At 32.7% G+C, this 72,089-nt stretch overlaps 1 protein-coding gene and 1 long non-coding RNA gene across 2 annotated transcripts; both read left to right on the top strand.

Annotated features, from left to right (window-relative positions):
* Window positions 1–39,350: 39,350 nt before the first annotated feature.
* LOC108479601 (uncharacterized) lies at window positions 39,351–42,462 on the top strand. The gene is made up of 2 exons (XR_008281796.1): window positions 39,351–39,541; window positions 40,221–42,462. It is a non-coding gene; the product is annotated as an uncharacterized LOC108479601 (long non-coding RNA).
* Window positions 42,463–66,225: 23,763 nt separating this feature from the next.
* Window positions 66,226–69,347, top strand: LOC108478961 (jasmonate-induced oxygenase 2-like). The gene is made up of 3 exons (XM_017781411.2): window positions 66,226–67,010; window positions 67,473–67,803; window positions 68,889–69,347. Exons 1-3 carry the CDS (start codon window positions 66,505–66,507, stop codon window positions 69,135–69,137), a joined length of 1,086 nt encoding a protein of 361 aa, XP_017636900.1. The 5' UTR covers window positions 66,226–66,504; the 3' UTR covers window positions 69,138–69,347.
* The last annotated feature ends 2,742 nt before the right edge of the window (window positions 69,348–72,089 follow it).

Below are 72,089 nucleotides of genomic sequence, written 5' to 3'. Positions count from 1 at the left end.
TTATATTAGCTCTCATATATCGGTGCCGATGCCATGTTCCAAACATGGTCTTACACTAGCCCACATGACGAGCCCGATGCCATGTCTCAAACATGATCTTACACTACCTCTCATATAAATGCCGATGCCATGTTCCATACATAGTCTTACACTGGCTCACATATCAAGGCCGATGCCATGTCCCAAAAAATGGTCTTACACTAGCTCTCATATAAATGTCGATGCCATGTTCCCAAACATGGTCTTACACTGGCTCCCATATTGAGGTCGATGCCATGTCTCAGACATGGTCTTACACTAGCTCACATATCGAGGCCGATGCCATGTCCTAGACATGGTATTACACTAGCTCTCATTAAATGTCGATGCTATGTTCCAAACATGCTCTTACACTGGCTCACATAACCCTAGTATCACGGCATGGATATCCGATCTATTCCTACGGTTCAACCGGGAGTTTCACCACATCAAATTTCATCATGCATATTCTTAACAAAATCGAACATTTCATAAAATATCAATAATCTAATGCATAATAACAATAGAATTGTAATATTTACGTGCAACTTACCTCGGTATACAAAAAGTGGGCGACTAGATTGAATTAGTCTACTAGCTTGGTCTTCCCCCGGTCAAGGTCCGGATTTCATATTTCTTGATGTAAAATGATAAAATTTACTAATTTAATCATCACATAAATCAAGACATTTCATAATTCATATTTTGACAAAATGACCGTTTTGCCCTTAAACTTTCATAAAATTATGATTTTACCCCAAGGCTCGTAAATCAATTTTTCATCAAATTTCCTCATTAACCAAGCCTAGCCGAATCTATTTTAATCTTATTGCAAGTCAAAAATCCAATTATTTCACACCTTTACTACTTATTTTGTAACTTTTACAAAATGGTCCCTTTTAGGGGTTTTCATGAAAATCACTTCACAAAAGTTGTTTATTTCACAACTACAACTCATTTTCTTCCATAAAGTTTTAGCTCATAACATAAATTATTTCATGGAAAAACCCTAAACTCACAACCATATTGAAAAACAGTCCCTCCATTAGCTAAATTAAGCTACAATGATCCCAAAAGTACAAAAATTATCAAGAAAAGTCATCAAAATCACTTACTTATAAAAGAACATAATGGCTGAAAGTTTCAAGCTTCAAAAACCCTTCTCTTGCTGATATTTTCGATGAAGAAGATGAATGGTAAAAAGATGAAGCCTTTTGTTTTATTCTAAAGCCTTTTGTTTTATTCTATCTTATTTCTAGTCAAAATAGGTTACCAACTTCACCTAATTTTGACTTTTCTATTTTCTTTGTCTCTATGGCCGGCCACCCCTATAAAATGGGTTTATTTGATCTTTAAAGACCCCTAATTATGATTCTCTAGTTATTTAACACCATTTGCTAGTAAAACAAAACTTTTATCCTTTATGCAATTTAGTCCTTTTTCGCAATCAAGCTCACAATCGCTAAAATTAATTCATCAAAATTTTCATGCATCCATGTAAACATGCTATAACCCATAAAATAATATAAAAAAATAATTTCTCCGACCTCAGATTGGTGGTTCTGAACCCACTGTTCTGACTAGCCCCAAAATCAGGTTGTTACACAAATAATATTTATTTTAGTATGGTTTTTGTCATAGTTTGCAAAAAATTAAAGAAAAAGAAATGAGTGAGGAATGGCTTGAACCTAAGACCTCTAAGGAGTGTACTAACTACTTAACCATCAAGCCTAAGTTATTTCTTGGTTAATTATTTCAATTAACCCCCTATATTTTAGGGCGTGAGAACTCTCCCCTCATTAAAAAAATTTCATCCTCGAAATTTTCATGGTTCGAACAGATGAGGATACTGTTGACAAAATGTATCTTCTATTTCCCAAGTGACCTCCTTCGTGCCATAGTTCTACCACAAAACTTTCACAGGAGGGCTTTTTTCCTTCTTAGAACCTTTACCTCACAATCTAGAATTTGTACCGGTTTTTCCTCAAAGGACAAATTCAATCTCACCTCAATCTCTTCTAATGGCACAATATAGGAAGGGCCGGATCGATATCGTCTCAACATGGAGACATGAAATACATCATGGATACGATTTAGTTTTGGAGGTAATTCTAGGCGGTAAGCCACTGGAGACTTTCTTAAGGATTTTAAAGGTTCATTGAACATAGGACTGCACTTGTCCTTTCTCCTGAATCTCAACACCTTTCGCCATGGGGACACTTTTAAGAAGACTTGCTCTCCGACACTGTATTCCATGTATTTTTTCTTTAAGTCCACATACAGCTTTTGCCTATCCGAAGTCACTTTTAGTCTATCCTAAATCAATTTAATTTTCCCCTCAGACTCTTGTACCACTTCTAGACCCAAAATTTTTCTTTCTCCTAGTTCAATCCAACATAGTTATGTTTAGTACTTTCAACAATACAAGGCTTCATAGGATGCCATTTGTATACTTTATTGGAAGCTATTTTTATAGGCAAACTCTGCTAAAGGTAAATGTTCCTCCCAACTACCTCAGAATTCAATGATGCAACCTGTTAGCATATCTTCCACTATTTACATGACTCATTTGGATTATCCATCAATTTACGGATGGAAGGCAGTACTAAAATCCAATCGAGTACCAAGTGCCTCGTGAAGCTTTTTCTAAAACTAGATGTAAAATGGGGATCTCAATCTAAGAAGATTAATACTGGTACTCCATAAAGTCTTACAATTTCTTAAATATACAACTTAGCCAGCTTTTGTAAAGAATAGTCTATGCGAACAAGTAAGGAATGAGGTGACTTGGTTAATCGGTCTACTATCACAGAAATTAAATATTTTATAGTGGGTGCTAAGGGTAACCCACTAACAAACTCCATCGTTATTTTCTTCCACTTACACTACGGTATGTTGATTGGTTGTAACAACCTAGAAGGAGACTGTTGTTTATCTTTCACTTGCTAACATGTTAGACACTTAGCTATAAATTTTGTCACGTCTCGTTTCAATCCAAGCCACCAGCATAGTTCCTTTACATCTCGATACATCTTATTTCCTCTGAGATTCATGACATAAGAACTAGAATACACTTTATAAAGTATGATCTGTTTAAGATTCTTGTCATTTGGCACACAATTCCTCCCTTAGAAGCATAGAATACCCTTATCATTAAACTCAAAGTCTTCAATTTTGTCGTCCTCTACATGCTTAACCCACGAAAACAAAGACATATCTAAGGGTTTTTCCAATTTGATCTTATTGCCTAAGGTGGGTTTCACTTATAGCTCAACTAGTAAGCCTCCATTATCCACTAGACTTAACCTAGCAAACATTGCTCTTAGCTCGGTTATTTGTTTTCAACTTAGAGAATCTGCCACTATATTAGCTTTTCTAGGGTGGTATTCAGTTAGACATTTATAGTACTTTAATCATTTTATCCACCTCTGTTGCCTTATATTCAATTCTTTTTGGGTGAGAAGGTACTCGAGACTCTTATAATAGGTATAGATGTAACACTTCTCTATTGGATCTGGAGCCCTGAATGTAGAATTTTCGTCTAAGTACACTTGTAATTTTTTGAAGAGATTGGTTAATAAAATTATTTATGAATTTCATTAATACTTTGTATTATTGTCCTCACATGGTTTTTTCAAACAAAGTAAAATAGAAGCAAATGCTGCTCATTGATTATCTAAATGTTTAACTAATACTAAGTAGAATTACATGGTCAGGTCATAGTATAGAAAAACAACTTGTATTAATAGATAACCTAAATACGTTCTTAATCGAAAATGAGTAAACTGATAGAAAGACTAATATGTCATCTATCAAGTCCAATTGGAGAGATGTCTTGTCTTAGACAGTAGGACAGATAACTCTCAAAAGATAAACATGGATGTGACTAATTGGACTGACAGTACATCGAACATGACTCAAACAGAATAGATCCTGAATCTGTTTATGGATTTATTCACTCGTGATGTTCATAGTGTGACATACATATATCCTAAATGAATGGCAAACTATATATGCGTAACTCGTACACTTTGATGTAAGTAAAAGCCTGAGTTCAAATAGATAAGGAACCGAAAGCTAGTGCATTGGGTGTACACCTTCTGTAGTATGTAGCGTCATTCATAATAGTGGAATTCGTAGCCCAAAACATTGGTAAATGAAATCGCCTTCGAACATACTAATGTCTAGAGTGTGAATACTGCACAAAAATATAGAATTATGAGGTGATATCCACAAGTATACAGGTCTAATTGTAATATAGTTTTACAATAGAGTGTGTGAGAACTCCGAGGATTGTAACCAAGAGAGGTAATTGCTAGATTGATTCCAACCTAAACACTAAAAGATCTAATTAATACTTTAAATTTAGTTATAGTACGAAGAATATAAAATAAAAGATTTTTGGAGGGTTTTAATAACAAAACTAAAACAACATAAAAAGATAAAATTCAGAAGATTTAAAAAGAAGAATATCAAATCTGATTATAGGTGATTAACTCACTTCTGTAATTTCCATCAACTGTTGTTTCGAGTTTCTCGTCAATTAACTAGTCGTTACCCTAGTAGGACCTTCTAATCTTCCACTAACATAACGAGCCAATAAGAACTACTTATCTTCTGACCTCAAAGTCTAGACTGATTTAGGGTTCAGGTGTTCACGGATGGGTAATACCAATTTTGGGTTAATTCCCACCTTGATGACTTCCTAAGTTTGTCAAGCCTAGGGTTTGTTTCACATTCTCCCTTTCCCAAATAGATGACCCACTGAGTAACCCTATAAAACAGTTAACAAATCATACCTTAACTCGCTAATCCCACATAGAAAGATTAGTTTCTCATGGCGTTCATAAAAAATATATATAATTGATGTAAAAAAAAAGCATGCTAATTAAATCGGTAAGACAGAGTAAATAAAAGACCCTGATTGTATTGGTATTAAGCGTAAATCCATAGAGTTGAATGATTCCACAATCTAGAGATTGTACACCACATACTCTTTTCCCTGTTGAAGTTGACTTAACACTAGAGATTGGGTTAACATAGTTTTTAGCTTTTCAAAGATAGATTGTTACTTATCCTTCCACTTAAATGAAACATTCTTTCTTGACAACTTAGTAAGTGGTACAGCTATCAAGGAGAACCCTTCAACAAATCTATGATAGTACCTGGCTAAACCAAGGAAACTTCATATTTTAAAAATATTTTTGGGTTGTTTCCATTCAAGGATGACATCCTTCAGGTCCACTTCGATACCCTCAGTGGATATCATATGACCTACAAACATAACTTCCTTAAGCTAAAATTTGTATTTACTTAGTTTGGAATATAGTTTCTTTTCTTGGAGGATTTGTAGAACCTTTCTAAAGTGTTGACTGTGTTCGATTTTAGTTCTTGAATAGACTAAGATGTCGTCGATGAATACAAAAAAGAATTGATCAATGAAGGGTTGGAACACTCGATTCATTAAGTCCATGAAGGTGGTCGGAACATTGGTTAAATTAAAAGACATCACAAGGAATTCATAGTGGCCATATCGAGTCCTAAACATGATTTTGGGCACATTCGCCTCCTTTACCTCTAGTTTATAGTACCCCGACCTTAAATCTATCTTAGAAAACACTGTTACATCTTGAAATTGATCAAATAGGTCATCTATCCTTGGCAGATGATATTTATTCTTAATAGTCAGTTTCTTTAACTGACGATAGTCCATGCACAACCTTAGGGAGCCATCTTTTTTATTCACGAATAGGACCGAAACTCCCTACGAAGAAACATTGGGTCTAATAAACTGACGATCTAAAAACTCTTGAAGATGAATTTTCAATTCTTGTAACTCTTTAGATGTCATGCGATAGGGAGAAATGGAAACTAGATTGGTTCCTAGCAATAGTTTTATTCCAAATTTTACCTCACGATCTGGAGGTAACCTCGGTAACTGCTTGGAAAACAAATTTTGGGAATTATGTAAGCTAGATAAGCCCTGCACCCTTTCTGAACAAACTTTTAGGCGATCATAGTGGGAATTATGTTGGATAAATAATCCCATTGCTCCCCAATAATAATAATTTGACTATCCTCTGTCATTTTCAAGGTTACTCTCTTAGAGGCACAATCTAAACTAACTTGGTGTTCCACTAACCATCTATTCCTAGAATCAAATCAAATCCCCAAAAGGTAACTCCATAAAATCCACTCAAAACGCTATCCCTTGAACCTCCAATTGACATATCCTATAGATTTTATTTAGAGTAACTGATTATCCTATGGGGCTTACTACAATAACATCAGTAGTGGTTTCCTCTACCTCCAACACCTAATTTAACAAACATATTACATTCAACATACAAATGGGTAGATCCTATGTCGATTAGGGAAAAGTATGGAACTGAGTGGATGGTAAAAATACCCGTGATAACATCGAACGCATCCATATCCTTACATCCTCTACTGACATAAACAAGGGCAGGTTTTCTAGCCTGAGTTTAGTTTACACCAGTTTCTACAGTATTTGTGGCCCTATTATGCTTACGGCCCCTCCGAGGTAATTGGCCTACTCTCTGATTTTAGGTCGGAGCTTATGTCTATTCAGTTTGTCGAGGACAATCCTTAATCTTATACTCAGTCGACCCAAAACTGAAACAGGCACCCAATTTTCTCCAACACTCGCCTACATGGCGCTTACCACAACACGTACAGTTGGAAGTTCTATCCCCAGATTTAGCCACAACAACCCCTTGATGCGGTCTAACCTCTCTAGCTCGTTATATGGGATGAGCATTCGAGCTAATGGAAGCATAATCTCTCTTAACCAGGACCTTACTCTTTTCTCATTTTTCGCGTTCCACCTATTTAATCTACTCTACAATTTTGGCTTTCTCTATTAGGGTCTTAAACACCTGTTTCTGGTGTGGATCAACCTATATCTTAAGGTCGAATCGTATCCCACTTTCAAACCTCACGCATTTTTCCTACTTCATGGCAAGCATACCTTGAGCATAATAGCTGAGTCTTAAAAATTCAGCCTATATTCTGCCACACTTTTAACCCCTTATTTTAACTCGATAAACTCGAGTTTATGGGCTTCCACATACCTAGTGTCCACATACTTCTTTTGGAAAGCTTTCTGAAAATATTCTCAGGGTTAAACGTTTAGCTTGCATACCCCTTACCACAGACTGCCACAATAGTAGGCCTTTTCTCTAAGGAAGGACATAGTACCCTTCAACTTCTACTCCGGAGTATAGTCTAGATCCTCCAAAATCCTTTCTGTCGACTCCATCCAATAATTCGCCATGGTAGGAGTCGTTCTAGCAATGCCTTTGTATGTTTTCGCCCCAGTTGATCGGAGCCTTTTTGCAACAGATCCATAGCTCCCCGATCTAGTTTGGGCTCTAGAAATCCTTTGTAGAACCCTTACCATCGCCTATGTCATTATGTTGTCCCTATTTTCAGAGCCTCCTCCACCATTGGCAATGGAATTCTCAACGTACCCTTCCTTAGGGATAAGGTTTTCTCCCTGAATAGTGGGCAGCTCCATAGGTGCAACCATCACAACCTACCCCTACCATGTCTACCTTGGGTGCTTATTATGATCTTACAATAATTTTAAATTTAGAGTATATCTACAATTTTCAAATAAAAGTTCAAGTGTTAGCTATTTCCTAAATGTTTATCATATAAAGATTACAGTTCATCTAAAGTCTCAAAAGTAACAGAAACTAAAGTAGGACTGGCATTGGAGTCTCTGATTCAATTTCCCGCAAAAAATAAAAAATTCTCAAAAACTTGTAGCATGATTTTCCCAAAATACCTATTTAATGCATGCATGAAGACTCATTCAATTTTCCCTAGTCCGAGTTAAAAAAACCTAGACCCTGATACCACCAAATATAACTTCCCCAACTCAGCCTAAACATTAGGCCCCAATTCAGAAGACTACCTTAGCTACCGAAATAGCCTAGCAAAGTTGTTGGAGTTTAAAAAATAGACATATTAAACATATGTTTATTATAGTAGAAAACTTAGTCAATTTTTTAGAAAAGTTCACAGGTTATCAAAAACTGATTTAGTTTAACTTTCCTATGGAATGATGAGTACTTTTAAGAAAGCTTAGTTAACTTTCCATTTATTTATTACCTAAAACTTTATCTACAATTTAGCAGCAGAAAAATGACACTCAACTTAGTTTTTAATTTAATAGAATACATATTTTATGCATAATTAATTAAAAACCAAATTTCTACATCCTAGAATTAAATTAAGTGTCTTGCGTGCTCTTTAAACCCAAATCCTAAGTCCTAAGCCACAAATCAATATTTAAAGAATTACAGTCTCTAAATAATAAAAATATCAAATAATAAGTCTAAAAAAAATTAATAAAAATAAAGTCAAGCCGAGACCCTCCGGATGTCATGTTCGCATCCTAGCTTGATGGGTTATCTATAAATATGGAAATAAAAAGGAGTGAACTATGAAGCTTAATGTGAGTTCCATTATGAGAAAATTTGTGCAACCGATTAGCATACAAAAACATATCGTATAAAATAATTCACAATAGTAGTTGCAATCAGTTGCAATACAGTAGCTAAACATTTGTTTTTTATGGATTTGCTTTAACGATATTATAAGGCGTGTTGAACATACAATTAGAAATACAGATGCAAGAGGCATATATATATTACTCACATATCATGCATATATATAATATTAATAAATCAGTCAATCAAATCATTGATTTTAACATTATTCATATTATCAAGGATATAATTAAATAAAAGAAAATACTAAAAACAGTTCTGGGAATATCCAAGGATTAAATTGCACATAACACAAATTTCTATGTAAAACTGTAAACAGGGGACACAAGGTCGTGTGGCCAAGATGTGTAAGGTGCTATAGGCAATGTGGAGAGATTACACGACCATGTGGTCAGGCAGTGTAATGGTCAAGTCGTGTGGCTCGTTTGTTAAGGTAGAGGAAAACTCGATTCGATTCGGAAAAAAATCGATTTTTTTTTAATTTCAAATTAATTGAATCAAGTTATTTAGTTTTTTTGAGTCAACTCTAATAAATAATTCCCCTTTTTTGAGTTTGAGTTCGAGTCGAGTAGAGTTTTATAATTTGTACAATTCGAATAGCATATTAGTGTAAATACCTCTTTGATCTCTGCCAATTTTAAAAAAATGTGTAAATTAGTCTCTCTCAATAAAATTACCAAAATAATTCAAAATAATTTATTTAAAATTCTAAAAATAATAATTTTGAGGACCTAAACAAGTAAATCATCAATTCAAGTTTATTATACTAAAGTATTTTATTATTTTCTTTTATTTGGTTTTGAAAGAGTTTTCAAGTATATATGGGTTCAAATTTATGTGCTCTAACATAGAATTACTTATATTAATAAAAATTAAATTTCACATGTTTATTTTTTAATTTAACTCGAATAACTTCACTTGATTCAATTAGATTCAATTTGAATTTTATTTCAATTAATTCAATTTAAAAAAAATACAAATCAAATTAAGATTATAAAATAATAATGAATTGAAAGAGATTATAAACTTGTTGAATGTTAGTTGAAGTTTTCACCCAACTTTGGTATGTCTAAAAATAATATTATCCATTTTATTTCTCTATCTAATAGCCAGAATCAAGAAATTTTAGAGTTTGAAATGTCTCTTTTTGCTTGGAAACAACACATGGGAGATAACCATTTTTGTTTCTATTATTTCATAAATATAATCAGGATTAGATTTTAAGAAATATCAAAATCCAAAAATTGAGTTCGATCACCCAAGATATGCCCTTATATATACATATTTTCTTTTGTTGAAAATTTTGATTTTCACCTTAATCTCTTAAATGCAACATAGAATTTTACACGTTTTATCCTTAAACTTGTATCTTCAAAACCAATTTCAACATTTTAATTGGATGAATTTGTGCAGATTTGATTAACCATTTCATATGTCAAAATTTATCTAATCCAAAAATTCATAAAAATAAAAAATAAAAAAAGGAAAACTGTTGATATCTTATCTAAACTGAACAAATCATGAATAAATATACTAAATGAGTTAATGCAGATGAGTGGTGGCTGGTGGGTTGAATTAAATGGTTAGGCTTTCACATATAATGTGGTGTGATTTGATTTGATTTGATCTTTCACAAGCTTAAAGTCTTAAACAAATCCCAAGTAAGGATAGGTTCATGGAATCCATTAGTTTTTCCTATGCATAAAAAGCTTGAGCATGTGACAAGTTCTTTTCATAATTGGCCAGAAGCGGCAAACCCAAAATGTTCTCTTCAATTTTGAATTCTAAAATTTTGAGAACTATAAATTTTGAAACATTAAAATTTTATTATTTTATTAATTACAATTTTGTAAATTTTAATAAAAAAATCTTTGGGGCGAGATAATAGGGTGAAAAATTAACCGAATCAAATCGAGTAAAAAATTTGAGTTAATTAAATTGATAAAGTTCAATTTTATCATTCTAATTTGATTTAATTTTTTTAAATCGAGTTGAGTAAAATTGTTCAAGTTAAATTAAAAATTAAATATGTCAAAATAAAAAATTTTGTTACAATATAACGAAGTATCTAAATCCATATTAAATTACATAAATTTGAAAACTCTTTCAAAATAAAATAAAATAAAATAAAAGATATTTTAGTATAATAAACTTGAATTTGTAATTTACTTTTTAGGTTTTTAAAAGTTATTATTTTAGAAAAATTTTAATTTTTTAAATATATTCTTTGGATTTCTTTTGGACTTTTTAATTTTTATAAATTTTAAAAGTTATGAAATTTGAAATTTTTATAAATATTGTAAAAGTTATTTCAATTTTTTTTGTTGAGAGAGACTAATCACTCATTTTCAAAAGTGATAGGGACCAAAGGGATATTTATACCAATATATTAGTTGAGTTACTTGAATCATAAAATTCGACTCGACTCGAACTCAAAAAATCAAATTACTTATTCAAGTTTACTTGAAACTTTGAATAACCTGAATAACTTGATCCCATTAATTCTAAATTTGAATAAAATTTTTATCTTTTCAAGTCAAATCGAATTTTACTCACGACGAGACATCACCCGTGAATTGGAGACAAATTAATAAGCACTTCATGTTGGACATGCTTTATGGTTCGTGGGAATAACCCCCAATATTTGCTTTCATTCTCACAATTTGCTTCACTTTCGCTTTGCAAGCGAAATAGTGTTTAAGAGTAGCTTTGTTTTAATTTTATAAAAGACTTTTCAAACACTGGTTTTAGTTTATCCTATAAATCTGAACTTGTTGGAAATGGTGTTTTATCTTATGGTATTTATTCTCTTAATTTGTAAAATAATGTCACTCATAATATTATGCACGTTCAAATTGGTACTAAACATTGTGTTATAAATGAATATTCCTCTATTTTACGGCACTAGAGATTAGGATATACCTCTATTGAAAGGATTAAGAGATTAGTAAATGATGGAGTACTCGATACTTTAGATTTTACGAATTCCAATACTTGTATAGGTTGCATTAAGGGCAAGCAGACTAACAAGTCAAAGAAAGGTGCCAAGAGGAGTTCGAACATATAGGAAATCATCCATTTTGATATATGTTGCCCAGATATAGATGTGAAAGCTCAGAAATACTTCATCACTTTTATAAACAATTACTCACCGTACATGTATCTTTACGTACTTTGGCACACCCCAAATTTGGAAAATCTGGGAAGAAGTCGAATAGATGTGAAGGTTACCATTTTGGCGCACTATGGTAGCATAGTTTGCCATTTTACAAGCTTCCGGCAAAGTTAAAGTTTGGTGCATAAAGTATCCGCCCATAGAAGTATCTAAATATTTCATCTCGATGTATTTTTCAATTGCAGGAAGAGTACACCTCAGAGTATTAGCAGAGTATGAAGCGCCTACTAAGTGTGTGAGAAAATTTTAGAAGAGTAAATCGTCTTCAAGAGCACACCTTATGAGAGTTATCGCCAAAGGTATGGTAAGCTTGATTTGCTCAAATGTTGTGCAAGGTGGGTTCTGTAACATGATTGGTTAGGAGTCAATTGAATGGATTGACTGGTCAAACAACATCTACATCAGATTCTCTTTTAGAGTTTTCTAGGATTTTGAAAAGGCATTTAAAATACAACCTTTGTATACAATCGACACTTGTCAAGATCCACTAAAAGGAACTGAGTATATATATATATGGTAAGAAGGGAACATTTAGATGGTTTTTCTTCCTTCTGTTCCACATTCTGTTCTTCTTTTTAAATCTAAATATTATTTTCTTCTTTGTTAAATTGGAAGCTAAGGTTTTTGGGGTAATTGATGGATGTTTCAACCTCTTGGTAAGTCTGGTAACTCTGCATATTATGATTTTGGAAGAGTAAGGATGTTAAAAGACATAAGTACAATAGGAAGTGAATAGGAGGCCTTGCATGAGGGTTTTATGTAATCGATATATTGGTAAATTGTCTACAAATGGGTTTTAATGGTAATCCTATGTTCTTTTAAGCAGATCTTGCTGGTGGTTCAGGAAAGACGATTGAATTTGGAACTCTAACCTATAGTAAAGGTTAGTTTCAAATGAGTTTTTATTCTGACTCATGTATATTGATATACAATGGAAATCCATGTGTTGATGTATTCTAGGATAACTAGTGAATGTATGTGTGTGTGTATGTGTGTGTATGAAGTATCATATAATTCTTGCATGTTTACAAATGAGATATATGAGCTGTTGCATGAATAAGATGATGTGTGCTATGTACACATGTGAAATCAGGTATGGAAGAGTATGAAATTTTCAAGAGTGTGAATAAAACTAGGTAAGCATGTTCTGTGTTAAAAGAGCAACACAACCATTTATGATGCCTTCGATAGGGCAAGTACATTACTAACTGGACTGACAGATCACGACGTAAGAATACATGTAAGACCATATGGTAGAAACCTATAGAATCATATAATAATGAGAGTATTCATGGTGTTGCCTTTGATTAGATGTAAACTAGACTAGTAGATCACAACATGAAGATATGTATAAAACCATGAGGGAGAAACCCATGACACCTCCTGAGATTGGCTGACGAGACAGTAAAGACATAATTCTCTGTAAAGCCTTTATGTCATATTTTGTAAAGCCTATGTGACATATTCTGTAAAGCCTGTGTGGCGTATTCTATAAAGTCTATGTTGTGTATTCTATAAATAATTTGTGGCATATTTTGTGATGCCTTCGTGACATATTCTGTGATACCTCTGTAGCGTATTCTATAACTCCCTTGTGGTGAAATTTGGTCAATCATCTATGTGGCGTGATCTGGGTAAGTTTTGAGACTTCTTCACTAGCAGATGATATAATAAATATCTAATAAGTTTGAAGATATCTTTGTTTGGTTAGTATTTTGGAAAATTTTGAATATGACATAAGGCATTCTTAGAAGTTCCCAGTGGTGTTCCTGAAAGGTGAATTTGCCATAGTAGTCTATCAGTGCAGGAAAATTGGCTTATTTGTAATTATGAGTGGTTTAATTGTTCGTCAGACATGAGTTTATCTACGCTATGTTAAGAAGTTATATGAATTATCTGCTATCTGCCAAATCTGAGTAGTTTTCATGACAAGTACAGAAGTTATCTGGAGTCTAAGTTGTTCGCCAATTTGGGCGTTCTCAAGATATGTAAAAGGGTTGTCTAGAATTCCATTGGATGTCTTAGAATATTCATCCATCAAAATAAGTTGTAATTTGGGTCAATTTAAGTCATGGCTTGACTAGTAACTTAAGAGTTGCAAGTTCAGTATGATAATCCGTCAAAGTTAGGATCTATATGAAATTCATCTTAAAAGATCAATTCGTATAAGTATCTGCTAAGAATAGTATCTGTGAGTACCCCATCTTAGGGAAAATGTTTAACATCCATCTAAGTGAGAATCCATCGAAGGTAACTTCTATATGGATATTCTTTTGATAAGTGCTTTTTTTTTCCAAAAGGGAAATGAGATCTATATTGAGTGATGTAATCTAGAATATACCCAATTAGTGAACTATGCGTAGGTTGGTCAAGTATGGAAATTGAATATATGTTTACACCAGATATTAAGAAAGTATTCGCCAAAGACAAAAAAAAATTAGAATCTTCAAAATGAGGAATTCAACAACAAATGCTTTAGGGTGATCTGGGTTAAAACTCACTAAATTCGTTTGAACTTACAAATGTTTGTTTATGCTTTAGGTACCACTTTAAGAGTGGGTACCCTAGGAGGGACCAGGCCAAGATTGCGCCAATGTAGTAGTTCGAGTGGCGATATTATGTATGTAGAGCGCACCATAGGAGTATAGCATTTAGTACTCTACATAATAAAGAGTCTGGTTTTAACAAAATTTTAAGTTGTAACTTCATGCACTATTTTTGAAACTTTGATGTGATCATTAAACATCCATTTTTATTTTAAGAACAATATAAAAAGAGATAAGAATGATATATTAGAATAATTTTATGCTGATTGTAAAATCTCTGTTAAGTGTTTATGTGTTGTAATATCCGATATTCGGACCTAGTGATTAGGGTCGAGTAGAGAGAGTTGCATGCTTCATCACAATGCAATAAGCAAATCAAGATTTTGACAACCAATAGAGTTGGTGAGTATTATGGTAGATACATTGAGGATGGACAAGCACCTGGTCCCTTTATGAAGTTTCTTCAAGATAACAGTATAGCTAACCAATACACCATTCCACACTCACCTGATCAGAATAGAGTTGCAGAAAGAAGAAACCAAATTTTAATGGACATGGTGAAAAGTATGCTTAGTAGCTCTAAACTGCCTAAGTCCTTATGGGTTGAAGCTCTCAAAATGGTTGTTTATATATTAAATCGATTTCCAACCAAGTTACAAAGACACCTTTTGAGTTGATCAAAGGTTGAAAATTGAATTTGCGACATATACGCATAGGGGGATGCCCGTCTAAAGTAAGAGTTTATAACCCACATGAAAATAAAATGGACCTTATGACCATTAGTGGGTATTTAATTAGATCTATCGAAAGGTCCAAATGATATAAATTCTATTGTCTATCTCATAGCACTAGAATTATGGAATCAAGAAATGTAAAATTTCTTGAGATTGACTCAATCAGTAGGAGCAATTTGTCTCGAGACACAATTATCATAGATGAACCTTCCACTTCAGGTGAGAGATTGGTTATCATAGATAACACCCCTCAAGCTAAACCAGGTGTTGAATAACCAATCAATGAAAATCTACAAGCTACTGAAAACACTTTAGTAGATCAAGTTGTTCAAGAAAATCTAAAAATTATTGAACAGCCAGTTGAACAAAATAATCCATAAGAAATTGTTGGTTCAACATTGAGTAGATCTACTAGAGAAAAGAAATCAACAATTTCTAGTGACTATATTATGTATTTGCAAGAGTTTGACTATAATACTAGAGCTAAGAATGATCCTGAGTCATTTTCACAAGCCATGAGTTGCAAAGAGTCAGAATTGAGGTACAATGCTATGAAAGAATAGATGAATTCCATGAAAAGTAATGATTTTTGGGATCTTGTGTCATTACTTGAAGGTGTAAAAGCCATTGGATGTAAATGGGTCTTCAAAATAAAAAAGGACTTAATGGATAACATAGAAAGATATAAAGCTAGACTCGTTGCAAAAGAATTCACTCAGCGAGAAGGAATCGATTTTACTGACACTTTTAGTACTATATCTAAGAAAGATTCCTTGCGCATTGTGTTAGCATTAGTAGCTCATTTTGACCTTCAATTGCAAAAAATGAATGTGAAAATCATCTTTCTCAATGATGACCTAGAGGAGGTGGTGTATATGAAACAACTTGAAGGATTCTCTACTTGTGATGGTGAACACTTAGTATGCAAGCTAACAAAGACCATATATTAATTGAAACAAGCCTCCCGATAATGGTATTTAAAATTCCATGAAGTTATCTCTTTGTTTGGTTTTGTTGAGTATATCATGGATCACTGTATATACCAGAAGGTTAGTAGGAGTAAAATCTATTTCCTTATTCTATATGTGGACTACATTTTAGTTGCAACAAATGGCAATGATATGCTATAGGAGGTGAAACAATTTCTTTCTAAAAATTTTGATATGAAAGATATGGGTGATGCACCTTATGTCTTGGCATTAAGATTCATTGTGATAGACATCGCTATATCTTAGGTCTATCTCAAGAAACTATATCAACAAAGTTTTGGAAAGTTTTCGAATGAAAGATTGTTCATTGAATGTTTCTCCTATAATGAAGGGTAAAAAATTCAAATTGAATCAGTGTCCAAAGAATGAATTTGAAAGGGAGCAAATGAAAATCATTCCATATGCTTCTACTGTTGGAAGCCTGATGTATGCCCAAGTCTGCACAAGACTTGACATTGCATTTTTAGTTGGAATGTTGGAAAGATATTAGAGTAATACATGCATTGATCATTGGAGAGCTACAAAGGAAGTTTTGAAATATCTTAAAGGAACAAAGGACACATGCTTACGTACAAACAATCTGACAATTTGGAGGCGATTAGCTACCTGATTCAGACTTTGTTGGTTGTGTTGATTCACGTAAATGAACATTAGGTTAAATATTTATGTTTGCTGACAGAGCTATATCTTGGAGGAGTGTCAAGCAGACTTTAACTGCTACTTCCACTATGTAGGCTGAGTTAATTTCATATTTTGAGGCTACTTCACATGGATTATGGTTGGAGAGTTTCATTTCTGGGCTTAGACTTGTGGATTCAATTTCTAGGCCGTTGATGATATATTGTGAAAATTCAGCTATTGTCTTTATGGCTAAGAACAACAAAAGTGGAAGTCGAAATAAACATATCAACATTAGGTATCTAACCATAAGGGAACATGTTAAAAAAGAAAGAAAGTGGTCATTGAGTACATTAATACTGAGCAAATGTTAGTTGATCTTTTGACTAAAGGCATTCATGGGAATAACCGCCATGTTTGCTTCCATTCCCACATTTTGCTCCACTTTCACTTTACATGTGTAGTAGTGGGAAATGTTTTGGTGGTTTTTGATGGGGAACCACTACAAAAAATACCCCCAAGCATAAGGTCCCTAAGCACCAAAAACAAATTTCTAAAAATATTCCATCTAGTGAGGTTTTCAAGTGCTTAGAAGACTTCGGCGGTTTTTAGTTTTTCATATGGCTAAATTCGACAATCTCGTGGATGATCTAACAACATTTGAATTTTGATAGTTGATTCAAATAATAATTGAAGATATTTATATTCGATTTTGTAAGTGCACTACAACATTTAAATTGTTATTTATGATTAAACTTCACTTTATTATTTAATCAACCGTAAGGTGGGCAATTTATTGGGTAATTGCACAAATATATATTTCATATAAAATTATATCATGCTTTAGCAACAATTAAAGTGTAAACGGGATAATTTTAATCATAATTTAAGTTCAATTTTTTTATAAAAAAAAACTCGAAACTCAACTATTGTGGTAAACATAAACTCATATTTTAACAACCCAAGATATCAAATGATATAAATTTAAGCATGAAAAAGCCACAAACATAATTGAACTTTTTTGCTGTGTTTTGTTAGTATTGTGTGGTTATTTTAGTTTTGGGTTATTTTCTAGTCTATGTTTCTTTTTTTGTAGACTGTGTTAAGGTCTTGGTTCAGGTTTGACTTTTTGCTTCCATTAATTTAAGTGGTTTCAACTATTTAATAAATTCATTTTTTTAAATATACGGATTATGTAACACCCCTAACCCGTATCCCTCGCCAGACTAGGGTTAAAGGCATTGCTGAATGAAACAAAATATTTTACGAACAATTCAATAACATCGTCTACAAACATAGTCAAACATTATTATAGTCCTTTATATAGGTCATCGAGACCTTAAACATGCATAATAAAGGGGTTAGGACTAAACCGAGCTCATACAAAATTTTTCAAAACTTAGACAATTTTTCAAAGCTTCACAGGTCACACGCCAGTGTGAACAGGCCGTGTGCCTCACACAGCTTTAGACACGCCTATGTGTCTAGGCCGTGTCAAAACAGGGCATACTTACTGAATTATCCACACGGCCACATGACACGCCCGTGTGCCACGCCATGTGAGAATTAGGGAGGCTACTGACTTGGGTCACACGGCTAGTCACACGCTCGTGTGTCTAGCCCGTGGTCGAAACTGACTTGGCCACACAGCCTAGCACACGCCCGTGTGTGCAACTGTATGGTCTGCCCAGGCTCATTTTGAAATGGCCCTCGAGCATCACGATTGAGACATACACCCGTGTCTCTGCCCGTGTGGGAAAAAATAGGCCATTTACAAGGCCAATTTGCCACCCATTAAGGGTCCTCCCTACAATCAACAATTAGGCACCAAATGCACATCAAATTTCAACCATTTCCAATCACAAAACATCCATCATTCATACTATGATAATATCAACCAATCTCATGTTCATAACACATACCAATTCATGTCATTCCATAAGCTAATACATACCAAAACATATGGTTTATGAACCTTAATCACTTAATCAAATCTTATGCCAAATTCTTACCAAATTCCATAATATGCACACACCAAAACTTACCAAATTGACCAATTCTTTTGGCCAACCAAATGCACATCATAATGGCACATTTACGTCACATAGCATATATCAAAATCAAACCATAAGTTCAAACACAAACTAGCCATATCACATGGTATGATATATATACATTACAAAACATATCCAAAAACTTCTAGCCTCTACATGCCATACTTTTATATTCACAATGTCTAAAGGTACCAAAATAAGATTCAATAGTGTGGTGACGATCCTCGACGATCCCTGAGCTCCCGATAGCTACGATATCTAAAACAAAATGCAAACACACACAAAGTAAGCTTTCTAACGCTTAGTAAGCCATACAAATAAACTTATCACAAAATACAATTACAAACTAATTCAATTGCATGACTTATGGCATATCATAATGATAAGTTCACATTTCTCATTTAACTCAAAGGCTCATAATCATTTTCTCATATATGCAAAATTCACTTATACTTAACATATTTCATTTTCACATACCCCATACTTATTCTATAAGTTCACATATATACATATGTTTTGTACTTACCTTATTCTCAAACATAATGTACATTTCAAACGTACCTGAATCGAATACATATTCACATAGTCATTCATTTCTCGGAATGCCTGTTGAACCTTTCGGAATTCATAAGGATACGCGGATAACTCGAAAACCTCGTACAATGTCAACGTCCCAGATGTGGTCTTACATGTAATCAAATATCGATGCCACTGTCCCAGATTGGGTCTTACACGAAATCAAATATGATGCCAACGTCCCAGACGTGGTCCTACACGATAACACATATCGGATCCTATGTCATGACATATGTATCCTAACTATTCCTATGGTTCATACGGGGCTTTTTAGACGTAGTAACTTTGTCGATACTTTCTCGAATATCTTATATCAGCTCTCATATTATCATTTATCATAATACAATGACATATATACATGAATAAATCAATTCAAACGCATTTACTTGCATATCGACTTACCTCTTACGGACTCGAATAGACGGAATCGGCTACTCGACGACTTTTGACTTTCCCCAATCTAATTTCTTTTTCTTTTGTTATTGATCTATATAAATTCAAATTTAATATTTTTATTCACCAAATCATTCAAATCAATCCACAAGCACACATTTTGGGCATTTTACAAATTAGCCCTCATATTTTCACATTTTAACACTTTAGTCCCTAATTCACAAAATCACAAAATACTCAAAATTTCCTTACAACCATGCTTAACCGAATCTTTATGGTTTTCATAAAAGTCCACATATTTCATTTATTTCACATTTTAGTCCCTCAATTTCTCATTTTCACAAATTAGCCCAAATTATTCAAATTCATCAAAAATTCAAAGACAAAATATGTTAACCCAAAACATATCTTTTATTTTCCAAAAACTAACATCATAAAGCTCACAATTTCATCAATGGAATATTTCAAAATCATCAACAAAAGCATAAATTCAAACATGGGCTTGATAGAACTCTAAGCAACGATCATAAAAACGTAGAAATTATCGAAAACGGATCAAAACACATACCTCAATCAAGAATCAAAGTGCTGAAACCCTAAGAGTTCTTTTCTTTCTTCTTTTTCTTTTATTTTCAGCAAGAACAACATGAATGGCCAAATTTTTATGTTTTGTTTTAATTATAATAACTTTAATAACCAAATACTAATTTGGCCCTTAATGAATACATTAGTAAACAATTAATGGTTGGCCATTTATGACATTTTCCACTATACATGGTCTAATAACATTATAAGGACCTCTCAATTAAAAATCCATAGAAAATAGGCACTCTAACATATAGCATGCAACTTTTACATTTTATGCGATTAGGTCCTTTTATCAAATTAAGCACACAAACAGTTAAATTTTCTCACAAAACTTTCACAGACATAAATTCATATATTATAAACACGAAAAATAATATTAAAATATTTTTTTGACTAGAATTTGTGGTCCCAAAACCACTATTTTGACTAGGGTCTAAACCGGACTATTACAGATTATAAGTCAAGAGTCTCTCTTAGGCCTCCCAAAGAAATAGTGAATACTGTGGTTGGGAAGAAGGCGAGCGGTGACTTCGAAATGATGGAAGATCAAAACGAGATATCTCTTTTCAAAGAAGAATTAATCCATTTAACAGTGAAAAGTTCGTTAGTGGTTCCATCTGAGAACCCGACGCTGATCTGTTTGGTTTGGATGAGGAAAACATAAAATCCAGATAGTCTGAGAACACAATTAAGGAGCATCTAGAAAATAAAAAAGAAGTTAAAAATCCTTATTGCAGGTCAAAATTTGTTCACGGTATCTTTTGAAGATGAGGAAGACTTAGAACAGATCTTGGAAGGGCGACCATGGCTTTTTCAAAAATAATTAATCATCTTTGAGAGGTTGGTACAACCTATTGAGCAAAACAAGATCCAACTGGTTTCCTCTCCGTTCTGGATAAAGGTTGGTCCATGCCCAACTGAATGTGATAAGAAGGGCTTGATGCATGCAGTTAGATCTACTTTGGGGGGTGTAATTCGAGCTGAGATAAAAGGTGAGTTTTGTCGAATCAGAGTAAATTTAGATGTTCAAAACCAACTAAGAAGAGTATTTTCATCTCTCCGAATAGATAAGGAAAAATTTGGCTATCTTTTAAATATGAAAATCTCCCAACTTTTTGTTTTGGATGTGGTAGAATGGGACATAGGGTTAAGGAGTGCCCGGAGATACATTTTAGTGATTGTACTAAGGCAGATGAAGATTACCCTTTTCCGTTAGCACTCAAGGCAAAATCCTCCATATTAGGGAAAGAGAGCTTTTTCTTTGGCGCACTGATGAAAAAATCAATGAAACAATGTTTTTACATAGGAGGGGAAGCAGTGAGCAGAGACGATGTGTTGTTACCGAAAGTTGCGAAACTATCTCACCGAACGGTGAAGGAAGGCCACTCAAAGAAGAACTCTATCAATTAGGAAATGAAAATTACGCAGTAAAATTTTAGGGATATTGATGCTATATTTACGCCTCAATTCTCGTTTAAAAAAGGGGAGGATAAGTCAAACAAAAACTGGTGCACTGAGGTAAATAATTCATAAGAAAACTCTGATAAGATGAGGCCTACAAAAGAGGAGGAAAAGTCCAACACAAAATGGGGTTTTGAAGTAGATAACTCAAAAAAAAAACTCTGAGATGGAGGGGCCTATCAATCCAGCAGATGCTCTTCATTTGGGCCACGAAAAAAGGAGTTGGCACCGATTAATCAACAGGGAGAAAAGTGACTCAAACATGAATGAGTTAACAACTGGTAAACGGAAATTTAATCAAGAGCTAGCAATAGATTCTGAATCATATGTTGAAGACGTAACAAAAAAAGCAAAAATCGATAATGAGAATTCAAAAGCTTTTACAATTATAGAGCCTTTTTGGCCTATTATGAATGATGGTGCTAATTCTTCACAAATTATATCAGCGGCTGTCAAAGGGGCTGTTGACCGAAAATAATAAAAATCCTATGTTGGAACATCCAAAGACTGGGGAATCCTCAGGCCACTCAAAGGCTTTAATACATGTTAAAGCTATATAAACCCCAACTGGTCTTTTTAATGGAGACAATAATGGATAGTATTCAAATGGAACATTTTTGAAAACGATGTGGCTTTCTCAATGAATTGAATGTTTCAGCTAATGGTTCGCATGGTGGGTTAAGTCTTGCATGGAGAGGAAATAATTTGATTCAAGTTTATAGCTACTCAAAAAACCACATTGATGTGGAAGTTAATGAAGAAGATAATCCAAACAAGTGGAGGTTTACTAGATTTTATGGCAATCTAAATTAATCAAATAAACAGGAGTCTTGGAATTTACTTCACAGATTAAGAAACACTTGTTCATTTTCGTGGTGTGTTTGTAGGGATTTTAATGAGATTATGTATGCACATGAGAAAATTCGAGGGGCAACAAAGGATGAAAGGCAAATGGAGAAATTCTAGAAAGCTTTAGAAGAATGCGCTCTGGCTGATATAGGCTTCAGTGGACAAAAGTTTACTTAGGAAAAAGGTAATTTTTCAAATACTAATATAAGAGAGAGACATGACAGGGGAGTTGCAAATTTGGAGTGGCTGAATTTGTTTACTGATTATTCTGACAACATTTATCCTATTCTTTCTCTGACCATTGTCTAATTTTCATTCAAACAGTGCCAAATGTGAAACATTATGGGAATAATCTTTTTAAATTCGAGTCTTGGTGGATAACTGAGCATTCATATGAAGAAGTTATCAAGAAACTATGGAAGGAGAAATTCGGTAATATCCTAGAAAAATTAGAGCATACTCGGGTTGGTCTACAGAGATAGGGGAAAATATTAATAGAGAAGGTGAAAGGAGATCAAAAAATATTCGGGCAATATTGGTTGAACTTGATGGGATGGATATGGATGACGATACTTTAAAAAAGATAATTGATGTGAAATTAGAATTAAACTGGGAGATAGAGAAGGAGGAGATGTATTGGGAACAGATAGCTCAAGCGAACTGGTTGAGCCAAAGGGATAAAAATATGACCTTCTTTCATAGCAAAGCATCTTAGAGATGTAGGATGAAAAAAATACGTGGGCTAGAAGATAATGATGGTGTCTTTAAAACAAATGATAAAGATATAAAAGGCATTATAAGAGACTACTTTGTGAGGCTGTTTCAATCTAGTGGGGTTGGTGATACTAATCATCTTCTCTCAAGCGTTAATCGAAGTATCAATGAGAATATGAATCAATTGCTAACTACGAATTATAAAGAGGAAGAAATAATTGAAGCACTCAACAGTATAAGGCTGACCAAAGCATCAAAACAAGACGGATTTCTTGCCATCTTCTTTCAGAAATTCTGGCATATTATGGGGAGGGAGGTATGTGATTTTTGCTTAAAAGTCTTCAATAAATGTAGATCTTTAGAACCTTTAAACCATACGAATATCGTTTTACTCCCAAAAAACCCCCATCTGAAGAATCCATCAAATTTTAGACCAATTAGTCTTTGTTCAGTATTTTATAAAATAATCTCAAAAACTATAGCAAACAGATTTCAAAAAGTATTAGATTTTTGCATTGATTCTGTATAAAATGCCTTTGTACCTGGAAGATTAATTACTGATAATATCCTTCTCACCTATGAAGTTCTTCACTCTATGCGGAATAAAAGGGTGGGAAAAAAAGGCCTTATGGCACTTAATATTGATATGAGTAAGGCATATGATCAGGTGGAGTGGGAGTTCTTGAAGCGAATAATGGCCAGGATGGGTTTTGACGAGATATGGATTCGACTTATTATGAACTGCATAAGTACTATCTCGTACTCAATTGTTTTAAATGGTGTACCAGGGAAGACGCTTACCCCGGAGAGAGGCCTATGTCAAGGGGATCCTTTGAGTCCTTTTTTGTTTCTCATATATAGTGAGGGGTTGTCTACTTTATTAAGACTTGCAAGTGAAGAAGGGGCTTTAAGAGGGATTAAGGCAAGCAGAAGAAGTCCTCGATTACTCATCTTTTTTCCACGAATGACTGTGTTTTATTTAGGGAAGCAACTGATAAAGGTACAAAAATATTCAAAAAGATTTTAAAAGAATATGAAATCTGTTTGGGGCAATGTGTTAATTATGGGAAGTCGACTGTGTTCTTCAATTCAAATACCATTAATACAGTCCGATCAGCTATTTCAAATAGGCTGGAGATCTCAAGGTCAAACAACTCCGAGAAATATTTAGGTTTGCCAAACATGGTGGGTAGGAGAAGACGTTTCGTGTTTCAACATTTAAAGGATCGCATTAAAATGAAAATAGATAGTTGGAGTATTCGTCTATTATCGCATGGAGGAAAAGAAGTTTTTATTAAAGTTGTTTTACAAGCAATTCCAACTTTCACAATGGGATGTTTTCTAGTACTGAAATCAGTATGCGAGGATATGGAACATATAATAGCAAAATTTTGGTGGCAAAAGGGTCATGAGAAACGTGGGATTCATTGCTACTCATGGAGCAACTTATGCGAACTAAAAGAGTTTGGTGGTCTTGGTTATCACAATTTTGTAAAATTTAGTTTGGCCCTCCTCGCAAAGCAAGGATGGAGATTAATTGAAAATCCTAAGTCTCTTCTAGCACGAACTTTAAAAGCCAAATATTATCCGAACTCTGATTTCTTAAATTCAGAGTTAGGGAACTTACCTTCATATACTTGGAAAAGTATATGAGCTGCAAAAGGTCTCTTACTAACAAGATTATGCTGGAGTGTAGGCCATGTACTTGACATTAGAATTGAAGATGATGTTTGGGTCCCGAATACTGAAGATCTACATATTCAACAAATGGTTAGACAATAGAATATAACGAGGGTAGTAGATCTGATTGATAGCAATAATAGATCATGGAATACTGAGTTGATTGAGAATGCCTTTTCTGAAGAAGATGCTTAAAAAATTCTTCAAATTCCAATGGCTCATACTCCCCACAATGATTTTCTGGTTGGAGGGGCGAGTCAACAGGCGAGTACATAGTGAGGAGTGGATATGAATTACTATTACATGGCAATTTTCTCAATGATAATAGATACAACCCGATTGATAATAGGAAATGCTACAAGAAGCTGTGGAGCAGTGACCTCCCCTCAAAAATAATTATTACAGCTTGGAGAGCCACTCTAAACTATCTACCTACACTAGTCAACCTAAGAATTAAAAGACTAACAAATGAAGCGTTCTGCCCGAGATGTACGCAAGGATTGGAGAACAAGGAGCATATCTTCCGTGATTGTGCTGTTACAAAGTAAACATGGGATAACTTAAACTATGCATGGCCTCAAGAAATATCTCATTTGGAATTTATGGATTGGTTTACCTGGATTATGCTAAATAGTGGGATTGATGTCTGCCGAACCTTTATATGTGCCATCTAGGCTATCTGGTCTGCTAGGAATCAATGGATTCATGAAGGTCATAAGAGATATAGAGCAAAGACAACAAGATTTATTTTAAATTATATTCAAGAACTAAAAAATATTAATCAAATACGTATTGCCTTAAGTCTAATTTCTGTTACATGGAGACCTCCGGAGCAAGGTTTCTGCAAAATAAACTTTGTCGCTGTAGTTGACATTAAAGAACACAGATCATGCTCGGGAATCATTGTCAAAGATTGTAATGGGGATGTTCTAGCCAGAAAAATATAGCCCATGAGAATATACCTTCAAGGTTCAAAGTTGAGGCCATTGCATGTCTACAGGCGGTTATTATAGGTAGGGATTTGGGATTAAAATATGTTGAAATCGAAGGAGATTCTCTGACGGTAATCAAGAAAGTCCAAAGTACAAGTAGGGATAAATCGGTAATAGGATCATATATCCAATACATTAAAGAACTAAGGTTTTCCATGAAATCCAGTTTCAACATGCAATAAGACAGCAAATGAACATGCGCACACATTGGCATCAAAAGGGTTTAAATGGAGGAAAATGCTTACCTCGCTCATAGAATTGTTGGTCTAGATATCGCCGAAGCAAAGGTAGATCGAGGATGGTATTGAAGATTTTCAAAAGGAGTATGGGAAGATGAGAAGAAAGTTAATTGCTTTCAGTCCATTAATCTTTTCTAGGAGCTGTTAATTATGAAGTAGATATTTCGTTAGAGTTTTCTAGAATATGACTGCTCAGAAAGCTGGGTTGCTTTTCCATTTTATTATGTCGTTTTAAATTCTTTCTTTTTATTGTTTTGGTAGGGAAGTTGTAATAGCCCAAATTTCAGCGATGTCGGAAATAGTGGTTCGAGACTACCAAATTCAAAAAAAGAACTCGTAAATTATATTATTTAATATTTATGAGCCAAATGTAGCTTTTAAAAGATTTTTGAAATAGTAAATTGTGTTTTATAAAGATTTATTTGGTCAAGAAATTAAGAAAACAAAGTATCGAGATCTCGGTGTTATAAACCAAGCCATATATATTTTTATAAATATTTACGGAGTGTCAATAAGGTAGTATTAAAATTTTGTTGGAAAATTTTGATGTTTGGGTGATTAATTAAATTAAAAGGACTAAATTGAAAAAGTTGTAAAAGTTGCTAGAAGGATTAAATAGCTCAATTTTCAAATGAGGAAGGACCTAAAGTGCAAATAAGCCTAAAGGACATATTTTGGGAGGCACAAGCAGAGAAAAATCAGGAAAATTGAGGAAATAAGGGCAAAATGGGAAAATAACAAAATTTACTAAATAAAAATGGGACTATAATGGAATATCTAGAATTCTCTTCATTTCTCTTCATTTTCATTAGCTGAAAAATAGCCATGGAAGAGGCTTCAAGCTGGTTTCATACTCTAGCTTCATGTAAGTTTAATTCTTGCTTTCTCCTTGAAATTTCTAAGATTGTGGACTTTTACAATTGGGTCCAACTTACTATGTCATTAGCTTTTGATTCCATGGCTAAGTTTTACAGTTGCTATGGAAGACTGCTGGAAGCATATGATGAATAAATATAGAATTGAAGCTTTAATTTTGATGTACGATGATTTTATCAAGTAAAATTGATGGAAATTAATTTTAGGACCTAATTATGAAAGAGTTTGGAATTAAGGTCTAATGCAAAAGTTTTGATTTTTAGGGGTTATGAAGTAATTTAAAATGATAGACTAAAGTATTATATGAGAAAATTTAGCTCAATTGAGGGGTTAATTGAGCAAGGATTGAATTGTATGAACTGTGAAATTTGGGATAAAATGGAAATCAACATTTTGCATTAAAACTATTTTAGACAGAAGCAGTAGTCTAACTTTGAAAAATCACAAAAAATTGTAAAAATTATATTAGAGGATGAATAAAATATTAAATTAAAGCTTATTGAGTTTAGTTTCTTATAAAAGAAACGATGTAAGCAATGGAATTATAAATTATGAGATATAATAAATTTTATGAGACAAGGTTCGAATGATTTCGGGTTCCCCTATTCTGACTTTGGAAAATCATAAAAAATTTAATAAAAATAAAAATGGGCTTAAATTTATATTTTTAGAATCTTGAATGAGCCTATTTTCAATAGAAACAAACAGGAATATTATTCGAATCCCGTACAAGGATATACTTAATTTTTAGTAAAGAAGGGTTGGAGCTGTCAGACAGCAGAACATGGGTGACTTTAAAGAATAAAATGTATTTATTGGTTAAACCAAAAATTTTGAAAATTTAAAGGTAAGAAGATACGTGAGTCTAGTTTCAGTTAAAATTAGTAGATCTTAATTTGGAGTTCTGTAGCTTAAGATAAAAATAATTTAGTAACTATGACACAGATGGACAGCTTGAATATTCATATGAGTAAATAGTAAAAATTATAGATAATGTTACTTACAAGTGTGTTATATACATTTAAGGATGTGGAATAGAGGATGAGGAGGAAAATATGTGAGTGACTTATGCATAAATTGATCACATGCTCGATTATATTTGGTAAATGTTAAACTTTGTTAAAATGAAAAATGTTATAAATTCATGTTTGAATTAAATGTTATATATGTTAAAGAATGTGGTAAGTATTTTCATGGTTATTATTGAGCTCATTCACATAAATCTGTCATTTGAAATTGTGATAGGCATGAAGAAATAGTGAATGGCATGCTTATGTATGGTTATATGTATTTATCTGAAACACAAGAAAAAAATGGTTATATATTTGATATATTTGATATATTTGATATATGGAGACATGAGACTATGATATATGAACATGGAATATATTTTATAAATGTGTTCATTCATAATTATAGAATTGTGCAACTCAAGTGTACTATTTGTATAAATATAGTATTTCAAATGATTTGATGAGTAAAGCTCCGATGTGAGATAGTCTGAAATCAAGACAAATTGTTATGAAAGCATATTTAAAATACATAGATATGATTGTTATAAGTTATGTGAATAAATGATGTGTAAAAGTATATGCATATGAGAAATTTAATGAAAGTTGAGCCCATACATGTTTCTTGATATTTATATGAATTATATGACTAACAATGTGATAAGAATAGGTATTAGGGCTTATGATCAATTCGAATAATTATGCTTTGCATAATTATGTTGAATATAGAGAAGCAGTAAGTTAATTACCATGTTATACAAATTTATTAAATATTACATGTTTACTTTGTTTTACTTTTTCCCCTATTTAATAATGATTCGATAAGCTCCGGTAATGCCTCATACCCTATTCCAATGACGAATACGAGTAGAGATGTTACAGATTGGTAGGCCATTTTCTGCTTTTGGGCCATGTTTTGTTTTATTAGGATTTTGTTTGGACTTATTTCCCTATTTATACAACGCAGTATTCTATTTCAAAAAAAATTCATTTTTGCTTAAAAAAAAGAATCAATTTATCTTCCTTTTATATTATATATATATATATATATATATATATATATTAATTTATCTTCCTTATAAACCACTGAATGATTAAAACTTCCATGTCTATATCTCTAGCATACTTCAGCAATGATTTCAAAACATATTATATATGGGTTAGTACGAGAAAAGATTGCATGAAACTATGATTCTACGTCATCTATATCCATTTCCAATAGGAGGATGATAAATCAGATTTTTTCTCCTGATTTTTAATTATTTTCCTCTTAATTCTCAGATTTTTCCTCTAGAAAATTTCAAATACAACTGAAAAAGCTAAAAATTAGGAAAAAAATTTTAATTTGTCATCCTCCTTTTGGAAAGGACTATGGATGACATGGAATCACATTTGATATAATATTTTCTCTTGATATATTGATAGTGTATTTTTATTTAATAAAAATTTTAAAATTGTTATGTATTTTTAAATTACTTATTTTTTTAATATTTTACTATTTTATTATATAATATTTGTCAACCATTAACCTTACTTATAGATTCTAAAATTTTCATTGATAATATACCAAATATTATATTAAGATTAAAATATTATTTAATTAAAACATACCTTATTTTTATATTTCTTTTCCATTTGGCCATCTTCATCTTCAACAATTAATTAAGAGATTAAAATTTTCATTAAAAAAATCCATAAATGAGCATCCAAGTTTGTTAACTACTGATAAAAAATTTCTTCCACCTTCCAAAATAATGGAGACAAGTTCATTTTTAATCTATATTTATCTTCTTTTTCACCATTACCATTCAATAGGTTAATTCTCACCTCATAGATATTTTGCAAATCAATTATAAAAAAAAAAAAAATGTATCCATTTAATGGAAGAAGGAATTATATGATAGGTGAAATTTAAAATTTAAATACACAATGGTTTTTCAACTTATGATTATTTTTGGGCTACATTTCATCTTCAATGTTTAAATACGTTTAGAATAGCATTTGTGAAAAATAATATGAATTAAAAGCAGCAACCTCTTAAAATAAAAATTGTTAGAATTAAATGACCTGAATCATTATTTAAATAAAATATAGTGGTAAAATAAAATAAAAGTAAAATTCATATAAAACTACACTTCTTTTATTTTATTTTAGAATAAGGTTTTTAAACTTTATTAAACTCCATCTATTTTATATTGATTAGAATAAGGTGTTTCAATATTATTATAATATGGCTTTAGAAGCCTATAAATAGACATAGTCTATTCCTCTTGTATTTCATTCGAATTCAACATAGTGAATTTTCTTCTCCTCTGCCTGTGGTTTTTTTTCCCGAAAGGGTTTCCACGTAAAATTTGTATGTTCTTTATTTTGTTTTATTTTATTTTATTTTATTTTCACAAAAACTTTTTCATTTTGACTCTTTAAAATTTTTAAAATTTTAAATTAGTAAAGAGAAAATTACACTTTACTCTCTTAAAAATAATAAAATCTTGATTTAATCCTTTAAAAATTATAAAAATATAGACTATTAAAATGTTAAAATTACATTTTACTATAGTAAAATTATAAACTAATTTCGTTCCTCTAAAAAGAATTTCTAACTTCATCCATGATAATGAGAATTAAATAATTTAATTAGAAATTTCATACTCATGAAAAAATTAGTTTAAATAGTAAAAGAAGGTAAATAAAGATTAAGTGATGAATTTCTCCATTGTCCTGGTGGAAACTGGTGAGATTTTTTTTTTTGTTTGCACTTACAATTTTTTTGTTAGTATCTAAATTAATGGTTGAGGAAGAAGATAAAAAGGAAAAGGAAAAGGAAATATAAAAACAAAGGCATGTTTTAAATTAGAATAATGTTTTAATCTTAACCATAGATTTTATTTTATTTTTGAATCATAATCAGATTGGGCTTTAAAATAGATCAAAAAAGTTTACAGAAAACAAGCTAAACTTAAAAGTAGGCCCAAGACAAAATTTGGCCCCTGAAAAAACCAATCCACTTTGAAAAGAAACTAAATAAATCATTAACAAGAAAAAAAAACAGATCTACTTCTAAGAGAAAAATCTAAAGAAGTCATTTAAGCCACTGCCTACTTGCCCAATCAGATATTCTGACGCCTGACTTACCATCTCATCTGTCACGTCTATCTTTAATGGCGACGTCGGTTCCCAAGGGGGTCTTATCACAAAGACTACTGATCTGTTTTGTTTTGAGACTCTTCCCCTTTCTTCCTTCTCTTTATTTCTTCAATCTGGTTCTTTTACCCTCTCCCTTCTCATCAGACCTTCTGCATAACTTGGTAAACTTTCAATCAGATACATCTCTTCTTTCCTCTTCAGCAATTCTGTTGTTAAAATATGGGCTAGACCATTCGCTGATCTTGGGATATACTCAAATCTTAACTTACGGGCTCTAGACTTCATCTCTTGAATATCGTGAATGTAAGCCCCTATTTGCGATTTATCTAGCTTTATTTCCTTGCATTTCTTTATTACCGATAGAGAATCACCTTCTATAATGGCTTCTAATCTTTGCATTTCGAGGCCAATCTGGGTAGCCCTTCGACAAGCTAGAGCTTCCTCAGCAAGAAGAGAAGCCACCCCTCTGTGGAGTTCTGAACAAGAAATGATAACGAGGCCCTTACTGTCTCTGACCACAATTCCTAACACCGATTGGTGATTCCTCTCGTTAAAATCCCCATCAAAATTTATTTTAACAGCCTACCCAGATGGATGAGTCCACTTAATTTCAACATTAGGAGTAATATAGGTATTTCTACCAGCCCCCTTAGGTTCTTGTAGGTAACTTGGAACATATTTTGCTATCTCCTGACCTGGTCTGTTTGTGTTTTCATGTATCCGAGCGTTTCGGTCTCCACAAATGACCCAAAGAGCACTACAAAAAATTCTACACTGATCATGAGAGAAAGTCAAACACTTAGGTAAGCCACTGCTCAAACTCTAGGTTTGTCCACTGTGTAAAATTAAATACAGGCAGTGTTTCCCACACTGCCACTGACACATAGCATTTGCGAAACAGGTGATCCATTGTTTCTACTTCCACACCACATCGAGAGCATGTTGTGTTGTTTGCTGGTCTCCTAAGTTGCATGCTTACCCGAGTAGGCAGATAGTTCCAGGTAATTTTCCAAATTGTAATTTTAATCTTAGTAGGTAGATCTAGGCACCAAAGTTTTTTTTGTAAAAACCACTATAGACGTTTTGTACAGCATAAGCTCTAGGATCCCCACTTTGTAATAGTTTGTAGGCGCTCCGAACTATATACTCTCCTGAAGGTTCTCCAGTCCAAGCCAGAAAATCACTATGAGGTTCCATCGCCAAAGGGATATGAAGGATCAGTTCAGCTACTTCTTCTGGGAAGGTATTGGCTATCAGTTCTCTATTCCAGTTTCTTTCATTATTATTGATTAGCTCAGCAACTAAATCAACACGCAAATCACCATTAACGGTCGATAACCTTAAACTCCTAAAATCTGGAATCCATATATCATTTCTAATTGAAATACTAGTACCCGTACCAACCTTCCAAATTAGGCCTTTCTCCAATAAACCCTTCGCCGCCCATATACTGCGCTATGCATACGAACTCTGATTCCCCAACCTCGAATTAATAAAATCATTTTCTGGAAAATACTTCGCTTTCAAAACTTGCGCAACTAATGAATTTGGATTAACTAGGAGTCTCCATCCTTTTTTGCCAAAAGAGCTATGTTGAATTGGGCCATATTCCTAAACCCCAATCCTCCTTTATTTTTAGGTCGACACAAATGTTTCCACTGACACCAATGGATTCCTCTCTTCCCAAACCCTTTTTGCCACCAAAACTTAGCGAAAATGCTTTCAAACCTCCCACATAAAATGTTAGGTAGGAGAAAATAGGACATAGTATATGTTGGTACAGCCTATAATACTAATTTGATAAATACCTCCTTGCCCCATTGGGACAAAAATCTGGTGCTCTAACCTTCCAATCGCACGGATACTTTGTCCAATAAATTCTGAAACGACTCTTTTTTCCGTGTACCAACCACATTGGGAAGTCCCAGGTACTTTTCTGGATTTGTTGAGATCCTAACTCCTAGCAATGAAGACACTTCTTCTTTTCTGTCATCTGTAGTATTCGAACTATAAAAAATCGTTGATTTTCTAAAGTTCACACATTGACCTGAACAGTTTTCATATTCCTTGAGTATATCCTTTAGAATTATTGCCCCCCTTTCTGTTGCTTCACCAAACATCATGCAATCATCTGCGAATAATAAGTGAGTTAGCTCTGGCCCTCTCCTACTAACTTTTACGCCCTTCAACCGTCCTCATGCTTCGCGATTCTCAAAAACAATGAATGACCCTCACTGCATATAAGAAAAAGAAACAGACTCAGTGGGTCACCTTGTCGTAGCCCCCTAATCGGTTGAAAAAGCCTACCCCCTCTAACCATTAATATTAACTGCGTAAGAGATTGTTGTAATGCATCTCATTATGAGTCTGACCCATTCGCTTGCAAACCCCATTTTTAACATCACTTCTTTTATAAAATTCCACTCAACTCTGTCATATGCCTTACTCATGTCCAGCTTCACTGCCATAAACCTTTTTTTCCCTGTACGCTTTTGTCGGAAAGTGTGAAAAATTTCATAAGCTAAAATCACATTGTCTGAGATGAGTCTCCCAGGGACAAAAGCACTCTGTACCTTGTCAACACGTTTACCAATGACCTCTTGCAATCGGTTTGCTATAGTTTTTGCCATGATTTTGTACATGACTGTGCATAGGCTGATGGGTCTGAAATTCGCAAGTTTAGTGGGATTTGGAAGTTTTGGTATAAGCATAATGTTCGTGTTATTTAATGACGCCACCTATTTGTTATTATTCAGAATCCCCAAACAGAAATCAATGATATCCTTACCTACAATATGCTAATACTTTTGAAAAAACATTGCTGGAAACCCATCCGGTCCTAGTGCTTTGGTGGGCCCCATCCCTTTTAATGCCATCCAAATCTCTTCTTCCCTAAATGGAGATAATAAGAATTCATTCTCCTTGTGAGAGATGCTACCATCAATGCATGTTAGCAAATGACTTGGGTCACCACTTGCCGTTGTTGTGAAGAGCTCTTGAAAAAACCAAGTGGCATTCTCATTAATCTCTAGCTCATTCGTAATTTCCCTCTCGTCATTCGAAACCAGCTTCGAAATTGTGTTAGCTCTCCTATGAGCTGACGCAATTTTATGGAAATAGGCCGTATTTCTAACCCCAAATTAGAGCCAATTGGATCTGACTCGTTGCTCCCAGTACAATTCGCCTTTATCTATCTCCATATTAAGGTGGATTTTTGTGTCGATAATCCGTGCTAGCGTTTCATCATCCCTTTCCTTCTCTACCAGACTGTCAAGCTCCTTGGTTAACTTCCTTTTCAGACTCTCCCTTTTTCCTTTTAATGTTGCTTGCCCATCTTTCCAATTGAGCTTGTAATCTTTCTAGTTTCTCAATTAACGGACCTGTAGTAGACTCCTAAGATTCCTTGATTACGAGTTCGATTGTCTCCTCTAGGGTCCACCAGGCCTCAAAATGAAATCTTTGACTTCTTTTGGCAGTATTGTCACTTTCTGTATTGAGAATGGGACAGTGATCTTATATTTGTTTCTGGCATATTACCTCTCTCCCAAGTAAACCAAACCCCCGTGTAACCAATATCCATTAATTGACACTCCTCCAAAACCTCCCTAAATGCCTCCATCCTCCTCTGATCTCTTTGAACTCCCCCAGATTTCTCTAAAGAATACAAATATTCTAGGCCTAATCTTCTGAGCAAATCCCATACGTTACTCTTATTTTTTAGATATGGTGAATAATAGAACCCCGTAAATCTCTACTCTTCTTGGCTATCATTCTCCTGAATCAAAACATCAATATGCCACTTAGAGAAGCTCTGTACATTTACCTTGACGTCACTCTTCCATGCTAAACACAATCCTCCACGAATCCTCTCTGCTTCTACTTCAATTCTACTAAAAAAACCACAGCTCCTTCTAACTTTTTCCATACGTTTTTTGTCTAATTTTGTCTCCATTAAGAAGACCATATGGGGATTATGCTGCTTAAATAAATGCCGCAGCCTCCGTACTGCTCGTGGACTCCCCAATCCACGGACATTCCAGCATAAGTTTTTCATTGTGTCCGGTAGGCTGACTTGTTGGTAGCCGCCGATCCTAATTCACTTGGCATCACATTATATACTGAAACATCCATCATTTTACGGCTTTGAGCCTCTCCTCTAACAGCTAGCTATTCCACTTTCAACCGCTTTGCTCCATCCCCATCTGACACTTCTGTATCGTTTTTTCATCAGCCAATTCTGGAAATTTTCTATTCCCCCCCAAACTTTCTTACCTCCAGTTTTCAGACTAATTTGCTGGAATTAATCTTCTCCAACTAGACTTCTTAAGTGCTACTAGAGATCTGCCCATCTCCATATTGCTAGCATTCACCGCGCCAATCTCCAACTTATTACAACCTGACTCCTGTTCCTGTAACCCTTCCAACCAGTTTGCCAATTGCCTTCCGCCTATTACCTCTCCTTGCAAAACTATATATTCTGCAGCCATGTCATTATCATCTGGTTCTTTTACCATTGTACCTATGTAAGAAGCTTGAGTACCCGTCTTTTTTGCAAAAGCATTTAATTTTATACTCTCCTTCCCTACCAAATTTGATTCGGCTTTCAATGCTATAGAGTATGGTGGATCATTACTGGCTTTGTTGTTATCTGCAGGACTTAACATCAAGCAGTCAGTGAGACTATGCCCCATTCTACTGTACCTGAAACAGAAAATCGGCAATTTCTCATATTTGAAAGAAATCCACGATTTTACCCTGTTATCACTTAAGACAAAAATCCCTCTCCTAAGAGGTTTCTGTACATTCAGGTTAACTCTAAGTCTACAATTATCACCATTAATTTCAGACCTCATAATTCCCCCAAAAGTACTGCCTATAGCATGCATTAAATCCTTCCTATCAAATTCTGGTAAGTACGTACCAATTTTGATCCAGAACGGTGAATGAATAAGACAAATCTAATCTCTCGCAATCGATCTGGTCAGTCGATCAAATAGAATAATGTTCTTACGAAATAACCAGGGTCTTCCTTCCAAAACCGTCTCCAAATCTTCTTCTAGATCAAAAACAATTAAGAACAGATTTTGTCCTACCAATTGAATCTCAAACTTTTTCTTTGTTTTCCATATGCTTTTCATCTGTGTCCTAAAGCTTTCTGGATTGAAAGACTTTTTTGTCCAAACTAAGCAGATCAAAGTCGGTTTATCGTTCGGCATCACCATTGAACTCTTTACTGATAATTGAATGAGTTCTTTTGCATGCAAGGATATCTCCTCATTGCTTTCCCTCTTCTCGCCAGCACCCTCCTCCATCCTAAGCTGCGGCAGTTACCACTCTCTCTAGGACACTATGGAGAGCACTTTTGGCCTTATTTTATCTTTGTTTTAAAATTTTCTTAACCATAGATTTGATTGTGATCAAATATTAGAAAATAACATAACAAATTTTGAATTCTAGATTAATTTTTGAATTCTTAAAATAGTTGATTCATTATTAACCTATAATTATTATTAACTTAATTTAATTATATTATACAATCATTAATTTAATTTAAGGATTAAATATGCATATAACATTTATTTTTGTCGAATTTATCATACAACAAATGAGAAAAAAAAGTAATGAACATGAACATTTTACAAAAACTTGAGTTTTAAAATACTTATTTAAATTTAAGTATTAGCTTACAATTATAAGTCTCACTATTAACTTAATTTTATAAAATTTTAGTTTAATTTAATCACATTATATTATATTTAATGTAAATTAATTAAAAATCAAATATAAAATATAACATATATTTTTATCGAAATCATCGAATAAAAACAAGAAAAAAAGTAATTTTGATTTTGTTGATTATATATATCATATATCATATGTATGCTAAAAAATATAATGTCTTTTTCCTACTATTATGAAATTAATAATTATTTAATATATTTTACTTATTAAATATAATAATTCCAAGCATTAGGTTTACATATATGTAAGGAAACAGAGTATTTAAATTAAAAAGATAATGCTTCTCAACATTATGAAGTAAATAATTATTTAATATATTTAATAAAAATATAATAAATTCATGCATCACACGAGAATGAATTTTGTGAAAAATACGATAATGTTTTCTTTTTGGGTTTGATTGCTGTGTTATTGAAGAAAATGTAAATGTGAGAGAGCCTAAAACATTTACATAAATAGTATTTTATGTGCAAAATTCTATTTAATTTTCTCACTATTCTCACACGTAAAATTTTAATAATTTTGACACATTTTGTACCATAAAAAATATTTTAGTACATATGTGTTAAAAATTTAGACATAAAATAAAAAATAATTAATATAAATTAAATTTAAAATTAGAAAGAAAACTCTTGTAGAAAATAAAATATGTTTAGAAAAATAAAAAAATCATTCTCTTTACAATAGATAAATTATGTGAGTGATTAAAAATTTATCAATTTATTATTAATTCATATATTAAACATATGAAAAAAGTGATACTCCTACCCACTGTAGCATTAAGATTTTTAATTATGATCATGAAAGATTTAGCTACAAATATTAAATTATTTGTGACAACTTCTATCTCTTACAATAGTAAAGTAAGTCATTGTGATTTATTTATATTTATTGCTATTATGACAATAATTATGACAGTTCAAATTATTTCACAAATAAATCCCCATTGCGTGTAATTGTGACTAACTCAATTCATCATTGCTGAAAATCAACACCAAGTTTTTCCTCAAAAATGATGTAATAGTGATAATATATCTAGTAGTCTATATTATTAATCACCATTGTGAGGGATAAAAAATATTTGTCATGATAAAATTTACCTTTTGTTACAAAAATTTGTCACCATTACACTTTATAATTTAATGTGTAACAATGGCGAGTCTACTATTTTTATGATTGAAATTATCAATATTACGAAATTTGTAAGGAAAGAAATTAGTTTCATATCATTTATATTGAGAAATCAATATTGTTAGCTTTGATATCCCAAGTTTTTCATATAATAACATTTAAGACAAATTTTGTATATTATATTTCTTAAGTCATTTGGAGAAAATATGGTTGAAATTTTTATCAAACATTTTAAAGACTTACAAAGTACTCAAAAACATGTTTCAAACATGTTTTAAATTTTCTAAATATTTTGAATCAATACCAAAGTGTTCTAAGGTATTTAAATTGATTTATAAAAACCTATAACCTAGTTTCGATACATATTCAAATGTATCAGAACATAAAGAATCTGTAAGCTATTGACTTGAAAGGTATCAAAACATATATATGTTCCTATACATTTTGTATCAGAAAATGAGCTATGTTCGTGTACGAGAATTTTCTAATGACTATTTTTTATGAGATGTACCAATACATACTTTTTAGCATTGAAACATAAGCAACAGGAACACTTTTTGAACCCAAAACTAATGTTCCAAATGGCTCCAAAAAAACCTAACAACTATAAACAATTTGTATAAATACTCATCAAGAACATTTCAATACTCAAGTGAGAGATATTCAAGCATTAAACAAAAGAGAATTTGTCACATCCTGAATTTTTATTATTAACATTGCATTATTATAGCAAGATTAAGTTATTGGTTAGATGGTTAAGAGTTAGTAAAATGTTGTTGAGACTTGAGTTCAATTCCCCTCTTCTGTATAATTTTTATTTTCAGTTTTTTTCCCAAAACCCTAGCAATTGTCACCCCATGTTGTAACCCTAGGTATTAAATGTATTTTTCTTTTCATTTCAGCCTCTTTTTGTTCACCCTCTCTACCGTCCCACCCATTTTTCTCCCTCTCTTCCGTGAATTTACTTTCCCTTTCTTTTTCATTGTACCGCTCCTAAGTCCTAATTTACTTCCGTATTCTTCTTTTTCCTTCCATTGTTGACACCTCCCAAGTGAACAACCACTATTCTTGTCGCTGTCCATTGGAAACCTTCCACTCTCTCTTTGTTTATCTTTCTTTGTTATGGCCGCATCTACCATCAATTGTTAGCTGAATAGTTACTGCCCATTTTTCACACCATTTTCTCCCCTTAAAGCTCCTCAATCACCTTTCCTTTCCTTTTATTTATTGTCAGTTCTACATTCCAATCATCACAGATCTGAATCGAGTAGTGTAAGTGTTGTATATATATAAGATCTAACGTCGATTTCTTTCCTTCTATTTTCTGTAATGGTCGAATATTGTTAGTGTAATGGCCGAATTGATGCTTATTTTTGTGTATAATTTTATTTGGAGGGCCTAATTTGAACACCTTGGACCAGTCGTAGCATTGAGGGATAATCTGCATCTCTTGTTTAATCGTTAGAAGAGTAAGTAACGTATGAAAATCTAATTTGATTAGTTTATGCTAATCCAATTTCGATCAAACCTTATAGGGGTGCCAAAGATTGGTTCTAATTCGTGTTTTGTGTGTTTTATGTTTATATCTAGTTAACTGTTGTCTAGATTGAAGTCGTAAAAGTTGCAGGTTTACATTAGTGCATTGCATTTGTGGAAATTAGGTGTAGGTCCTTAACTCATTTTGTGATAATTGCTACAAGCATGTTTTTGTGATAATTTGGTAGTTAGTCGAATAGGCATGTACTACTGTGTATGGTCGAGTAGCAAGGAGCTATTCGAGATGTGGTTGTAAATGGAAAGGTGGTAAAAGGTGATGGTCGATTGTAATTCGAGGACTAATTGGTAATGGTCGAAGGTTCTAAGGCCTTAATGACTATTGGAATTGGATGTTTTGTACTATTTTAACTTGACTCGTAGCATGCTAATTGATCTTGCAAAACTGATAATATGTTTAGTATGCTATTGATTGTTATATTGTACACGACTTGCATGATAAGTATGTCACCAATATTGTTTTACTGAATGTATACAAAGCATACCACTGATATTGTTCTAATGAATACATGTTAAGCATGCCACCATACTGAAACTGATATTGTTAAAGCATGATATGTTGTATTGTTTTACATGTTATATTGCATTGCATAGGTTTGAGATTGATTGGTGACAGAGGGGCTCCATGGAGTACTGGCAGTTTATCCATAATATTCTTGTATTGGCAGTATATCTATACCACGAAGTATTGTTAGAGTACTGGTGGTTTATCCGTAACTTACTGGCAGCTTGTCTGCAAACTAGTGGTAGTTTGACTGCATATTGTTACTAGTGATTTATCCACATCGAGCTTCGACTCTTGCTATTTTTGGTGTTCAGGTGAAGCATTCTGGAGAACTCGTTGTATGTAGCGGATAGATGTGTAGGTGTAACAGTCCGTTTTTAGTGAAATCAAAATAGTGGTTTCGGGATCACAAATCCGAAGTTGAAAAAAATATTTTAAAATTATTTTAATATCTACAGCATGTTAGAATTATGTTATAAAAATTTTGTTAAGAAATTTTACCATTTGTATGCTCAATTTGTGAAAAAGGACTGAGTCGCGTAAAGAGTGAAAGTTGTGTTCTATTAGCTAAAAGTGTTAAATAGCTATAGAACCTTAAAGTGAAAGTCCTTTTGTGGTAATTGAACCATTATTTGAGTTATTGGATGAGCATGGCTTGGTATTTATGAAAATTTTAAAGCTAGGTAAGGGCAAAAAGGTAATTAGGTAATTAAAGGCCAAATTAGTAAAACAAATAGCTATCATCTTTCTCCCATTTCTTTTGGTGTTGGCTGAATATCACCATATGAGGGGAGAAGAGATTTTATTCAAGCTTTCTCTTTGCATGTAAGTGATTCATTGTCCCATTTTTGTTGATTTTAACATTTTTGGTATCTTTGTAGCTTAATCTAGCTAAATAGGGGACTAATTTGTAAAATGGTTGAAAGCCTAGGGTTTTATAATTGATGCATATGTTAGGGTTTAGAATTTTATTGGAATAAAATGAGTCTTTGTTGTTAATTAAACAACTTTTGTTAAGGGATTTTTAATGAAATTACCATTTAGGGGTTAAATTGTGAAATATGAAAATTGTGTGTTAAATGTGTGAAATTTTGGATTGTATGGGCTGATATAAGTGTATATGAAATTTTGGCTAGGCTTGGTTAAGGGTCAAATTTCATGAATATCATTTTACGAGCCTAGGGACTAAATTGTAAAAAGGTTAAAAGTATAGGGGAAAATAGTAATTTTGTCAAAACCTGAATTTTTGGATTTAATTTAATAGAATAATGATTAAAATAGTTAATTTGATTATATAGATCAAGAAAAGCAACGAAAGGAATTAGATTAGGGAAAGGACAAACTTATCGAATAAACGATCATTTTCTGTCATACGAGTTTGAGGTAAGTTCATAAAATTAAATTGTGTATTTATATACTTTAATTAAAAATATATGTACTAAATTGTGTAATTATGATGTATAAATTATCGAATGCATAACCGATGAAGTACGGAGAAATACCGAGCCCTGTTGAACCTTAAAAATTCGTAGGATACAAATGACATGTCATTAGGGTTACCATTTTGGTTGAAGTCTTGCATGTGTTGTGGACTCACCACAGCTTGTATGAGCTTACCGATATTCAGCTCGGAGGAGCTTACCGTTTATCGCTCGTATGAGCCTACATGTTCAGGAATTTACAGATTATAGTCCAGCACACCTCGTGTGTATTACCCGCGTATCTAATGAGATTCTAAGTGGTTCAACGGGTGTAGTGTATTATGAGGTTATATAAGTTAGATGTGAAATATTGTAGGTAGTTACATAGAGATGATTTATATATTTTATATATAGATATGTGGTAAAAATGTTAAAAGTACATGGAATTCCAGTAATTGTTGAATTCATGCATGATTCTCGGTTTTATATGTATGCATGACTAATTTGGTGAATGGCTATATGATAGGCTTTGGCCAAATTGAATTGAGTTACTTGCCTAAAATTGTGGTTATATGGTAAGTTTAATTCTACGTATTATGAATTTACTAAGCTTAATTGCTTACTCCGTTTATTTTTTCATGTTTTTTTAATGTCTCGGAAGCTCGTTCGGATTGAAAGACGTCAAGGATCGCATCACACTATCAAACACTTATTTTGGTACTTTGGATTCTATATATTTTGGTTAAATGGCATGTATAGGTATGTTGGCTAATGTGGCCTATATGTCTTGTTGAGTTTTGACCATTTGAGTTTACTTGTAAAGTGGTCATATATTTTGATATGTGTATATGTATAAATGTCCTTATGTTATGTGGTGTATAGAGGTTATATGAATGCCTTGTTTGTGAAATTGTGTTTTGGTACTAAATGATTGGAATTGAGATGTGTATGCGTGCTAAGTTTTAGGCACAAAGTCTCATATGTATTTGACCATTTAGGTAGAATTTGGAAGTATATTTCGTATGTTTTAAAGTAGTCAATTGATGTGCTTAATGATATCATGTTGTATGTGTGGATATTACATGTTATAAACTTGTTATTGGTTGGCTTTGAATGCCCATTTATGCATGGTTGTTATGCAAATTGATATGTGTAAGTTGTTACCAATTAGGTGAGAAATGTGGCTTGGAAAATGACCTATTTTTGTCCACACGGGAAGAGACACAGGCATGTGTCTCAGCCGTGTGTCCCTTGATACTTTTATAGAAATCAAGTCAGTAGCTTCACACGGCCTAGCACACGGGCGTGTGGCTTGGCCGTGTGGCACAAGTCAGTATATCCACCAGTTTTTACATTGACTAGCACACGGCCTGGCATACGGGTGTGTGAGGCTATTTCGAATGGTACACGGCCCGGTACACGGGCATGTGGTCTGGCCGTGTGACCCAAGTCAGTAAGTTACATGGGGTAGGACACAGGCTGGGACATGGCCATGTGTCCTCATTTCAAATGCCCATACGGCCTGAGAGACAGGCGTGTCATTTGGCCGTATGTTATGGGCATGTGTCCCTTGCATTTTGAAAATTTCTATGTTTTTTTCAAAAATTTTCTTAAGTACTTGGTTTAGTCCCGAACCACTTTTAATGTCTATTTTTGGCCTCGAGGGCTCGTATTAGGGACTATATGATTGTAATTTAATGGTATTTGTTTGGAATGAGAAATGAATATAGAATGTATGATTGTATGTTTTATAAATCCAATAATGCTCTGTAACCCTGTTCCGGTGTCGGATACGGCTTAGGGGTGTTCCAGTAGGACCTTTGTACTGTTTTACATTTGAACATGCCATGCATGTACACTGTTTACTGAACTACCATGATCTATTATGGACATTGTTATTGTTGGCTATGTGCTCTATTGTGATTGTTTGATTATGTGCAAAACTATTTATTGTTTTGTTAAGACTTTTACTAAGCTTTTCAAGTTCACCCCTTTAATTTACTTCTTATAGATAACCCTCAAGGATAGGATTGGACTCGACATATAGAGGTCTCGTCTCAGATTTATTAATAAAGTTTTTTTTTTAATTTTACTTTATTTATTATGGTTTTATTTTGGGATTGTAAATTTTTTTTAAAGATATAGACTATGGCATGGGTTGTTTTTATTTGATTTTTGCATGCATGAAATTTTGGTTAAAAATCAACAATTCTAATAATCGGCTTAATATGGCCTAAAACATGGTTTTTTGTACAAAAATTAAAGGCATCAATTTTTCTGCTGTGTAATATTAAAATAGATTTTTTAAAGGCAAAATGATGAAAATAATTATGTTTTTTTCTTTAAAATGACACAATTTTTAATAACTGAACTCTAAGTTATTTGCTCAATAATTTGACGTTTTGGAGATCCTAAGACAACTGCTTATACTTTTTTCTAAAAATCAAACAAATAAACATTTTTAAAACAGAACATATTTACTTGGTCATTTCGGTGGCTAATGTAGCATTTAGAATTTAGTCATAACATCTAGGTCAACTTTGGGAGGTTACATTTGGTGGTATCAGAACCCTGTTCATTAACTTGGCATGAAAAATTTTAATGAGACTGCATGCATGTTTTCTAAAATGAGTATTTTGGGAAAAACCTGTCATAGTGTTCTCATTTAAAAAAAATTCAAAATTAAAAACTCTGAGACTCCGATGCCATCTTCATTGGTGCTGCTACTATTAAACTGTAGATAAACACTAGGACTATACTACATAAAACTATAGACTTTAAAAACTAAAAATATTGAAAATAACTAGTGTTTATGTTTTGTGAAAACTGTAGATAAGACTTAATAATATAAAATTAAGATAGCATAATGAGTACCCAAGGAACACGAGCTCGCTGCATGAGAACCCGTGGAGGGCGACGTCGAGTGGCTCAAGTTGAGTCATTTTCTCTAGGACATATGCCTAACCTAGAGACAAACAGTACTATTGATGTGCCTACCACTGAAGGTGAAAATCAGGAGACTGGGATGAGGCTATGACTCAAACCATGTTAAGGGTTTTATAGAGGGTTGTTGGGGACCAAACCAGAACTAGAAACCATAGGCCCGATAATGAAAGACTCCAATCTATGGGGCCGAGTTATTTAGGGGTGTTGCTGGAACAACCCCTACAATAACAGAATACTGGATGGAAACCACTAAGGGGATTCAAGAGGAAATGAACTACAGTCCATAACAGAAATTTAAGGGTACTGTGTCTTTATTGAGGGACGAAACTTATCAGTGGTGGCAGTCTGTGGTTAGAGGTAGACAAGCTGAGCATATAACTTGGACTTATTTTCAGGAGGCATTCCAAAAGAAGTATGTGAACACTAGGTATGTGAAGGCTCGTTGATTGGAATTTATAGAACTGAAATAATGGGATATATCTGTGGCTGAATATGAGACCGAGTTTCTGAGGTTGAGCCGCTATGCTTCGATTATGGTAGCAACTAAACAAGATAAGAGTCTGCAATTCGAAGAGGGCTTACAATATGATCTGAAAATAAAAGTGGCTCCATATCAGGAAAAGGTATTTGAAAACTTGGCTGAGAAGACAAAGATCGTTGAGGAGATTAAGCGCTTGGAGCGAAAAAAGTGGGAAAAAGTTAAGGTTTAAAATAAGAGAGACTCTGGTCCCACTGTCCCAAATCACTTAAAAGCGAGCCGAGAGATCGGACCATAGCGAAATCTGGCAGATGGAGTCTTGGGGTCCTCATGAAATGGTTAAAATTCTGGTATGTAGGTTTTATAATAAGCATCATCCGGGCGAGTGTTGGAAAAAGTTTGGTGCTTGTTTGGGCTATGGATCGACTGAGCACCATGTTAAGGAACAACATTATCATGAACAAACATTAACCAAAATGACATTTTTGACTCAACATTCCTTACCAAGTACATGCCACCTAATATTAGAGTTTAAAAGAATCACAAACGTTGCTGAATTGAGGTGGTGAGACTTAGATGTTATCGAATTATCATGAGCTCAACGAAACTTGTCTGTCACCTTTTCATAGGAACAAATAATTTTGTACACTAAGCAAAGAAGCTAAGCAATTTTAACATGATATAAAATCAAACATTTAAACCTTTAACACAAGAACTATACAAACAACATTAACTACTAAACATCAAAATTAAGTTAACATCATGTTTACTATTGATTTCATTATGTTATGCCACTTAAGATATCCAAATATTATATCATTAACCTTTTATCAACTTATTTTTCCATAGATCAACTTTTCTTTTCATAATTTCTATCTTATACTCACATATATATATAAAGACTTTATGGGCATGCATAAAATTAATAGGGCAAATTTCATTATCAAATATCCTTAGTATACTTTTCAATCCAAGTACCATCATAATGACATAGTATTTCATATCAAAACACTTATTTCCATTTCATAAATGTATATTCATTCACGAATACATATATGTATTATCTCTACATTTATCAATATTTAATTTCAACTACATCATAACATTATACAAGTTCATTTAACTAGTACAACAAAATATCAATCAATTTATTATTCAACATGGAATAATTCATGTTTAATTACCTTGGTCATTTAATATGCTTTAGAATTGACACTTGCCATAACTCATTGGACTTGACACCAAATAAGTCATATAATGAAAACATATCGAGTTAGCACAAATCGAATTAGCTACTCGATTATCGCCTTCTCTTTCTCTTTTGTTATTCAATAAGGAACTTAAACTATTAATAATCATAATTAAACATCAAAGATTTTACATTTTACACATAGTCCCTAATAACATTTAATTGGCCAAATAGCTTAAACTTAAATCAAACTTGATTTAACACATTCCACTACATTTATAACGTGTTTTTCACATAACTAAGCCTAACACTTAACCATTTCAAACTTTAATACTTCATGAAATCAACAATGGTTACTTAGGTAAAACTTCACAATAGCGAAATCTAATATTTGGGTTGAATAAACTAAGCTTTCTTAACTAGGAATCCTTGAAAATTATCAAAGAAAACTTTCTTGCCTTAGTGAATTGATGGATGACAAATAGGAGGGAAAAAACCCTAAAATTTCTATTTCTTTCTTGTATTTATTGTGGACGAAGCAGTGAGAAGTTCATCTAGCATGCTACTTTTGGTATTGAACTTCTCAAGCATACTCTTGGTTGTTACTAGCTTTTTCTATATTTTCACCAGGTTGTTAAAGTTCTTCAGCAAGTAGTGATTCTTTAGCTTCAATCTACTTTATTAGCCTTGAATTTTCTATTTTAAATGATTATTTTCTTATAGTAATTTTGAATTCACATCGCTTACTTATTCCTATTTGCCTAATATTATCTTATAGGTTTTTAGAAATTCCTCATCAGAACCACCATCAAAATCTTCATCATAATCATCTTCAAGTCTTGTGATTGTACTTGCTATAAAAGCCACATAATTACTGAGATGGCCTTCATCTAGTTCCGAGTTGTTAGATGAATCTTCATCACTTCAAGTCAAGCACAGTAACTTTTTTATTAGTGCGTTAGCACACTCAGTCTAGATTTGACCATTTCCTTAACACTTATAGCATTGAACACTTTTCTTCTTACCCTTTTCTAGTTTTTCTTTGATGACCACTCATTTAAACCTGTTTTAGGGAAAATTCTTGCTAGGTTCAGACTTTTTAGCCTCTATGAGTGCTTCTTAAATGATGTTGGAAGTTGGCACTTCTTCCATTTAAAGTGCAATATTTCTCTCACATTTAGTCCTACTTCATTTGTCTTTATCAAAATTCATTCCAAAGGCCTATAGGAACATTATGAGATCATCAATTTCCTAACTTTCAAGGTCTTTAGCTTCCTCCATAGTAGTAACTTTGATAAAGAATCTCTCTAGAAGAGATCTCAATACCTTACTGATCAGCTTATGTTAGAGTATTCTTCTCTTAGAGCAAATGTTTGATTCGACATATCATAAAGTTTTGCATTCACCTATGATCTCCGAGTCTTGCTCTCTCAAGGTCTCGAATCTAGTGGTCAACATTTGCATTTTGGACTACTTGCCAGTATTGGTTCTTTCATATGCAATTTGTAGAATATCCTAGGTTTCTTTAACAATAATGCAATTTGAGATCCTATTGAATTCTTGCGTGTATACTCTACAACAAATGGCATATAACACTTTAGAGTTAGCATTAACAAGGCGTTCTTCATTAGTTGTCCATTCTAATTCAAATTTTCGGACTCTTCTAACTTCAGTTCAACTAATAGAGATTCCCATCCTATAAGGACCGAGTGCTAAGCCACTTGATATTTTCCTTCATACATGTCTTTTAGTAGGCATAATTGACATAATCCAACATCTGGGGATAGGTGGTTGATGATCGTTCCATATATTGCAATTAGCAACACCAAGAATCTCCACTAGCTATGTTAAGTGGGAAGCTCTGATACAATTTTTCACTTAAACTAGTTGCTAAACCATAAGAAACAAAGTATGAGTAGAAGTTACAACAAAAGTAGGCAACTCTGTTATAACTACAAAAACAAAAACAAAACATGATACTGAAAATTGTTTACGTAGTTTGGCTTTCCTATACTTGTGGAGCCTAGCTTTGAGATGTATCCACTATCTTTCAAAACAATACAACCAATGATCTTAGTTCTAACACTCTAGTGAACAATTATCACTTTTTTAATTCAAATACTAAACCTTTCATCACTAAATTTCCCCTTGAGAACTTAGCTTGTAAAATCAATCACAAAAATGTTTTATTTTCAAAATGCATTCTCACAAAAAATGTTCCTGTTGGGAAATGTGCCCATATTGTAGTAAACATGTGACTGTTTTCTATTTATTTGAACGATGAATGAAAATAAATAAAGTTAATTTCACATTTTACTATTATGTCTTTTGTATTTATGTCTTTTATATTTTGCATTTATAGCGAAATTGTGACAAACAAATATTAGCTCATTGATTGTTTAAAATTCAAATTGAAGATAAGTGGCATTGTAAAGAACGTTTACATTGCAAGAAAGATAACTTACTTCAGTATATGATCTAAATGAGTTCGTAATCTTGTAAAAGAATCAAAGTGAGCATTTGATTCAAATACTGAGAAGGATTATTATGTCATCTACAATTCCAATTGGGGAGATGGCTAGTCTTAGCTACCGAAGCAGTTGACTCTACGAGTAGAGACATAGATGTGTTAATTGTTAGAATGATACATTAAACCGAACCCAAGATGAATTAATTCTGAATTCATTTGTGAATTAATTCACTTGTGACGTTCATGGTATGATTTACCTAAATCCTGAGTTAGTCACTAACCATGCGTATGCTACTCTTGTGCTTTAATATAAGTGGAGGCTTATGCTCTAAAGATGATCGAACGCATAGCCGATATGTTAGGTACATGACTTGTGTATGACATGGCTTTACTAGCAACAGTGAAATTCATAACTCAATTAAAAAGTTAATGATATCCTCTAATTAGCATTGTGTGGATTAATAAATATGCAACATGGCCACGGGTTGCTTATTCTCGAACAAGCAAGTTTTCACAGTCATTTGTTAACAATGATCATACTAATCATTAAGAAGACACAATGGTGACAATGAGATAAAATATGATTATATTAAGTAAACGGATTTAACTCAAAGGAATCAAGGATATCATATGAGGGTAACACACACATGACGAGGTCATTGGACAAAATAGTTGGATAAATTGTTTTCGTAAAGAGTATACAATAAGGAATTTTCAATCATGGTGCTTCGTGTTGACTGACTCCATGATTTACTAATTGTGAATTATTGGAACAATACTTCTGGACATAATTGCAATCGCTAGAGCCTAATTGTTTGTGTCTAATTAGTTCCTTTGCTAGCTCAGCAAAAGCTCGATTGGAATGCATTTGAATCAGAATAAAATTCTACGACTTTGGGAATAATTTAATTGAGTCAATTTATTTGATGTGGAATTAAATTAGGTGGTCGTAAGAATTGTTCAATTAGAGAATTTGATTAAAAAATTTTCTTGAAAAATTAATTTGGAAAATCTAAGTGATTTTTGGAAAAAATCAATTTTGATCAAGTAAAATTAAATTAATTAAATCAATTAAAATTAATATGATATTTTTGAAAGTTAATTTTCAAGTCAGACAATTGGTCCAATGGGTAATTACACTTAAAAATTGGACCTGAGATCGTAAATTGGGCCGAGAGCTCAAAACTAAGACCAAGACTCAAAAACTGGTCGAACCGGGCCTGGTATGTGAAATCGGGCCGACGGTCCAATCGATGGCTAGATCGGACCAGTCAGGTCATCATTGACCCGGACTGAACCGAAAGCAGTTGAACCGGCTCGAGGTGTGATAACGGTGTTGCGGTGGTTGCCATGGTGGCGTCCTGGTAGCCAGCAACAATTGAGTAATGGAAAAGTTACACTCCTACTAGGACTTTACTAGAGAATTTGATTTTAGATTAATTATTCTAAAAATAATATTATTTTAAGAGGTTAATATTAAATTTAATTTAATACTTATCTTAATAGTATTTTATTAATTTAATATTAAAGTGATTATTTAATATTAAATTTAATTTAATGTCTATCTTGTACATAAACGTTTTATTATTTTAATAAGATTTAATATTAATTTAATATAATATTTATCTTGATAAATATTATATTAATTTAATATTAAAATGATTAAGTTTAATCATAGTTGAACTCTCTAAGCTCTCCCTATAGAAAGAGAATCTTGGGTCATTATTTAAACACACTTGAATTCAAGAGAAAGTTGTAGAAAGAAAATTCTCTGAAGAGATTATTTCAGAAAAATTCTAGAGATATTTTCTGATTTATAACTTGACCCAAAAGTTTAGAGAAATTTTAAAATTACCTCACTGGTAATTTTTGTGAAAAATTTTCTGATTCGAAACAAGTCCAGACTTAGTAGACGTGAGCTTGAGGATAGCAGAGAAGATTACTCGGTCGAAGCGCTCATCCTAGACGAATCGAAAATGTACAATTTTGATTAAGTATTTATTACTTTTGATATCACAATCAAGATCTTGTTTTGGAAAAAAAATTTAAAACTCTGGTTTTTCCCTAAATTTATTTTCTGTTGCGTTTTCTATACTCATTTTTCCAACAATTCCTTACTAAACAAATAGGTACTCTTAATAATCAATACATCAACCTATATAAGTCTCTCAAATATATAAAGATTTTGGAGACTTGCTAATAGATTAATGATCAATCAGAATCTCTTTTAAACAATAGTTAAAATAGCTAAATACAAGATAATATTAACAACTAATATAAAATGGACTGTTGGTAGATAAGACTTCAAGTTTTGGTATGATCCAACTTCCTCGATCCTTATGATATGTTTCTCTAAGTGAATTGATATTTATCAATGGGCTTGAATCATTCCACGATATAAGCACAACCCAAAGCTTTATTTTAATAAATTGTCAACCTTCCAAATATGACAAGTTGTTTTGTTGCATTGGTGTCAAAAGTGACCACTTCCATTAACCCATTACACCAACTTCACAAAAATGGAAACAATATGGTACATATTTTATATAATTATTAATTAGTTTCAAGCTAAATGTATGATTGTTTATTGTATGTTATTTTTAAACATACTTCTATATTTTAAATACATAGCTTTCATATATATATATATATATAGGCGTATGCTAAAATTTCTAGTAATTTAATACAAAAAGTAGTATGTCTATATATTTTGTGTTATGTTTATACAACTAATAGAACAAAACACAAAATTTACATATTTTCTTGACTTTTCATGTGCCCTAAAAATAATATATTGTCTATTTTTAGAAGATAAAAGTATGGTTATATATAATTAATTAGAGAACGAGAGAATCCATTTGTTGTTTATTTTTAATCTTACATATGAAGTAAAAGTAATTACCAACTAATCACATTCTTTACTAAAATAAATTTTTTTTTGAATTATAATAACACCAATGTTAAGGTCTGAATAATAACTGCGACTAACATGACTCAAATCAGACTATATCTGGAGGAATAAATACTTTTGATCATCAAGTCATCACATGATTTTACTAAAAAGAGATTTAATATATTATTATAAAATATTGAGTATGAATAAGAAAACATATAGTAATTGTGAAGGGATTTGTAGTTTAGACTTTTCAATAATATCAAACCGGTAAGAGAAGGAATAATTAGTTAAAATGTATATGTTGTTTGTCTTTAAGTTTAATATGATAAGACATTATTAACATGTTTGATAATGAAAAGTCTCCTTCAAAGAAAATAAATGAAAATAGTTCACATTCAATTAATTAATCAGACGTGCATAATATTCCACGTGCTTGAAATCCTCTTTATATCATTTTTAAACTAAAATTTCAAGATTCTTTGGAGATTATATATCAAAATTATTATTATATTAATTAATTTATTGATGAAACAATATAAATAACTTAAAATATATACTTGAGTTTTTGAAGTATATAATTTATGAGAATAAATTATTATAATTAATGATTCACACTCTTAATATATATATATTAAGAGTGTGAATCATAATATATAATGTAAGCGGCTTATGAAAAATAATAAAAATAGTTCGTAATATGGATAGTGAAATCTTTAAATTTTATTACATGACATATATTAAATTACACAACAGTTTCTCTAAAAATTTTAAAATTAATTTGACTTTTATTAAAATTATTTTATATTAAACAAAAATTTCATGTAATATAGTAAATAACATATATCAACAGAAGAAGTAATCATTTAATAACTATAATTATGAAATAAATATTAAGATAAATAACTTGTATTTTTATGATATTATTATTTTTCTCTATGATAAATATTAAATTTTAATTTTAAGATTAATTTCATTTTAATTAAATGTTATTTATCATTATGATAAATATTATATTATATTTTACTTTTGAATTTTGAACTTTAACTATACTTTTAAGGATAAATAGAAAATATTAGTTAAATTAAATTTCTATGAAAATTTTAACTTTAAACCAAATATTCAAATTAATGAAAAATTTAACTTTAAACTAAATATTCAAATTAATTAATTAAGTTAAAATTAATATAAAAATTAGAATTAGAATTAAGTTAACCCTATGTTTGGATAAAGAATTATAAAGGAGAAGAAAAAAAAGGTTAAAGTGATGATATTATTGTAGCGGCGTAAAAATTTGTTTCGCTTTGGCTTAGCTTTGGTTGGTCGCTAATTGTGATGATTCATTAAACATTTGAAAACTAACTTTCGATTTTATTTATAAAGGCGTCGCCACCGATCCTTTTATAGGTGTGATCGAACACCTAATAAATTTATTTTAAAAGCGAAAGAAGGCCGAGTTTAGGTCTCGTTAAAGTCTGAGAAAAATTTGAGTTCGAGTCGATTCTGCTGCGAGGAAGGTATTAGCACCCACGACGCCCAAAATTGGTATCTTATAAACAAGTGTTGTCTTAATTTTAAAATTGCTAGTCCAAAGTAACATTGAATCGTGATCCGATCAAAACACGAGAAATTTCAAGTTTCGTTTTCTATTGAGAAGGATATACCTTTTAACACAAGTCGATTGATATTCACCCAACATAGCGATGAAATCGATGGCATAGTGTTTAAAATCGATGCGTTGCCTTACTTATTGAATTAAATAAAAACACGAATAAATATTTTAAAATAGTGAACAAAGGGTAATATATAAAAATAGGCGGAAGCGAAAAATAATAGTTGGAAATACATCAAGGCACATAATACATACGACAATAATATTAAACAATGACAATGCACGCGATATTAAATGTAACAATAGTATGAAATACGAGAACACAATGAGAACAAGATGAATATACATATAAAGATAATTAAGAGTATATATGTAAAATATATATATGTATATATAAATAGTAATAGTGTTAGAAATATACTATATATAGTGTTTGAAGTATATACATAAGATAGTAAATAGGTATATGTAACTTGTATTATTAAAATATGTACATAGGGTAATATATACAAAATTTAACTAATAATATTGAAAATACATATTCATAATATATATAAAGCATATATATAATATAATATTAAAACATTTTACATAATATATACACATATAATTATGATGTTAAAAACATATTAATATTAATAATAATACTAATATTACATAAAGATATACTTATATATATATATATATTAAAGATATGTACATATATGATATAATACATGAATAGTACGATATTTAATATATACGTAATATGTATAATAAAAATAATAATATACATAATATATAAAATATATACGTATATAACAAAACATATACTACGGTTAATGATTATAATAGTAATGGTATTAAAATACAAAAAAACAACAATGTAACATAACAAAAATACTATATATATAAATCTATGTACTTAAATAGAAATATACACTATTATAATGATAATAATAATAAATATAATAACAATATTGAAACACAAAACAAAAACAATAAAGATATTGAAGTAAAGTAAAAAATAAGCCTATACGTAAATATATATATACATATATCGTAAAACATATATAAACATTGGTGATAATAATAATAATAATAATGTTGAAATATAAAGGCAAGTATAGCATTAAAAATATTAAAATAAATAAAAAACCTAATACAAATACATATATATATATACGCATATAACAAAAGCACATAATAATAATAATAATAATAATACTAATAAATAATAATAATAATAATAATAATAATAATAATATCAATAATATGAAAATAACAAGGATATTTAGATAAAAAACGAAAAAAAACAAAAGGACTAAAATTAAACTAAAAACAAAGTTATGGGGCGATTTGAAAAGAAAATAAGGAGGAGAGGGCAGATTGCAATATCGCGCAACATGGGAGGACCGAAAAGCGAAATATCCCCAATCATTAAGGCGCAGATGCTTGGTGCAGGGCTAAATTGAAAACCTCGAGAATTAGGTGGCCAAATTGCAAAATCATAGGAAAAAGGTAACTAAAGCACTAAATTGCAGCGCCTTTGGAGAGGTTGAGGACTAGGGAACAAATATCCTAAGCGAAACATACAAATGTTAGTGGCGCCGTTTCCTTTTGACTTTTCAATTTTTATTTAAAACCATTTTAACCTTTATATATTTTTTTCGGAAAACGCTCTCAAACCCCCTTTTTTATCTCTTCTTCATTTCTTCACTAAGGTTTCAACACCCATCATCGCCGGCGAGTTCACCGTCTTTGAGCGGAGAGGGAGCGACCACGAGGTAGATCCGGTAAGACTCTTTTCTTCCTTGATTCTTTTTGTTTTAAAGTAAGTTAATGAAATAAAAATAAAACAAAGCAAAGATAAATAGAAAGATTGAGATAACAGAGGAAAAAATTGAAGTTCACCTTCTAAGCTTTTCTTTTTCTTTTGTTTTTGATACAAAATTTTTTTGTACATCCTTCCCCCTTTTACGTTTGTTGTTTGGATGGCTTTATATAACCTAATTTTTACATACTTTATTATTATTTTCTATTCTTGCTTCTTTTTGCTTGTTTGCGGGGCATGGGCATGGGCGGTGGGGTGTGTGATGGTCTTGGTGGCGAGACAACATAGGAGAGTGGGAGTGGTCTTGGTGGCGACTGACATGGGAGAGTGTTAGCCAAGGTTGAAGGGTGTGCTGTTTTTTTTTCTTTCTGGAAAATGTTTGGTGATGGTGGGCTAGGGTTAGTGGGTTAGTTTAGGTGGGTGTTGGTTTAGATTGGGTTTGATGATGTTGGGTGATGAAATTGGGGTGGGTATTTGGTTGTATTTGGGCCAAAATTGGCCTACAACAGCTGCCCTCTTTGCTCATTATCGTATAACGGAATAGAGCAAAGACATAATGAAAACCAATTTTGCCGGTCTTGCCAATTGTTGACTTCTTTAGCGCTCTTCTTTTCCGGCGTCTCTTACTAGTCCATCGCATCTTGTAGCTTTGGTTCAGTTCATTGCATCTTCTGATATGGGCCTTGTAGCTTCAATCTACTTCAATGTAGTTTCAAGGATATGAGATTTGTGGCTTCCATCTGCTTCACTGTAACTTCAGAAGGATAAGATCTACAGCTTCAATCCTCTCTTCTATTGCTTCCGTGAGATAAGGTTTTGGTCTTCTCTTCTGCCACTTCAGAAAGGTAAGATCTGATGTCCTCGACCAGCTCTACTGCAACTTCAGGGAGACAAAATCTGGTGCCTTCAATCGGCTCCAATCTTTATTATTTACTCGGTGTGTGATCTTGAGCTCAACTCATTTCTCGCAATATGAATCGACTTTTAAAAACTCAGCATGTGACTCGAGGCTCAACTCACCTCTCGTAATATGAGTTGATTCTTGAAAAGTATAAATTGAAAAAACATTAATTGAAAATACCTCGGCGTGTGATCCTGAGGCTCAATTCACCTCTAGCAATATGAATTAATTTTGGAAAAACATAAATTAAGAAACGAAAGTTGACAATACCTCAGCGTGTCCTGAGGCTCAATTCACCTCTAGCAATATGAATTAATTTTTGGAAAAACATAAATCAAGAAACGAAAGTTGACAATACCTCAGCGTGTCCTGAGGCTCAACTCACCTTTCGCGATATGAGTTTTTTTTTTTTGAAAGGCGAAATTGGAAAGCAAAATTGAAAATACCTCGGCGTGCCACGAGGCTCAACTCACCTCTCGCATGTCTGAGTTGATTTTTTGAAGAGCGAAATTGGAAGCGAATCGAAAATACCTCGGCGTGCCTGAGGCTCAACTCACTTCTCGCAATATGAGCTAATTTTTGAAAAACATAAATTGGAGAAAACAGAAATTGAAATTACCTCAGCATGTCCTGAGGCTCAACTCACCTCTCGCAATATGAGTTGATTTTTGAAAAACGGAAATTAAAAATACCTCATCGTGACCTGAGGTTCAACTCACCTCTCGCAATATGAGCTGATTTTTTGAAACATGGAAATTAAAACAGAAATTGAAAATACCTCAACGTGCCCTGAGGCTCAACTCACCTCTCGCAATATGAGTTGATTTTTGACAAACAGCAATTGAAAATACCTCAGCGTGCCCCGAGGCTCAACTCATTTCTCGCAATATGAGTTGATTTTTTGAAAGACAGAAATTGAAAGGCTTAATTGAAAATACCTCGGCGTGTGACACGAGGTTCAACTCACCTCTCGCAATATGAGTTGAAATTAAAACACAAAAATTGAAAATACCTCAACGTGCCCGAGGCTCAACTCACCTCTCGCAATATGAGCTGATTTTGAAAAGTAGAAATTAAAAGGTTCAACCCACCTCTCGCAATATGAGTTGATTCTTGACAAGCGAATTGAAATTACCTCGGCGTGTCACGAGGCTCAACTCACCTCTCATAATATGAGTTGATTTTTTGAAGAGCGAAATTGAAAATACCTCGGCGTGCCACGAGGCTCAACTCACCTCCGTAATATGAGTTGAATTTTGAAAGCAAAATAAAAGCATCGAATACCAAAACATGTTATCTGGTGGAACTCAGGTGTCTTTTCCTTTAATTTAATACAACTATCATCACATCTTCTTATTCTACTAGAGTACCTGTGCATGATGTTATCATGATATGCACATGTTTGTCTTAAATGCCTTTATGCCTACATGATTATGCTATACGCCTTAGGCATGTTTGTCGTATGTCCCTTTCCGTCATGATTTTTAATGATCTGTGTTCATTGCTTTAACTCTTGACTTTCTCTTCAGGCTCTGTACCCGTCCTCTAGCTTCACGAGTAATCTGCGTTTCTCAGTTATCGCTCTCTTACCCCTGGTTGAGCTTTGTCCTTACGTTGAGGCTCTTGTACTTATCAAATTCTCATCCGGGTAATGCTCAACATTTCTTTTGTTTGGAGCATGTCATTTCAAAATACTCTAGATCTTCAACGCATAAATTCTTCCACATTTCTTAATCAAGAATCTTTTTGAGTATGTCATCTTGCGTATAAATTTTATTTCTTGAAAATCCTTCAAATCTGTAGTCTTCTTTGCTTGACTCACTTCTTGAATCTTTTTACTCCTTGGGCCCAAACACCTTCATTAGGGCGTCCTTTCGGGTTTTCATCCTAATTTTTGTTTATCAAGATGCCCTCTTCAGGTTTTCATCTCGATCTTCTTCTTTTTTTTTAAAGCGTCATCACTCATTGCCCATCAGGGCTCTATTACTGACGTAGTACGCTGCCCTAATGCTCGGTTGGTATTTTGACCCAAAATCCGAAGAAATAATCGCGTTTTGCTCAGCCCCACCGTAATTTCAGGGTCCATTCCACTGTAATTTTGGGATACAAGGTTGGCACTATCCTTAAACCATTCCACTGCAATTCCTGGCTATAGGATCTGTATCCTACTGTAACTCAAGGGTGTATGATCTGTAATTTGTTCCATTGACTGATATTTTTGACAGAAAATCTGAGGAGATAAACTCAATTTGAGCTCAAATATTTCCAACCCTTACACTTGGTAAGCTCTTGAACAACCGACTGGTTTCAGGTTCTTGTACTATTTAGAAGCTTTCAGAGTAATATGCAAAATTCCTTTTGTAAAAGTATGATTAGTCCATTAATCATTATTTCAATGCAAAATGCTTGAAAAGGATCGAACTGATGGACAAGAAGAAAAATCGGTTAAGAGCATAGCTCGAAACAAACAAGTTGAACAATGAGAGTAAATGCAAGTTTATTGGAAGCTTATTTTGAAAAGAATAAGATAATCAAAGATAAATTTAGAAATAGGTAAAATAAAGCTAAGTGCCCCAAATATCGCCGCCTGAGCTTCTCTGTACAAACTCCTTTTGAGACAATTTTGAGTTCAACATGTGTTTAGGGGATTCAGAGTACTTTTTCAATGCCCCAAGACGTAGCATACTTCTTCACTATCAATTCAAGTATAGCAAGACTACCATATGCCCCACCTTTGAACAAGATTTGAGCTGCCTTTTTCAGGTTTTCAACTCAAAACCCCTTTGGTCTCAAGGTGCCCTTTGCGGGTTTTCACCTTGACCTCTCCATTTTCTTTTCTTTTTTTCTTTTTTTGCTTTTGAATGAATGAAGGTCACAAGGCGCCCTTTGTGGGTTTTCACCTTGGCCACTCCTTTTTAAGTATTTTTGGACTGAATCCGAATTTAGGATTGGATCAGTGTTCTTTCGGGGAAAGCCTCCTTTACCTCATAAAGTTCTTAAACATCCATTTCCCTTTGAAATCCTTTCGTATAGAAAGGATCTTCTGCAATATCAAGTTCCTACTATGAAATTCCTTTGGGTGAAACATTTTCGTCATAACTCAGCATCATACGCGTTTGACCTTCAAACCCTTTTCTGCAGTCAAGTTTAATGAAGACATTTTACTTCATCCAATTCTTGATTCAATCAAAGCTTGGAGAAAAGAATCTTAATTTCGGACGAACCACCTCTAATGCCCCAGTGAAGGTCTGGTCAACTTTAATAAGCACAAAGAGTAAAAGGTAGCTTCTTATGCCAATATTTACAAGTCTCGGTCACCTTCTATAACTTTTCTTGATTTTGTATTTTTCTTTTGGCGCCTTTGTTGCATTGTGATATGACATTGTCGATTCGCATTAAAACATGATTCTTTCGGCATTTGATTTCTTTTTTTTTGTTTTTTCTTGTCCCTTTTTTCTTTTTGTTTTTTTTGTTTTTTTCTTTTCTTTTCATAACTATCGACTTTATAATATTGGCATATGAAGCTACATTCATCTTCTTAGTGAAGCAATTGGCGGTCCACGACGATGATGTCATTGGAAGCTTTTGACGAGATCATCCCCAGAACATCTATGCCCTACGTATTGAAAAGTTTGTGAAGAGATGAAAGAAGCACGTGAGTCTTGACGTCATAACTGATGCTATTCCCTTCCCATGGTGGACCAACAACATCCGATCCTCATTGATTAGCTTGGCTATTGCAGAACCATTGTCATGTGTTCTCTAGACACCCTTATAGACCTCTTTCCAGATGTTCCTAAGTGCGTCTTAATATGATCGTGCAAAAACATCCTTGAATTCTTAAAAATAACTCAATAGTCTTGCCTTATTTTTGCGGTGAGCTAGGTTTCGATCTTCATCACTTTCTCAAGCTCACAATGTCAGCTGACCCTTTGTAAGTTAGGGTCTGTTTTTCATCTTATTCTGTTATCCTTCACGAATCAGAAGATGGACACAGTCTCTGTCATCTTCGAAGTCCTGAGATTCCTCTAGACACACATCTTGCTCCAAAGGGAGTTAGTAACACGTCGCTCGTGACATTGATATCTGGGGACCTACTGTGGGTATGAAGGAAAATTCTAGAGAATAAATGATTCTAAGGATGATTATTTGTATAGGATGATCATGAATGTAAAATAAAAGAATGAAAGTCCAAATAATAAAAGAATCTATAAATAGAAGAAAATTTACTCAAAAGATGCATTTCATTGAAATAAAAATCTTGGACGAAACCTATTTCTCAAAAGAAATCTTATCACCTCTAGGTCTTAAGGCAATAAGTATGTTTTGAATATTACTCTAGATTAGCTTTAAAAGTACACAGATCTCTTCCACTGTCCCATTGTTCAAAACACTCCCAAGTATGTAAAATTCGGAGGTGGGTGATATCGAGGTCATGGTTGAGTTGGGTACGAATTAGAAGCATAGTGGCTTCCTATTCCCACCACATGGGTTTCTGGCTCTTTTTTCTTCATGGGTGCTGCCCTTTTGAGCTCTCAGGGCATTCCATCCTTCCATTTTTGATGGCATTCTCTATAAGTTCCCCGGATATCACAATGTTCGCAAAGTCTGTCGTAGCACTTCCTACCAACTTGTCATAGAATGGTGCTCTCAAAGTGTTGATGAAGAGAACCACTATTTCAGTTTTGGTTAAAGGGGGTTCTACTTGTGCCGAGATGTCCTTCCATCTCTGCGCGTACTGCTTAAAAGTTTCCGTCGGCTTCTTTTCCATCATCTGCAGAGTCAACCGATCAGGCACCATGTCAGACACATGCTTGTACTGTTTACAAAATGCTGATGCTAAGTCTTTCCATGATCGGATCCTTTCTCTACTAAGTTGATTATACCATCGAAGAGCCGATCCGACCAAGCTATCTTGGAAACAGTGTATTAGCAACTTATCTTTATTCACGTGACTCGTCATTTTTCGGCAAAACATGACAAGATGCATTCTTGGACATCTCGTTCCGTCGTATTTTTCAAAATCTGGTGCTTTAAACTTGGAGGCGAACCGGATCGGGCACAGAGGCCGAGCTCCTTGGCACTTAATGCGAGAGAAGACTTGATGCCTTGATTGCCTTGAGCCTTTCTTCAAAACTCCTATACTTGCCCCAAACATCATGATCGTCTAATTTCAACTTGGCTATCTCTCTGGGTCATCCGAATCGGAATATTGGGATCAGCGGGATTACCTCCGGGGTTTGATACAGATATACCTTGCCCTAAATGAGTAGGTGGTACAGGTCGTTGCTCCAAGCCTACAGGCTCCTTTTGAGGACATCCTCTTTGCGTTACATGAACGTGAGACGGGGTGAATCTTGGGGGATAAAACGGATCCTGATTATGATTAACTCTTGACTGAGGTTCTATAACGTCAGGACTCTGCATAAGTCCATTCCCTTTAACAAAAGCTGACATCATCTCCATCATTTTGGCCATTTGATCCCTTTGCTTGAGTGATTCCTCTCGAGACCTTACCATCAGATCTCTCATTTCTTGCTGTGATTTAGCCAACTGTTCTTGCAATTCTCTTTGGGCCTTTTCCATTCTTTCAATTCTCTCATTGAATTTGGTCTCCATAGTTCTAGCTCTTAGCCGCGTCTTATACGAATGGCGTGATTCCAGACTTGTAGAGTCACAACTGTAGATCATATGGTTTCAGCCTCAGTGGATGATTAAGGGACATGTACATGCAATGAATGAATGAATGAATAAATGGCAGATGAATGTCAGTCATGAATATGCAAAAATTTGGTGTTAATTTCAAGATAGCCCCTATTTAGGCATTTCCTTAATCAAAAGAGTCTATTACACAATATTTCGGTCATTCGTATAATTGATTCCTCCATCAGAAACCCGTTTTTGGCAACCAATCTCTAATCAACACATTCCTAACAAGATGCCTTTGATGCATGATGAAAAATAGAAATACAGACAAACAACCTTGGTTAGCATAACACATATGAACAGAGAAAAACTGTGGAAAATCTAACAAATTAAGCTCCTTGGTCCAATAGACTCGATTCCCTTGCATAGAAAGCGTAAATGTAAAAGAAAGCGAAGGTAGGATGTGTTTTTCCGTGTACTTATTTGGTGACTAGTAAGCGGACAAAGGTTAGGCATGGCTCTAGTTAGGTGGCTCATGCAGTTCACTATATGCGGTTTTGGCTCTAGATAGGTACTCGAATTGTCCATCTGTCATCTACTAAGATTAGTATAGAGCCTCGGTCATTGCCCATCATAGGCTTACGAGTTCAATTCGAGGATTACATTTACTTATGCCTATGCGGAGGACAAGTTAACTCACGAAAGCATAAGTCATATGTAACCGAAAGTATTCACTAGCTTTGTGCGGAGGGACGAGTTAACTCACGAAGGCGTGGCGTTTATTTTCACTTAAACGGATAGAGCCCGGGTAGAGAACTCATGTTATGCGAAAATGCAAGTGCACGGTGTGTGGGGAGAAAATCACAAACCTTTACGTTTTATTTGAAGAAACTAAACCAGAATTTAAACCATAAAAGCTGAAAAACAAACAAATAACAAGTTAGAAGAAATATTTACAACACGATACAAATGCATGAATTTTTGAAAGCGAGATTTTGGATCACGACCAAATATTTATTTTGAACAAGGAAGTTTGAAAATTTTGACAAAACATGTTTAATTCGACTCGACTCGCAAGGTTATATCCCGATGGAGTCGCGCCGGTATGTGACGTAAAAATTTGTTTCGCTTTGGCTTAGCTTTCGGTTGGTCGCTAATTGTGATGATTCATTAAACATTTGAAAACCAACTTTCGATTTTATTTATAAAGGGAGTCGCCACCGATCCTTTTTATAGGTGTGATCGGACACCTAATAAATTTATTTTTAAAACGAAAGAAGGCCGAGTTTAGGTCTACGTTAAAGTACAGAGAAAAATTTGAGTTCGAGTCGATTCTGCCGAGGAAGGTATTAGCACCCACGCGCGCCCAAAATTGGTATCTTATAAACAAGTGTTGTCTTAATTTTTAAAATTGCTAGTCCAAAGTAACATTGAATCGTGATCCGATCAAAACACGAGAAATTTCAAGTTTCGTTTTCTATTGAGAAGGATATACCGTTTTAACACAAGTCGATTGATATTCACCCAACATAGCGATGAAATCGATGGCATAGTGTTTAAAATCGATGCGTTGCCTTACTTATTGAATTAAATAAAAACACGAATAAATATTTTAAAATAGTGAACAAAGGGTAATATATAAAAATAGGCGGAAGCGAAAAATAATAGTTGGAAATACATCAAGGCACATAATACATACGACAATAATATTAAACAATGACAATGCACGCGATATTAAATGTAACAATAGTATGAAATACGAGAACACAATGAGAACACGATGAATATACATATAAAGATAATTAAGAGTATATATGTAAAATATATATATATATATATATATATATATATATATATAAATAGTAATAGTGTTAGAAATATACTATATATAGTGTTTGAAGTATATACATAAGATAGTAAATAGGTATATGTAACTTGTATTATTAAAATATGTACATAGGGTAATATATACAAAATTTAACTAATAATATTGAAAATACATATTCATAATATATATAAAGCATATATATAATATAATATTAAAACATTTTACATAATATATACACATATAATTATGATGTTAAAACATATTAATATTAATAATAATACTAATATTACATAAAGATATACTTATATATATATATATTATAGATATGTGCATATATGATATAATACATGAATAGTACGATATTTAATATATACGTAATATGTATAATAAAAATAATAATATACATAATATATAAAATATATAATATATAACAAAACATATACTACGGTTAATGATTATAATAGTAATGGTATTAAAATACAAAAAAAACAACAATGTAACATAACAAAATACTATATATATAAATCTATGTACTTAAATAGAAATATACACTATTATAATGATAATAATAATAAATATAATAACAATATTGAAACACAAAAACAAAAACAATAAAGATATTGAAGTAAAGTAAAAAATAAGCCTATACGTAAATATATATATACATATATACGTAAAACATATATAAACATTGGTGATAATAATAATAATAATAATGTTGAAATATAAAGGCAAGTATAGCATTAAAAATATTAAAATAAATAAAAAACCTAATACAAATACATATATATATATATACGCATATAACAAAAGCACATAATAATAATAATAATAATAATAATAATAATAATAATAATAATAATAATAATATAATAATAATAATAATAATAATAATAATAATATCAATAATATGAAAATAACAAGGATATTTAGATAAAAAGCGAAAAAAAACAAAACAGGACTAAAATTAAACTAAAAACAAAGTTATGGGGCGATTTGAAAAGAAAATAAGGAGGAGAGGGCAGATTGCAATATCGCAAGCAACATGGGAGGACCGAAAATAGAAATATCCCCAATCATTAAGACGCATTACTTGATGCGGGGCTAAATTGAAAACCTCGAGAGAATTAGGTGGCCAAATTGCAAAATCATAGGAAAAAGGTAACTAAAGCACTAAATTGCAGCGCCTTTGAGAGGTTGAGGACTAGGGAACAAATATCCTAAAAGCGAAACATACAAATGTTAGTGGCGCCATTTCCTTTTGACTTTTCAATTTTTATTTAAAACCATTTTAACCTTTATATATTTTTTCTGAAAACTGCTCTCAAACTCCCCTTTTTTTATCTCTTCCTCATTTCTTCAGCTAAGGTTTCAACACCCATCATCGCCGGCAGTTCACCGTGCCGAACGGAGAGGGGAGCGGCCACGGGGTAGATCCGGTAAGACTCTTTTCTTCCTTGATTCTTTTTTGTTTTAAAGTAAGTTAATGAAATAAAAAATAAAGCAAAGCAAAGATAAATAGAAAGATTGAGATAACAGAGGAAAAAAATTGAAGTTCACCTTCTAAGCTTTTCTTTTTTCTTTTGTTTTTGATACAAAATTATTTTTTGTACATCCTTCCCCCCCTTTTACGTTTGTTGTTTGGATGGCTTTATATAGCCTAATTTTTACATACTTTATTATTATTTTCTATTCTTGCTTCTTTTTGCTTGTTTGCGGGACATGGGCATAGGCGGTGGGGTGTGTGATGGTCTTGGTGGCGAGACAACATAGGAGAGTGGGAGTGGTCTTTGGTGGCAGAACGGCATGGGAGAGTGTTGGCCAAGGTTGAGGGGTGTGCTGTTTTTTTTTTTTCTTTGCTGGAAAATGTTTGGTGATGGTGGGCTAGGGTTAGTGGGTTAGTTTAGGTGGGCTGTTGGTTTAGATTGGGTTTGATGATGTTGGGCTGATGAAATTGGGGTGGGTATTTGGTTGTATTTGGGCCAAAATTGGCCTACAACAATTATGTATTTTGTTTTGTTTGAATAGATAAAATTAGGAAAGGAAAGTAAATTAAGTTAATCCTACAGTATCATTACCATATTTAGTCACATTGCCTCTATTATTTTTATACTAACCGTAAGTGAACGCATTATCCATTCAAACTCACTCTTAATCATTTGATTTCGCACCACATTTTCATTTATTGTCTTTACCATTTTATTTATAATTTTACAAAAATATTTAAAATTTGTAAGGTTAGTATTTAGTACATTAACAATGTATTTTTTATTTATTACACAAACAGCTTTAAAATATTGGCTTATGTTTTTTTAATATTATTCTATACCCTATTGAATACTTATCAACCCTTACCTTATTAATGGAGTCTAAAATTTTATTATCAATTTAGCAAATAATTTTTCTAAATTTATATTAGTTGATTAATTTTTTCATAAATCTGAAAGATGGTATTTTTATATTTATGTTGAAATATATGTTAAATGCAAAACAATTTGTGAAAAATTGAAGGATTGGGATAATATAAGATGTTTATTTCCTTAACTTGGACATGTTTGAGAGTTGAATCACAATTCAGTCTTCAATTAATTAATATGTTTAGAAGCAGATAAAATGTGCAATCCCGATTATGAATTTAGAACATTATATTTTGCTCAAACTTAAATTATAATCATCACAACTTGAATAAAAGATTTAAAAAAGAAAAAAAATGGGATTATCAGATTCATTGGAGCCGACCTGTAAACAGACAGCGCGTTACTCTTGAAATGATCTAAACCTTGTATATTTTAAAACAGGGAAAGGCCATATTCTCAATCATCACAATCCACAAAAATAACCTTATGTTTATTTATTTATAAATAAAAATAAAAAACCCATTTCTTTCGCGTTCTCATTTCAACACCTTCCGCTTTCCATAAAATTCAAACTCATCCCCTACGCCCATGCCCATGCCCCTCTCCTTTAAAGATCTTTAACCACCTTTCCCCCCTCTCAAAAAAAAAAAAAATACCTACTTCTCTTTGTCTCTCAATTTCGTCGTTTCTGAAAATATTAAGGATTTCTTTTGCCTTTTCTTTCATCGTATTACTTTCCCTTTTTTTTTTTTTTTTGCTACAAGATCAACCTGGGAAACTTCGAACAGGTTTCTTTTTTTTGTGTGTGTGTGTGTCATCATGAACAAGTTACAAGACTGGCCTGAACCAGTAATCCGAGTCCAATCCTTGTCCGAAAGTGGCCTAAAAAGCATTCCTGAAAGATATATAAAACCAGCTACGGACAGACCTTCGTTAAACATGGAAGAAGACCCTACGAACATGGATGTAAATATTCCAATAATCGATCTTACAGGCTTGTCGGAAGACGGAAACAATCTGCCTCAATCAACGATGGATCAAATTTCATTGGCTTGTCGGGAGTGGGGTTTTTTTCAGGTTGTGAACCATGGAGTTTGCCCTGGATTCATGGATCAAGTACGAGAAACTTGGCGTAGTTTTTTCCATTTACCTATGGAGATGAAACACGCTTATGCTAACTCACCCAAGACTTATGAAGGTTATGGTAGCAGATTAGGGATTGAAAAAGGTGCCATTCTTGATTGGAGTGATTATTATTATCTCCACTATCTTCCTTTAACTCTCAAAGACTATAACAAATGGCCTGCATCTCCTGATTCTTGCAGGTACTACTCACACTAAACTTTCTTCTTCCTTTTTTTTTATTTTTATTTTTTTTAAAAAAAAAAACAATTTAATGGTTTGGTGCTTGTGACTTAACATCGATAGAGAGGGAGAGCCGGTAAGCAAAAACAATTAACTGAGATGGTACCTATTTCATCTCGAAAATTACTTTTAAACTATCCGGATGCGATATGAAAGAAAAGAATTGGTGGGTTAACTATATTTTGGGATGAATACAAGCTTTTTGATTTGGCTAGCTTATTCAACGGCTGTACTATGCAAATTTGTCAATGCATGTTATGATTTGTCGTTTTCTTAGTCTACTGTGTAATATGTCTCAAACTTAGCCGGCTTCCCATCAATATATTTAAACAATTCATTATTTCATCAACCATCATCTTGGATTTTCTTTTTTAATTTTATTTATAATAAACAAAGGTTGGTTATTGTAATTATGAATGTAGGGAAGTAATTGATGAATATGGGAAGGAATTGGTGAAGTTGGGTGGGAGAATAATGAAGGTTTTATCGATAAACCTTGGATTAAAAGAGGACCGTCTCCAAAATGCATTCGGTGGAGACAACTTTGGGGCATGTCTAAGGGTTAACTTTTATCCCAAATGTCCACAGCCTGAGTTGGCTCTTGGCTTGTCATCCCACTCCGACCCCGGTGGTTTAACCCTTCTCTTAACCGACAATCAAGTCCCCGGTCTTCAAGTCCGAAAAGACGACAAATGGATCACCGTTAAACCTGCCCCACATGCATTTATCGTCAACATCGGTGATCAAATACAGGTGAAATTCCTGTTTTTCTCAAAGGTTTATCCCGAAAAAGCAACTCACTTTTTTGTTTTAACACATGCTGAATCACATATCATACCAACTATTGTTATATTATGACATTCACTATATTTAAGTCTTCGCCTTCGAAACTTTTTCTCGTCTTTTCCTTTATTTTTTGAATAGAAGATTAAGCATGCACCACTAAAGTCATGAGCTAGTGTTAGGTTACCTTTTTTTTATTTTTTAATTGCCATATAAGTAAGCTTCTCAAAATATTATAAAACAAGTTCTCCTCTAGATTTCTCTGTGATTAATTTTTAATGTAGTGACTGTTTATAATTTTTAAGACAAAAAAAAAAAAAAGTGGATAAACATGATTATTTTAAGGTTAACGAGATAAGATGTTTGGAATGTTCGCAGGTATTGAATCGTTAGTCTCCTTTATCCACCACGTGTTACAAAAAATTATATCTATTATTTTTCGTTTTATTCACCATTATCTTCGTTGTAACTTTCTAAACCACCCAATAGTTTAACTACGATTACTTTAAAAAGAAAAAAAAGAAGAAAAGGAAATAGTTTAACTATTATTGATTACAATAATTCAACAATGGAAATCTAAGCCTAATAATTAATAACATTGACAATGACATGGCCTTGGACCAAACTAGAATTTCCACTTGAAATAGTTTCCCCATTTGTTTAATCAAGGCTCGTTTAATAGTAAGTATTCCATTTATCATTATAGCCATACATACTTTCCCAATACATAGAGATAAACAGTGTTATTATCAGGATGTCAAATATCAACTCATGAAGCAGATATTTACATAATTTTAATAAAAAATTATTGATCATGGTTCCAATCATTTAATTTGAGAAATACAATAGGAGTGATATTCAACCCCCTTTAATTCTCGTGTTTTTGGTAGAAAGAATTATAAATACTAAAATTAGAGATTCTAATATGATATCTTTAAAACGGGATATTATGAATCCAAGGGGATTGAAATGGATTTCAATATTTGTGAAAATTTTATAATCCTCTACTTGATTATATAACTTTTGTTTTTTTTTTTTTTTAATAATTGAGTTAGGTCCTAAGCAATGCCGATTACAAGAGTGTAGAGCACAGAGTGATAGTAAATTCGGACATGGAAAGACTGTCATTGGGGTTCTTTTACAATCCAAAGAGCGATATACCCATGCAACCAATGGAAGAGCTGCTTTCAACAGATAAACCGGCATTGTATTCACCAATGACATTTGATGAATATCGACTTTTCATCAGATTAAAAGGTCCCAAGGGCAAGTCTCAAATCGAATCACTGCATTCTCCTAGATGATTTTGGTTGATAGGCAAATTTCATAAGCTCTTCCAATTATTATAATTGTGTTTTTATTTTGGCCATCCAATTATAATTTTAATAATATTAGTAGTTATTTTATAAATTGTTATAGCTAAATGTAAAATAAAAGCAGACGCTAATAATTGGATCACTTATGTAGTTTATTTTAAATCTTATTTATTAGGAAAAAAACAATTTCACTAGAAACATCATTACTTTCTTTGCTTAATTTTGTCAAGTTTATAAAAACTAAAGTAGGAACAAAATAATTATATAGCGTATTGTGTTCAAGGGCCCTGAAATTGACCGCTAATTTTGGGATTATGTGAAGATAACAAAACTTTGTCCCACCATTTAGCCACCGTTGATTAAGGAAATACTAAGGTTTAACATTAAATAATTGTCGCATATTCCTTGTTATAATTGCACCTCTTTTGTTAAAAAAAAAAAAGAAAATTGCATTTGGGTGTGTTTGTATATTACGTAATAACTGTAGTATGTATAAGAAATTCTAATTACGTAATCACATTTTAATTTTCTTCTAAACTTTAAGGGTATAAATTATAATTAAATTATTTAGTAAAGAATTTGGAAAATTCTTACAATTCTTAACTCTTTATCTTATTAATTAGAGTAAATAATTTGATGTTTTCTACTAATCAACATAGTTACTTAAACATGTTATACGTATATAATTATTAAATTTAATCACTAAATGAAATTTAAAAATATCAATATCTTTTCTCTCATCTCTATTGATGTTCAAAGTAATTCTTTTTTCCTTTTGAAAATTAGCAAAAACCTATATCAAATGACGGAGTTGAAATATTGAACAATCTTATTATTAATTTTTTAAAAAAAGTAATATACAAATATATGATGCTACATTTTCAAATAATTTTAATTCAAATGTCAATGTGAAAGAAACGATTTGTATGAAGTTAATTTAAATAACTGAAATGTGAATGTGTGTGCTATTTAAACAAATATATGCTTAAAATAAAATTTAAAAAATAGGGAAGCATGTTTATAAAAGTAAATGGATTGAACCATTTAACTACCATCTTTGTTTAAAATTTGTAGCTGACTCACATGTTATATATGCTAAAATCTTATATAATACACCCAAATGAATACAACCAAGCACCGTCCTACAATACATACAATGGGCTGATAATAATTTTTCTTTTTTTTTTAAGTAAATAATAAATTAGGGGTTTTGGAATGCAATCATATCATTCAATTCTATATTAATAATAATAATATGAAATTTATATTCTATTGAGTAATTCAAAACTTTCCATTATTATTTACCTCACATCTCTTGCTTAGTTTTATGAAATATTTATTTTACTTCATCACTTCATTACTTAATCCATATCTACACATCTTTTTATAAATATAATATTCAATCCATTAATTAAAATAAAAGAGCCAAGGTATAATATCTAAAATGAAACTTGCAAGATAATGATACAAAATCCAGGAAAACCTAAAGTTATCAAAACAACACCAAATTCAACCAATAAAAATTTTATAGGGCTGAGTTGTTAAAAGAAACAATTAAACCAATAAAAAAAGTGGGTCAAATAGATTTTTTTTTTTTTTAAAAAAAAAGTTAGAATTGAGTTGTAGTTTAAACTAAGATAATCTTAAAAAGTTAAGGTTTTTAGGCATTAAAAATTTTTTGTTACATTATCAAAGTTTAAAGACATGAAATTATTATTATACACTCATATGTACAGGCTAATCTTAGGCCCAAAACCCAAACCCTTAACTAACCCAAACAACAATAACCCATTCAGCCCAATAACCCCAACAGCCCAAAACCCAGTAATTAAAAAACCATTACAAGTCTATTACAACAGCCCAATATAGGCCCAAAGTACCTAAAGTCTAACACCAGCCCAAAATAGTGAAGCCCGATAGGCCCAAAATTAAAAAATTTTGGAAAGCCAGAAACCCTAGGGTTTCGGCCAGATTCTATGTCTTGTGCCACCACGCCCTACTTTCCTCTGACAATAGCCCCATACCCTGGTACACCACTCCCCACGCACGCGCCCGGTCCTCCATGCCCTGCAAAAACAACAGAAGCAAAGCAGAAGCAGATAGCAAAAAAATAATAACAAAATATGTAACAAAACAGGCTATAAAAAGCCGAATGGAACACTGTAAAAGGCCCCTTTTTTAGATTTTTGAATACACATATATTTCGAAAAAGTCAGTAGATATAACAAGAATACCAGTCCGAGGTAGACATCAACACAAAAAAACAAAATCAACAAATCAGGAGCTAAAATCAGAACCGATCTAAGGTGATTGTTTTTTTCTAATTTAGTTTTTGGCGAATTCATACACATATATTTATCAAAAATACAATAAAATAACAGAATAAAAAAGAATAAAAATAAAATTTTTTACCTTTCCGCCATCAGACGCGGTGGTTTGGCCACAACGCCGGACCTCCGGTGGCCGTCCGGTGGCCAAGCCCCATGACCGAGCTTCCCCCTCCCTCTCTTCTTTCCCGTTCCTCTTTTCTCTCCCTCCTTTTCTTTTTTTTTTTTTCTTTCTTCTTTTCAAATGAAAACAAAACAAAAATTTGACTTATATAGGGTCCAAACGCACTTTTTTGACCCCCTTTAAAGCAGAAAACGACGCCGTTTTGATGCGGGTCGGGTCGACCCGACCCGTCCGACCAGGGGATCCGCGTGTTTTTTAAGGGAGGGGCTATTTGTGCAATTGGCCCCTCCGCTTTTTCAACGTTTTATAATCAAGTTTTTTATACTCTAAATTCGGCCCCGTTGTTTTGCCCTGATTTCTTTCTGGTCCCCCACGCTGCGCAGCGTTTTAACATATGGATTTATTGTGCTTTTGACCCTTCTAGTTACGCGCGTGTTGTAATTAAGTCCCTCCACTTTATTTCTTTTTTAAATTGGCCCTATAACTTCG

The sequence above is a fragment of the Gossypium arboreum genome, chromosome 4 (assembly GCF_025698485.1).
Source record: "Gossypium arboreum isolate Shixiya-1 chromosome 4, ASM2569848v2, whole genome shotgun sequence".
Classification (NCBI taxonomy): domain Eukaryota; kingdom Viridiplantae; phylum Streptophyta; class Magnoliopsida; order Malvales; family Malvaceae; genus Gossypium; species Gossypium arboreum.
The sequence above is the reverse complement of the archived record's forward strand: the minus strand, read 5'-3'. Positions and strand labels throughout refer to the sequence as shown.

What these genes read in the sequence shown, in the direction of transcription:
- LOC108478961 (XM_017781411.2), top strand. Translation starts at nt 66,505, where the DNA reads ATGAACAAGTTACAAGACTGGCCTGAACCAGTAATCCGAGTCCAATCC. An exon ending in GCATCTCCTGATTCTTGCAG is followed by an intron (nt 67,011 to 67,472) that starts GTACTACTCACA and finishes TTATGAATGTAG; the next exon opens with GGAAGTAATTGATGAATATG. An exon ending in ACATCGGTGATCAAATACAG is followed by an intron (nt 67,804 to 68,888) that starts GTGAAATTCCTG and finishes TAATTGAGTTAG; the next exon opens with GTCCTAAGCAATGCCGATTA.